The sequence below is a fragment of the Cygnus atratus genome, chromosome 2 (genome assembly GCF_013377495.2).
Source record: "Cygnus atratus isolate AKBS03 ecotype Queensland, Australia chromosome 2, CAtr_DNAZoo_HiC_assembly, whole genome shotgun sequence".
NCBI classification, from domain to species: Eukaryota; Metazoa; Chordata; class Aves; order Anseriformes; family Anatidae; genus Cygnus; species Cygnus atratus.
In genome coordinates this window covers 136,337,895-136,404,136 of record NC_066363.1, presented here as the reverse complement: position 1 = coordinate 136,404,136, position 66,242 = coordinate 136,337,895, and the positions used below count along the sequence as shown (strand labels likewise).

The window sequence follows — 66,242 nt, the reverse complement described above, 5'->3', positions numbered from 1 at the left end:
GTTCCTGACCAAACTTAAAGCCTTGCATTTTTTATTCCGTAATAGCATCTTATTTTTTTCACTAACAATCCCAGATATGCTGTTCATTAATGATTGGATTCAGTTTGAATATTAAACTCATATTTCTTCCACCTACCATTTTTTTTTAAGCTTTCTCACCCTGCTTTGTGCCTAGGATCTATAAACCTTCAGCCTTGCTCTAATTATAGTTGCAGCGGTACAGTGTGTTCATGTTCAGCCTGCACGTGGCCCTTCACTTACCCTGTTCCAGGTACAGTGGTGTGATTATGGCTGTTTGACCTGTTGCACCATTGGAAGCTCAGCTTGTCCTGATAATAGCGCAGTTATGTTTACTGTCCTTGCAGCTCTGGCAATTACATCTCATTACACCACTTTAATTATTCAAGCACTGACATTTCAATGATAATATTTAGAAAAATTCAGACACACAGGAAAAGAGTTCTTTCAATTGAAGTGTCTTTTACTTAGCTCTTCTCTTGAACTGTCTGTTTTCTCACAACACATTCCTCTCTCTGTCACAACCACAGTCATGATGTTTTTCCAAAAACCCTGGAAGACACTCTAAGGCCCTGCTTCTGCCAGGATTGCTTTTATTAAAAAAACATTTCTGATACTTGGGCTCTTTCTCCACGTTGGAGTGAAAGACGCATCTTTAAAATACATGAGGTAACGTGTATTTTGAAGTAGTGGCACAGATGAGGCCAGTGGATTTCAGCACATCAGCTGTTTGGGTTGAGCCTCGGGAATCCCGGGTGCTTGGGCACTGAGGGCGACACCACTGTCAAGTTGTCACATTCTGTCACGCTGTCACTCCCAGCCAGGAAGTGCCATTTCGGTGTGTACGTGCAAGAACCGAATCCTACGTGTAACTCTCTCTAGGATTCAGCCCTCACGCCAGCCGAACCATCACCCGGAAGAATAATCCAGGAGCAGCTTGACTTCACCTTATCTCCTGCAGTTCTTGGAAAAGTTCTTAGCCTACAATAAAAAGGGTTAAGAGCAAACAAGTCTCTTGCATCACCGCTGTGGCACGCCTGACTACCTGACCACATCCTACGTATGAGGAACTCGGGCAGTTACGTAGCCTGCCCAAAGCAGCACAGCAGGTGAGCAACTAAACCTGGAACGACAGGTCTCCTGCCGTAGTGACTGGACAAGACTGTCTTGCTGGAAACTTTGCTGGCATCCGGGGAGCTACGCTGTTGTGCAGGGAAGCCATACCTTGCTGTGAAAGCAGACTCTTCCAGATGGGAAGGGCATGTGGCAGGATCTGTCTCTTGCCTAGAGGCTTCATTAGCACTAATCTGACAGACACCGAGACCTCATTAATTTGTTGTTGTGCATAACCAGTTTCCAAATGCGATCTGAACAAAGCTCTTCAGTCGAACGTAATACCAGATTTGCAGTTGCAGTGACTCAGTATGCGATGATGACTCTTGCACCTGGCTTCTGTGAAATGCTTAGCACAACAGACAAGACCTCCCACGGTATTTATTCATTCAGCAGAGCTTGGCTGGCACAGAGCGCTGGCATTCATCATCCGTGTCCTAGGCGAGCAAGGGAACCTGTCGGTAAGTGCTTGGGATCCTGGCAGTTCCTCCTTGGGTAAAGCACATCCACATTACATACTGTGTATATAATTTACAAAATGCATACAGATACACATATATTTGTATATATAATGTGCTAAAATTAGTTTTGAACATGCTGGCTAAGGATATTGTGAAGTATCGATTGGCTTTGTTACCGACACAGTGCCTGAGACCTGGAAGCAGGACAGGCCATGTCTTTTTTATCCACTGTGGTCACCTCAGGCTCCACTGCAATGGCCCTTATTTGATCTGCTCTCAGAAGTATTTGGCGCATTCTTTTATCTCCTGGGTCCGTTCTGAGTAATGTTGAGAAACGCTGGGCTCAGAATTTGCAACAAACATCCACGGCTGAAAAGGATTACCGTGCAGAATCACATGCGTGGCTTCGTACGCTGCAGAGATGAAGAGCTCTGTCAAAGATAATGGAAACTTACAGTTGGAGGGAGTCTTGCGGTTGAAATTCAAGCACGTTTTAAAATGACCTGATTTTTATTACTTGGTTGCTAAGCTGATGTTGCTAATTCTTTTGTAACTCATCACAACAAAACAAAGATAGCGCTCGCTATTTTAGGAAACATACGGATCAGTGGGAGAGCCAAAAGGAAACAAGTGGATCGCTGGTCGGGCTAGAAATGCCTCAGAGATATATACAATGTGTGTCTGCAGATACTGTGGCTGTGCAAAAAAAAAATCAATAAAGGGTTTTAAGCATGGCTAGCCACACAACAAAACATGCTTTGAGCTGACAATTTAAGGAGGAAGCTCTCTGCACACACACTTCTGTTATTTCATCACCATCTGTCATTCCCACATGATTTAAAACACAGATATGCTACCAACAAAGAGACCTACTTATCCCTGCACTGAACATTAATCCTTACGAAGATAAATCCAGCACAGGGAAATAAATCACGGCACCAAGGTAAGTTCTTCCTAAGCTCATCTTGTAGTAGGCAGAGAACAACTTCTTACAGACATGAAGCTGCAGCAGCTTTCCCCAGCACTGGTTGAAGCACGCTGGCCTATATGCCGACCGTGGGATGCACATCATCGTATTTCATCACACTGAAATAAAGAACAAAAAAATTGAAGGGTTAATAACCGTGTTAATAACCCATCAAACACCAATGTGTTAGGAATTTCATAAACAGCGTGTAGAAATTTCATAAATGTAATAAACTCAAGTTCATGCCCAAAGTCAAAAATGCCCAGGTGTTTCCTCCTTTGGATGACAGGACAGCTCTCCTTGACTGTCTTGGGCAGGAGCTGTGCTTCTGGAAAGCCTCTCTGATTAGGGGACAAAGCCAAAAACACTCAGGGAGCACGATTCTTGGTTGTGCCCAGAGGTATCATAGGTTCTTTTATAGAGAGTGCTGAAGGAGAGGGCAGGTTCAGAGAAGAGCGGTGAAACTGCCGGACTTTTCGTAGTACGAGACACACGTATGAAAGAGGGCAGCCAATCCCAATGGAAAATGATTGACGAACGCCTCGGGGCTAAGCAGATAAATCGTTCACATAATGACACAAAAACAAGCACCAGCCTCTGTCTCTCTGCTGCCCATACTTCGGTACAGTACCAGCTCCTGCGATGCCCTGTCCCTGCCAGCCTGAGCTCACAATTCAGACACCGTCACTGAAGGCAGCACAAAAAAAGCCCAGAGGTATTCAGACCAGCCTTCTGAAAGGGTTTTTATTTTGACTGAGTCAAGGAAAAGAGCTCGAAGTATGGCTAAAGCTTACTGTTATTTTTTAATCTGGCTATGATTTACAGTGGCTCCCTGCCAATGAAAATGTGAAGACAGAATAATACCTGGGTTTGCTCTCTAACAATAGGAAAAGAAGGAATTGCTTTTTGACAGTTTCTAAGGAAAAAGTATTCTCCCTGTCTCAACCAAGGACTCTTTTTCTGGGAAGGATCACAGGTTTAATGGTTTCAGATAATAGTTCTTCCCCAGAAAACTGAAGCCCCAACTTTTTCAGTCTGGTTTGGAGAATCAGATCCAGTAATTTCTGCTTCCTTGGATCTCAGTCAGCCAAATTATGAGGCTCCTAGTCAAGTCCAAATTGGATTCTTGAATTTGCTTAGTTCATGCTCTAGAAATATAGAAACAGGTCCCTAACACCTGTTTTGCATAAAAATCTGGAAAGGCCTGGTCTTGCTCAAAATTTTAACTTGCTGTTTGGGAAAACAGCATTATAAACTTGTGACTTACAACGGGAACGATCAGTCTGGTATCTTTAAGCCAATGTTGCAGAAAGCTTTGCACTAACTGAAGTCGAAGGAAGAAAAGCAGAAAAGGAAGTGGCCATTTTAACTGAGGTTGGTGTTTAAATCTAAAAGTCCGCTTTCAGAACAGAACATTTTGTACCCAGACACAAGTGTGAGACTGGGATTTTTTGTGCTTGGATCTGTCCAGACCACTCAGGCTTTAAACAACAGGGTGGTAGTTTATGTGCCTAAATTTGAGGCAGGAAAGCCTGGAATCTTTTGAACAGCATCTAATACCCTTTTCTTATGAAGAAAAAAAAAAGGATTTAATTGTGGTTAATTATAAAATTGAGATGTTTCTGAAATCATGAAACCCCAGCTATTTCTGCATATTGCTTTCAGCAGGATGGACCAAGACCTATCCAACAGCAGTGATCTTGCAGAATCCTTCAAAATCTCTCTGCCACAGCCAGGTGGAAGCTGTCTTGCAGGTGGAGAAGGCATTAGACTCAGTCTCAATGACAATCAGGCTCAGGGCATATGTTTTTAACCGAGTATTAAAGTGAAGTGTTGATTTTGGTTGCTGCACTGCACTGACCTTAAACCAGTGAGACATGAATCAGAAAAGATGAATGCTTTGGAGGTTCCTGTACAGTCATGCTGGGCTCGTGCTGCATACAAATGATTGATTTGTTCATAGGAATCACTCAGAGTGATATAAAGAGGCTTGTTACATATAGCTTACATAGGTTTTTTATATATCTTTGTCTGGAGGATATGTCTTCACCAAAGTTTATTTTTTTTTAGTTCGTGCAAGTGCTATTTCGCATCGCTCTCCCTCCTGCCACCCAGCGTTCCTAACATGGGGATCGATCTGCATTCTCACCTACCCCTTAAACAGGCATGACTGAGCAGTCGGGCCTCTCCGAGAGGCACGACACATGGCAGGGCTTTGTTAGGAGCTCAATGCGCTCATTGTACCTTGCAGATCCTGCACTAGGAAGGTCAATATCCCTGTACGCCACGGCCAGACATACATTGTGCCTGCTAAACACTGCTGTAGCAGGGACCCAGGCAGCAGATCATGCTTTGCATTAATGTGTAGGATCTAGAAAAATCGATGTAGTTTAAAATCACGGGGGAATATTGCCCAGCCACTTACTGCTCTTATGATATGCAGAGTGCTCGGGAAGTACACGGCAATTTTTGCAGCCACAGCAATGGCCGTGTCACTGAGCACACAGAAAGCACAACGGGCTCTCTGCTGACTTGTACCAAAAGTCTGCACCGGGCAGCTGCCTGCATTGCTGGAAGCAGTTTGCTGGCTCTGGAGATCGCTTCATAATTTATTTATTTTTTCTGTAATGCAAATACAAACATTAGATTCCTTATGGAAAGCTTGTCAGCTTTTGTGTTCAGCAAACCCCACACCGCAGAGACCGTATTTCTTCTGCTGTCGGCCGGCCTGAGCTACCAACCATTAGACTCAATAGGAAGACTAATTGATGTGAGCAACTCGGGACAAAGCGCCTAAAGCCACAACCCGCTCCATCGCAATCACCATTAAATTTGTCATTGACCTGAGCCAGGGTGGGATGAAACACCCAGGCTCTTGGCCAGCAGGTATTGAAGTCCACACGTGTAATTTATTTGGTCTATAACCACTCACGGGCCTAAGGTCTGGAGCAAACGAGTGGAGGGCAGCTCTCGGATCTGCCCCCATCCCGCCAAGGGGATTTGGGGGAAGGCACAGCAAGGGCCATTGCTTCCACCATTTTGTGATGATGGGCAATTAAAGGTGGAATGAGAGAAGCTGAGGAGAGCTCCATCCCTTTAATTACCTCTCAGGGGACGTTAAAATATAAACACTGGCCTTTGAACTTCACCGGGGGCTTGTCTCTTGTGTACAACCCCGGGGCTCGCCTACGCTGGCAAAACACATCATGCTAATTGATTAACGCCCAATTCTGAATATAGCCGTCAATAATAAACAACGGCTCCTGCCTTTAATGCTTCTGTTGTCACTGACCCAGCGGCCAGACGTGACGGCTCCTGTCAGCGCCGTGTGCTTTGTGCAGCTTTATTTGACGCGTTGTGACACAACGCAACCCTGGGGTAGATGATCAACCCTTTGGGGGCGTTTATTTTTTTAATTTTCAGCCTCGTGCTTAATTCGGAGCCGCTGTGACCTCCCCCTTCACCGTCAGGGAACCCAGGGGACCCCGCCTCAGCCCCTCAGCGGGCTCCCTCCCCTCAGCCTCCCCGGGGAGGCACCGCCCGGGGCGCGGGAGGGGCGGAGCCTCCCCTCACAGCGAAGCCCCGCCCCCTTCCCCCCCCTCCCCCTCCCCGCCGTCACGTGCGTTAGCGACAGGCGGCGGCGGCGCCTCCCATTGGCGGAGGGGCGGGGCGGCAGGGGGCGGGGCCGCGCTTCCCCCCCCACAACAAAGGGCGGCGCGGGCACGGCGCGCGCCCGGCGCCGGGAGCGGCAGCGGCGGGAGCGGCCGCGCGCAGGTGGGCGCCGGGCGGGGACCGGCACCCGGGGGGGGGGGGGTCCTGGGTTTGGGGTCCGTGTCCTCGTTCCCCCCCCCCCCCCCCGCCCGGTGCCTCCGTGCCGGCGCGGAGCGGGGCTGCCGGGGCGTGTGGGGCTGGTGGGAGCCGCCTGGCGGCGGCGGCGGGGCTCCTCGCTCTGCCTCCTGCTTTATTGTTGTTATTTAATTTAATTTTTTTTTTTTTTGCGCCTTTTCTGCCTTATTTTCGCTTCCCTGCTCCTTCCAGAGCCGGTGCTCCCCGCTCGTTTGTGGGGTTGTTGCTTGGGGAAGGGGTTGGGGTCCCTCCCCCCCACCCCCCCGTGTCCCTCCCGCTGCCTTCTAGGCCTGGACGGAGCGGTCCCGTAGCCCTCTGGCGGGGGGGGGGGAAGTTAATTAATTTAGCTTAGTTAATTATTACTTCAGTGCGCTATTGGAGCGGTGTTTAACTATAAGAGTCCTCACGAGCTGCGGGAGCTCAAATATGAAGCTGTTTTAATGTAAGCTGCATAGTAACTGTGTAGTTAAGTCACAAAATAAATAAGGAATAAGTAAAGGCCGCACGGGAGTGATGTTCAGCTGGTTTATGGCCTCGGTTTGTTGGTTAATACAGAGATATTCATGGGCTGTAGGCAGGCTGCCGTGAGGTGGGTAAGCTTTGAGCTTCTCAGTACTGATGGGATGTTTGTGCTTCTCCAGGCTCGCTGGCTATGCGTAGATCTAGTGGTGAGAAGCGAGCCCTGCTGTAATTAAGCATAGGAGTTGCCTCTCCTTGCTCCTTGGAGTTGCTTAGCATGTCACGGGCTGTGTGGAGATCCTGCTGGTAACAGGCAGTGAGTGTGCTTTGAACCCCTGCCTCCCCCCCTTGTAGGTGGGCAAGGGGAGGAGAAGCCCCCTGGGTGCCCTTGGGTGCTGCTGGAGGCACCAGGGGAGTCTGTGGGCTGAGGTGGGAAACCCCCCTTGCATCCCTCTCCCTGACCGTGAGGGAGCTGGCAGGATGCTGGGGAAGGACTCGGTGGAGCACAAAAGCTCCCTCCTCACCCAGGAGGAGGTGGGGTTGGAGGCTGGGCAGAGCTCTGCGTGGGGAGGAGGACCTGGGAGGAAGGCTGTCCTCTCCCAGGAGAGACCCAGGCTACTTCTGTGCCTCTCACTGGGAGGAGAGACTCTGCCTGTGAGAAAAAAACCTCCACTGATACCTCAGACTGCACTAAGGAGAGGGTTTCCATTTGTTTCCCTCAGGATATTATTGCTGCTTTGTCATTAACACCCTGTTTTTGTTTGTCTTCTTGCAGGCTTCACAAAGTGTTTACCAGCCATGACTCTGAATGTCCCATGCCTAAGCTGATAAAGCATCTATGCACTTTAATCTCAAGTCGATGCCACTCTGCTAGTACAGTGTGAGCTGTGCCTTGCTCCTTGGATATAAAGATCTACCAGCCAAAGTCTTGTTCCTGCCTTAGTAATGTTCCAGAGGTTAAATAACATGTTCATGGGAGACATCGACAGCCTGTCCAGCCAAGAGCCAGAGTTCAGTGAGAAGGAAGACGATGAGTGGATTCTGGTTGACTTTATAGGTAAGATGGCTTGTACTTGTCACCTTTCCATGCGAAGAAACCAGTCACTTAACAGGATTTTAGCCTAAGAAAAAGGAATGTAGATAGAAATGTAGGTCTCCTGAGCAAATAGGTGTCTTCTGAGCAAGTGTACCAGAACGGGTTATGTAAACTGATGAGAAGAATGATGTCAGGCCTGTAGACCTGACACAGGCTTCAGCAGAACCACTTGTGCAGATAAACCCTATTTGACTTGTTACACAATTGTATTGCTCTGCTGATAACAGTTGTTTTATGTGTCTAGCGTGGATCGCCAGGGAACTCCCTTTTCCCCTCCCCTTGCTGGTAAAACAAATTTTGCGTACATGCTGATAGGGGTGTATTTCTGTTTCTTTGTTTTCATATCCTGTGTCTGGCTCTTTTTGACCTTGCTGTCTGCGACCTCCTGCCCTCGCCAACGTCCGTGGCTTCCTCACCTGCAGCAGACACTTGCACCAGCTGCTCCGCGGAGGAAGCGGACCTCGCCGAAGCGCCGGCCGCCGACACCTCGCCCGTCTTCTCTTGCTTACCGTCCCCCTTGGAGCACTTGCCGGAGGCCAGCGAGTCCTGCTTCATCCAGTTCGAGTCGTGCCCCATGGAGGAGAGCTGGTTCATCACCCCTCCGCCGTGCTTCACCGCCGGTGGGCTGACGGCCATCAAGGTGGAGACCAGTCCTATGGAGAACCTCCTCATCGAGCACCCCAGCATGTCCGTGTACGCTGTCCACAACGCCTGCCACAGCCTCAACGAGCCTGGCTGCGGGGACGAGGAGTTCCCCAGCCCGGGTAGTCCCAGGTACGTCTCGCTTCTCCCGCCTTGTCGCGAAAATATCTGGTTTCTACTTCATCAGCGTAGACACTTAATACTGAATTTTCCAGCTTATTCCGGAGCGAGTGAATAAAGCATGAATACTGCACAAGTGGAGTAGGGTGGTCAGAGCTGCCTGCCTAGGAAAATCTTAGGGGATGACTGGGCCATGAAGCAGTTGGTGATGCTGTTTTGGCTCTGCGGTGCGTATTTATGGAGCCCAGTTGTTCCCTCAGAACACACTCCGGGTCTGGCAGTTAACTGTGTGGCTGGTAATGTAGACTTGAAAGCACTTTGCCCCCTCCATAGCTATGGGTATTTTTTCATAAGCATTAGTCAGTACCTTTTCAGTCACCTTGAGGTGAAAAATACTACTTCAACAGTCCTGTCAGGAAAGTCTTTTTGTTACTCTAACCCAGTGATAGATTAGGACAAGAGATTAAATCTTCCACACACAGCTTGTGGTACAAAATTAAACTGATACTCATAGACTTACTCCCCACAAGGTAAAAATTTGCACTGTAAACTTCTAGCAGGGTAAGAAGCTGTGCTGTTTTAGCGTTGGGTCCTAAAGATCTGGCCATGTGGAATTGCTGCAGTAGCAGGGCTTGGTGCACTGCTTCCTTGGTGTTAAATGGCCAGTGTATAGACATCTCTATAATATAGACATCTATATAATATAGCACGTGTATGTGTACAGATAGAATGTATCTTTGCCATCATGGCTCCATATTTGCCTGTGTTCCCTTAACTAGAAACAATGGGATGTTTTGTTTATCCTTGGTAATAGACTGACCTCTCCTGACACCCCTAGAAACTATAATTAAAAGAAATTGTAGTATAGTAAGCTTTGTCTAGGAAAACAGTGAGTGCAGTGATCAAGCTGCTTTAGGTAGATGCCCGCTGCCTTTTCTGACCAGCTCCTTGCCACACTTGAAGCTCTTAATTTGAAGAACTGGGTGACTTTGAGATAATGCATGTTGCTGGGTAATGAAGCACGGCGCCGATACCAGTGATCTTAGAGAACAGGGGATTGCTGTAGGTATTTAGGGAGGGCAGTTTGTGATGTTAAGCATCAAGGGTTGAGCTTAACTTGGTGGGAGGCTATGTGCACACAGCACCTTTCAAACAAAGATCTGAGGGAAGCTGAGGTAACCACAGGGTGTTAGGCATGGCCTGGTGAAAGGCAGTAGGCCAGTTTATCTAAACTATGAATCTCCAGGGGACAGAACACCTGAAGGCGGATACTGACTTCTCTGGTGACTTGTGAACGAGAGGCGCTTCTCCCAAAGAATTGATACTGGCATCTTGTATTATGTTAAGCTACTTGAATGTGTTGGGAAGCTAAAGCTGAGATCCTCAGCTGGCGTATCACCAAGTTTCTTCATGCTGACTTCTGAATTGCTGCTTTATTTAGATGACCTAGGCTTGTGCGTAAAATGTAACAGTTTTGGGTGGCGGAACCGGGAGTAGTTTAAGTCTAAAGCTGAGGTAAATCACAAACTGGAAAAATCAATAACATTGATGCAATGAGTCTCAAACTGTTTTGGAGTCCCCAGTGATTTAATGGTTGGCCATTTAACATTGTAGGGCCAAGAAAAGCTGCTTAAGGCACGCTGGCACAGTAAGTACTCCTGTTTTGGGACAGTGCTTTGTGTTTGATCAGCCTGCTAGCAACACCGCTTCCTCTAGAGCCTTGTATGCCAAAACAATACTCATTTTTAGGACTAACCTTTGTGCCAAATAATGTGAATTGATCGAGCCTAACTACATCTGCTTTAACAAGCCAAAATGCTAAGTGCAGAAAAATCTCTTCAATTGTTGTGGGGTCTGAATCCCATAATGTTTCTTACGAGGCCTGGCTGTGTAGCGCAACTAGCAGGACGCTTAGCTTTCTGGCAGAACAGATGCTGGGGACACAGCAGAGTGTGTGTAGCAGCAGGCTGGCTTTAGACACAGCCCCCCTAAAATGAGACTTGACCGTGAGGATAGGGGTTTGTCAGCCCGGTTCCAGTGCCTGGGGCCCACTAGTGCCAGACTACCAAGAGCAAACAGTAAGGTACCACAGTGCCACACTTCACAAGAGTGCATGGCCTCCTAGATAATTCAAACAGTATCTGCTATCCCAGTCTCATTTTTTTCATTTATTTTTCCACTTTTTATTACTCTTCCAGCACTGGTTTGTAAAGCATTTGAGGGGTGTGTGAAGTTAAAAGCATCTTCAGCAAGAATTTCAAATTGGTCTTCCTCCTTCTGTGGAGGAAATCTCGATTTGCTCCTTCTAAACTTCTTTCAAAGCAAAAGGATGTTGCATAAACTTCCCTCTGTTCTTTAAGTTAGTCGTATTTTTCCATAGTAAACCACAATGCTTTGTGTTAGCAGTTGATGCCCTTCTGTAGCTAATGACATGAAGCAAAAGCATGCTTAGGTTATGGGTGTTCCTATAACAGTGGTTTGGCCCCCTAGTTTCTTATGCCTTTCACTGCTAAGACTTCATTTGGGGTTCCAGCTCCACCACTGAACTTGTTGAGGGACCTCCACATAAAGAAAATGATAGCCCCATATTTGCAGGCACCCTCTAGTAAATTAAAGTGGTGCAGTATGTATAGCAAAAATTAATTGAATCGTGAAATGAGTTGATTTGTGTCATCCTATTCACTTGTTTCTTGCTTCATATTTAAAGTGTTGGGTTTAGAACAAATCTAATGAGGGAAGAAGAGAAAACGAGCATGCCGTATGTGACTATTCTGGAGTCTGTAGGCTTGAGTGCAGCTATACCCAGGGGGCTAAAAAGCAAGTAGATCAAGTGGATTTTTATATTTAAAGGAAAAAAGTAGAGGGGAGAGGCAGGGTGAAGTTCCGTACTGACAGCACATCCCTTCCACACAGAGTGGAGAGAGGTAGAGGGTGCTCATGTCTGTGCTGATCAACTGCAAGAGTAAGACTGAGAGGGTGTACCGGGGGCATGGCAGCCCAGACTTGCTGCAGGCTCTCCAGGAGCTCACAGATATTGGACGATAAGTGCAATTAACCCTCCCAGGGGTTAGCGGACTTCACAGAGGCATGCTAGTGCTGAAAGACTTCCCGACAGGCACCTTGCTTGTGCCTGAGCAAGCTCCTGGCCTTGCAGACACCGTTCTGGGCACTGCTGAGTTGTTGACAAGTACCTGAGTCCCGGGGCAGGAAGGGGGAAGGCAAGTAGTGCTGGTGCCACTGGTCTCACTCCAGCTGTGGCACTCAGACTTGGGATTTGCTTTTTTACTTCTAAAACTGCAAGGTTATTTTTGTCCTTTGGAAGTTTTTAGGAAATCCAGTGATTGTTCTGGGAAGTAGGGAAGTCCTCTCAGTGTGTCAGTCCCTGCTTGCATAGGCTGCTCTTGTGTGTCTCACTAGTGCATGATGGAGTAAGGGTTTGCCAAAACTGCTGGCTCTCTGCTCATGAAATCAAGAGGGCTGGCTGGAGAGCGACCCTGCTGAGTTACTCCCAGCGTGTGTCACCACTAGTCTCTCTCCCATTCTTCTGCATGAACGTTGTTTGGGTTTACTTGTGTGGCCAGTGATCCAACTGTACACTTCCATCAGTGTGCTTTTGTTTTCAGACCGAACAAATGATGTTCAAGGTGATTTTTTTTAAACCAAACTTAGCCCCGCGGATAAATTTAAGTCTTCTAAAGCTGAATCAGTGACGCAAGTAGCCTTGTAGTTCTGATCCGTGCTGCATCTTGGGGTTAGGGAGGTGGGGCAGGGAAGGAAAGGCACAATAGCATAATAGCTCGAGGCTATTGTGTTGCCTCTGCAGAAAAAGTGAGTTGGCAGCACTACACCCTACTTACCAATGTGATTTTTTTTCCTGAATTGACTTGGCCTAACCTCGGCCCAAATCGTTTTCCAGTAGAATAAGGGTGCCCCTGCTTGACCTGCCCGATGTTGAAGTTCTCACGCCCTGTATAGTTTGCCTCTTTTCAACGCTAACCCGGTAACCATCTAAAAGTGCTTGTTGTGTTTTCAGACTGGAGGCCCAAAATGAAACGGGGCAGCGTGTTCACTGCTACGTCACAGCTCTTGCTACTCGTTCAACTTTTCTGGAAAAATCGAAGAGCTTTCGTCCTACCCACTGGATAAAAGAGCACAGCGAAAGACACTATCTCAACAGAAATGGGCTCCGCCGCCAAAACCTTACCAGGGATTGCCACTCTCGGCAACTCAAGCACAACGGACTCTTTGTTCACCAGCCTTGCCAGCGTCAGTTCAATTACTGACGGCTCTCGGGGTTTTAATCTATGGTCTAATTGGTTCTTAGGTTGCTCCTGTTTTCATGCGTAGGTAAGTGTGGTCAATCCGAAGCTGATTATCGTTCCCTCAGACACAATCATAACTAGTGCTGCGTGCGTTTGAAACGAGACACCTCCAAACATCTTGCTGCAAGTCCTACATGATGTTTAATGTCAGTGTCTTGGAAGCCTGTCAGTACAACAGTTTGTGCTGTTTTATAAACTGATGGGTTCTTAGGTGGTCTCTGAGGACCACCAAAGTTAAGGAGACTTAACTGAGGTGGAAAATCAGTTGCATCTTTGCATTAATCAAAGCGGAGTTAGAAAATCTGAGGTTAGCCATATGCTTTAATGAGAAGTACTTGACAGCTTGTGTATCGGTCTGTATTCAGCATATATGATTACGTTCTAACAAGGAAATACGGTAGCTGCCAGTGGATTTTACATAGCTATGCCGAACTGTTACAAGAAGGACATCTCATATAAATTGCCTAGTACCTATCTGTGTTTGAGTGGAGTCTAGAGTTGTGTTGGGTACGTAATATGGGTTCAATGTCCCCTCTATTCCTGCAGTATGACATGGCACTGGTGTTGCAGATGTAGTACCTCACAGTGGAGTGAAAGGAAAAGTGGACCTATGGGTTAAGTGCAGATGCGTAACCCAGAGAGCTGAACTGTTTTACCTGGTACAGTTTGAGTTCTCTTCTTCCCTTTCTCTAACTCTTCTTGTCTTCTAAGACAGACATATTTTCCAAGACCTAACCTATTCCATTTAATCTGTCTAGTTACAGAAAAAGATGGTGGAACAACTGTTCTTATTCTAATCCTGTTGTAGATGACTGCTTTTTAAAGAAGTCAGGCTGATGCTCAGCTATTTCTGAGCTGCTATTTGCTGTTAGATTCTTTTTCTTGTTTACGGGTTGAAAGTTGCTCAAAAATAGCTGAAAGTTGTTTCTTACCAGAAGTTTTCCTAACAAACCTTCTATAGTCCCCCTCTCCAATGAAGTCTGAGTTTAATTGTGACTGGAAATGAAGGGCGGTGTGAAAGGGAGAAAAGTGTGCTGAAAGTCTTAATTAAACACAAAGATAACAGTGTATAAATTGAGGCACATCAGTGCTTTCTCTTCCCTTCAGCTGGGCAGAGAAGGCCTGGACATGAATTCTGTAGGCCAACAGGGAAGAAAAGCCATTCAAAACCAACAAATACTTGAGAATTCTGGAAGGAGGTGGGCACTTAGTTTACCTGTTAACAGAGTGCATATGGCACGGTAGCCACGTGGCACACTGAACCCTGATAGATTTATCTAGGAAGTAGGTAAAATGGCTTTGGAGGTGAAGAAGCAGAAATCTTCACAGAAAGAAGGGGGAAATATGTAAATTTACCTCCTTTCTGTCAGTGCTCAACTGTTTTTCCCTGTGTTTAGTGCCTAGGGCATTAAAGTGTTAATGTTGCATTCAGTTATGTCTTCCAGTAGTCCTTATACAGAAGTTAGTGTAAGGAGTCATGTGGGGGGGGTCTCTGGAAATTGGGCAAGGTCAATAATGTGAATTAATCCAGGCCTGCATTGCTTTATTTTCAATCCAGCCAAATGCTGTAGTTTTGCAAAAGCCCAACAACCTGAGTTAGCCTCGATGTAGTGTTGGTGTTGCATGGAGTGCAACTGGAATTGCTGTGGAACATACCTAGGGTATGGAGAACAGCACTTAAAATACTGTTTCGTCGCAGTTTTGCTGCTTCCCTGAGTTTAGTTATGATTGTTGCAAAGGGATGTTGACAAATAGTTAAATGTGTAAGAGCAAGTGGTGCTTACCTGGATATGCTAGTTTTTTTTAGACACATGGAGTTCATATGGACTGTGAAAGAGAACAAAATTGGTCACATCGTGAGCCTCAGATAGGGGTTTTGTTACTATTTCCAGCAGTATGTACCTATGTCCATGCAAAAATTCTTTTGTGGCCCAAATATTCTGGTTTACCTGCAAGTAGCTGTAGTTTCACCAGTCTCACATCTGTACACTGGCATAAATACTTCTACTTGTCTAAGATTATCTACCTTTATCACTCCAACTCTTTGTCCAACTTAAACTTCCTTCTCCCTGACAGCTTTCTAGCTCAGGAAAACTCTGTGCTTTCCTGTGTTATTTTTCTTGATACGTAAGTAACTACTTTCCTTCAGCTTTAATTTTCCTAAAGTTAAATGAAGGAAGATGGCGCCTCCACCTCCCTGTGTTGGAAGGAGTAAGTAATCCTTTGAATCTCAGTGGGGAGATGGAGTTGAGAGTATAAAGGCTCCCCGGCATTAAAATGAGAGCCTTGGTTTGTTCTTAGCAGGCAAGTAAATGCAACTTCAGACTGCTCCTAGAGTTGGGAGAAACTGATCTTTTTTAATACTACATTACTAGATAACTTTCTGGTGATGAACGCCTATATCTTTCAGGATATAAACTGTTTTGTTGCACAAAGCTGTGCTTTTCAATTTGTAATATTGGAAACCATATTATTGTGTGAGATAGTACTGCATCAATTGCTTTTTGTTAATTTGTTTTGAATATTTATGTTGGTCTAGCCCCATTTTATGCCTGGAGCTATTGGGCAATTAGATTTGTTTTGGTTTTCTGTTTTAATAGTGAGCTGTGTGGCTTTTTATATGGTTTTTGAACTGTATTAAAATGTGTTTTTTCTTGTAAAAGTGGAGGCCTTGCACTGTCTCATACTGATGGATATTCATGAATCTTTCAGAAATGCTATTTTCATATGTATTGGTCAATGGACAGATTTGCATTTTAAACTGTGCCTTCTTGGTGTAACTTTACACAGCAAACTTGAAGACTCAAAGGGACATTTCAGTTAGGATTAATACTGTACATCGGTCTATGCATCTATGGCAGCTTCTTTCTAGAGCCACTTCTCTATTTGTAGCAGACCTTTTGATATGGAAGAATGTCTGGCTCTTACTTTTAATAGCTTAACACAAGCTGAAAACCGACAAAATACAGCACTTGGCCAAAAAGTAGCATTGCTTAATAACCAGTGTGCATTTACTAAAGCGATCTTCTGTATTTTGTTTTCGTAGTGCGTTACGCGCACCATGGGAGACATGATCTGAACTCAATAAAAAAATGGCCTATCAAAAATTGTCAGTCTTATTTTGTCTGCTAAACTTCAAATATGTGAGCACCCCCCTTGGAGCGTGGTAGGTAGGAATATGGTGAGTACAGCAGAATTCTTGCTGTAGTAGAAACATTTCTGGGGGAATCGGCTTGCATTGCTCAATCAAGTGACAACGCATGGTCTAAGGGATGTTTTGGCTACAAGTGGGGTATGTGAAGAGGCTGGGGACTAAAAACATTACCACTTAATAAAACACGCAGGGTGGGGAGCTAAAGCCGTGGAAGGGAAGCAAACTGTAGATGGACAGGTCTTCACAAGGTAACTGTCATAAGGAGTACATGGGGAAGCACTGTACTTTCCACAAGAACTGTCTTATCTTCCTCTGAAGAATGATCTCCAGTCCGCTAGTAAGTGACCAGAGGGGCAGCTTGGCTGTTCACTCCATCCTACAAACATCCTAATAGTATCTAGGTATACACCTTGACACCTTCCAGTGGTTGATAACATCCAAATATTGTCTACTTATTCGCTGATGGATGCTGATGACCAAGCTGGCTGGGTGTGGTGGTGGGTCTCTTCATCAAGATGGCAAGGCTACTGCTGGGGTCAGACCAGGCTGCTCAGGACTTGAGTTGGTCCTACCTCCATTCTGGGAGGCTTTCCAGCCTGCACAATCTCCTGGCAACCTGTCCTGGTGCTTGGCTTTTTTTTTTTTTTTGGAGGACCAGGGAAGGCTTTTCTTTTAGTATGAACGTCTTGTTTCAGATCTTTCCCACTGCCTTTCATGGACCTGCCATTTTACCACTGTGATGAATCTGTATGCATCTTGTAGGTACTGGAAGGCTGTTACCATTCAGGAGGTGGAAGTGGGGACAGGTAACCTGTAAGGGACATAAAGACCCTCTGCACGTGGGCAGTGACAGGCTCAGGAAAGCCAAGCCTCCTGCAGTTGAGCCTAACAATGGATGTGAAAGGCAACAAGGACTTCTACATACGTTACAAGCAGAAGGAAGATCGGGGGAAATATGTGCCTGCTGCTAAATAGGACAGGAGACTGAGGCCTCATGACAAGGGACATGGAAAAGGTTGAACAACTTCATGCCTCCTTTGCGCTGGTATCTACTGGTAAGACCAGCATTTAGGAATCAATGGCCCCTCATGCTATTGGGAAAGGCTACAGCAAGGGAGATCTTCCCTTGGTTGAGGAGGATCAACTAAAGGAACTCTTAAGACACACGTTTATGGGATGCATCTGTGACTGGTAATGGTCATTGGCTGGCTGATATTGTGAGGCCATTCTCTTTCATCTTTGAAAAGTTATGGCAAAGGCCAGGGTTCCTGAGGATGGGAAGAAAGCAACTATCTTCAAGTTGGATGAAAAGAATCTGGGAATCTGGAGAACTATAGGCCAGCCAGTCTCACCTTCATCTCTTGGAAGATGATGGAGCAATAATCCTGGAAGCCATTTCCAACCTTGAAGAACAAGAAGGTGGTAAGGTGTAACCAGAATGGAAATCATGCCTGGCCAGCATCATGGCCTTCTAAAATTAGATGACTGGTTCTGTAAATAAGGGGAGAGCAGCAGATATTATCTGGACTTCAACAAGGCTTTTAATGCCTCCTGTAGCATCCTACCAAACCCATAAATTTTGGACTACGTAAGTAGATCGAGCAGGTACATTGAAAACCAGCTGAACTGCTGAGCTTTAAAGGGTTGTGATCACTGGCACCAAGTCTATCTTGAGGCAGGTTGCTGATGGTGTACCTGAGGGGTTGATTCTGGGTCCTATACTGCTAAACATCTACATTAACAGCCTGGCTTCTGGAGCAGGGTGAACCACCAGCCTGCTTGGAGACAGCAGGAAAGTTGTTGATCCTCCTGTGCTGCTATTCAGAAGCTCCATGACAAGCAGGAGCCTCATGAAATTCACCACAGGGAAATGCAGTCCTGTACCTGGGGAAAAATAACCACTAGCATCAGTTCAGGCTGGGGGCCAATTGGCTGGAAAGCACCATCGCAGAAAAGTGCTTGGTTGTCCTGGTGGACACCACGTTGACTTTAAGCTAGTAGAGAACCTCATGGCCTCAAAAACTAAAAGCCTCCTGGGCTGCGTTAGGAGGAATGGTGACAGCAGGTTGAGGGAGATGATCCTTCTCTACTCAGTGCTGGTGAGATGTACGAGCGCTGTGCCCAGTGCTGGGCTCTCCAGTGTAAGAGAGCCATGGATGTAGTGGAGCGTGTCCAGCAAGGGGACAGGAAGATGATAGGCTGGAGCCTCTGAAACAATGCAGGGAGGCTGAAATCTGGGGTGGTTTAGACAGGAGAAGAAAAGGCTCAGGGGGGTCTTGTCAATGTGTGTAACTACCTAAAGAGGGCTGATTAAAAAAAAAGAAGCCAGACTTTTCAATAGTGCCCAGGGAAAGGACAGAAGGCAATGGGTATGATCTGAAATAAAAGGAAATTCCATTTAAATGTAAGAAACAGGTTCAGTGTCTTCTCTGGATTGTTCTCTTAGCTTTTTCCTGCGGTCAGAGATCCTTGATCTCCACAGCTTTTCAAAAATCATGGAGCGTGGCCTTGCAAGGACACCAGCCAGGTCTCTTAGAAGGTGGGATGCAGCCTGCCTAGCCACATGGACTTGTATGGGTTCAGTTTGTGCAGGTAGTCCCTGATTTTATCCTCACTTGCTGCTGGTTGATCTTCTCCTTCTTGAACCCTTTCAATAAGCTCAGGGTCCTGGGAGACCTTGCTGGTCAAGGGTGAGGCAGAGAAGGTGGTGAGCACCTCAGCCTGGTCTGTGTCCACCAACCCCGGCCTCATCAGTGAATGATTCCAGTTAGCTGGCTGCTAACTCTGTGTGCATTCAGGCTTTTTCCATAGAAGTTTTGATGGTTCTTAAGTGTTTTTTTCCCTCCCTGGGTCCTCTGAACAGAAAATATCTCTGAAAAATCCACAGAGCAGCTTAGCTTCTCACAGCTATGATGAGACTCGTTCTGCCGAGCCTCACTTCATGTGTAAATGAAAGTGGTGCCAGTATGAAAAACAACAACAACCAAAAAAAACTACTTTATTCTTTATTTCTTTGGCTACTTTCACTTCATTAACTTGCATTATCTGCAGATATGTGTCTCGTGAGTTAATCTTTTCTGAAGGAAATCTGTGTATCTCGGGGTTTTCTTATGATTTTACCCCCTCACTGCCTGTGACAGGATGGAGAGCAGGTTCCAGGTAGTTACATTTTTCCCCATGTGTGTTTATCAAGTATATTGTTAACGTCAAAAGGCCACTTCTGTCAATTGTAGTTGCTGAATTGTTAAATTTGAACAAACCGGGGGACAAAATGATCTATTTCACTGATGGTGTTGAAATGGAATTTGCGCAACAAAGCATCCGTCGTCCCAGAGCAAACACTGAGTAAAAACTTTCATTTTCAGATGTATGTTTTGTGACCTGTATGTTTATCAGAGCAGTGAATGTATGCTGAGACATAGTTTCTACAGAAGAAAGTTTGATCTATTATTTCGTATAATCGTTTCCATGCAGATAACGCAATGTAGTTATACTCACAGTGGTCCTCTTGGGGGTGCTTAGTTCAGACCTAATGCTGCTTTTTAAATTTAGGTTGGACATCCTCCAAAGTATCATGAACTGTTTTTTTTTAATTTCTCAGTGCCAAAACAAAAATGTTCGTGTAGAGAGTCATATCAACAGAATCCTATTGACTGAAGTTCTCACAACCTAACTTCCTGTTCATATAAATCCTTGTACACCTCTGATGAAGCTATGATACTAATTACTGCTCTCTGAAAAGTAACACTGATGGAAGCACTGTTTTCTTGTCGAATTGCTCAGTATCTGCTTTCTTTGCCTCAGCTGAATTCTTTTGGTGCATGTTTATAACCAAAAAATGTTGCCACCTCCACAGTTCAGCTGTACTTGCAAGCAGGGTTCAGGCTTCCTAGCACATACAGAAATGACTCATTAGAAGAGCAAACCAGTGCTGCTCTGGCATGATTGTTCCCATGGCATAGTCACAATAGGTTGGTATTTGAATAAATAGGAATGAAATGAGACTTAACAGGGTGCGCATAAAGTTTTGCTCCTCAGCCAGCCTTTTATTTCATGAAAATGCTATCTTGGAGCTACTGCTGTATGACTTCAGAAGTTAAAGTCTCTTGACGTAGAACCACAGAATGGTTTGTGTTGGAAGGGACCTTAAAGCACACCCAGTGTCCCCCCCCTGCCATGGGCAGGGACACCTCCCACCACCTCCCACCAGACCAGGTTACCCAAAGCCCCATCCAGCCTGGCCTTGAGCACCTCCAGGGATGGGGCATCCACAGCTTCCCTGGGCAGCCTGTGACAGTGCCTCACCACCCTCTGAGTGAAGAACAACTTCTAACATCTAATCTAAATCTCCCCTCTTTCAGTTTAAAGCCATCCCCCCTTGTCCTATCCCTACACCCCCTGACAAAGAGTCCCTCCCCAGCTTTCCTGTAGCCCCCTTTAGACACTGGAAGACTGCTGTAAGGTCTCCCCTGGGCCTTCTCCAGGCCGAATAACTCCAACTCCCTCAGCCTGTCTTCATAGGAAGGGTGCTGCAGCCCTCTGATCACCTTCGTGGGCTCCTCTGGACTTGCTCTAATAGATCCATGTCCTTGTGCTGGGGCCCCAGAGCTGAACGCAGGCTCCAGGTGGGGTCTCATGAGAGCAGAGCTGAGGGGGACAATCACCTCCCTCACCCTGCTGGCCACGCTGCTTTTGGTGCAGCCCAGGACACAGTTGGCTTTCTGGGCTGCAAGCACACATTGACAGCTCATGTCAAGTTTCTCATTAACCAACACCTCCAGATTCTTCTCCTCAGGGCTGCTCTCAACCCATTCTCCACCCACCCTGTATGTGTGTTTGTTTCAAAGTTTTGTAGGCAGGTAGACAGTTGAGCCCCGAAGTACCTTAATGAGGGAGCTAACTATGTTAATTTCATGGATGACCAAAGGAAAATGAATAATAGCCAAAAAAAAAAAAAACAGGCAAAAAACAGATAAGAGTAACAAAAACAGGCCAGTAGCAGACTCCAGATCTCAGCAGACACGGGCTGTGTCTGAGGTCTATACTTTCTCCTCAAGCGCAACTTTCACTTTGTTATGTCGAAGCAACAAAATGACCCAGTCAGGCAATATAATGAAAATGTGATTATGCCCTAAGATCATTCTGAGTGCTAAAATAATCCCATATTCCCTGTAGTGGGGCTCTGCTGAGAATTGGTAGAGGTAGAGTGAGGTGGAAAGGGGTAGGGAGGCCTCAAGTTTTGGGGGCATGTGGTTAACGGCCAGCTGCTACCAATTTCTGCAAGGAAAGAAAGAAGATGGGATTATGAATAAGAAAGGGAGGGCTGATGTGGGCAGAGGTATCCCTTGTCTATACCCAGTGGTGCAGTTCACCTCTAACTCACCGATCTGTGGTGTGAAACTGAGGAATAGGAGGTGAACGTTGTCTGTATTAAATGGGGAGGAAAGAGAGGAATTTGGCTTCTGTGGCCAGTGAGAAACCAGCAAGCAGCTGAATTAATAGATTCATCTTTACCCAATATCTCCTCACAGTGTGTCGTTTGGTGCAGTTATTATTTCCTGCACATCATTCTTGCCTCTGGAGAAGTCCATGATGTGCCCTAATCATAGCCACGGTCAGGGCTATGGTGAATCATAAGTAAAGTCTTAGTCCCAGGCATTAAAAAGGTTTTTGTTACAGTGCTTGAAAGCTGGAGCATCAGCTGTAAACACTCTTCACCTTGCATGCTTGGGAGGGAAAAACCTGAGCTCAGGGCCCTGCTTTTGACCAGGTGATGTGAGTCACCTACATGAGGAGCTGCGTCTGCCTGCAGTCAGAGACTGAGCCAGGGAGAAGAGGGTCTACCTCTGCAGCCTGCTGCTCCTGGCAGCAGGGAAGTGATATTTCCTAAAACGCTGCCCACTGTAGGAGAGCACGGTGAGGATAAGTTAATGTATTTTGATAAAGAAAGCACTGTGTTATTGTCTTACTTGCTTTCTTGTGACCTGAGATTCCTTCTTTTTCCATACCTATGCTTAGCTCCTGCTCCAAAAGGTTTCATGTTTACAGCCCAGTGGTGAAGCAGTGCTGGAAAACATCAGGTCTTGTTATTTTTTCTGGGCTGCAGACAGGAGCTCAAATGCAGAGGTAGACAAAGATAGATTCAACATTTGGCTGTTAGTTACAGGTGCTGCTCCCTACTGCAGAGATGCTGTCGTTATTGAAGTTTGAGTGTGGGCTTTGCTTAGGAAATCAACCATCAAGTATGAGGAGGGTTGTTTCAAAGGTGTTTCCCCCTTTGTGTGTTGAAAGTGGGAGTTTAAATGTCCGGATACAGGAAAGAATATGGGTCCTTAACAGAGCATGGATGGAATGCCTCCTGTATAAACAGGCATTAAAGAAAAGATAACTAGTGAGAAAGTCACATCATCTCAAGAAAAAAGAAAGAGGCTACTAACAAGAGTCAGAAGAAGATACTCCATTAGCTTGATTTATGACTGCTGGGAACGTGATGGTGTGTACTTCTGAATGCAGGTTTAGAAGGTTGGTAACTATAGCTGGCTTTCCTCACTCCACCCACTTTTAAAAACGTGTATTGAAAAAAAAAAAACCAAGGCAAAAAGGAAATCCAGCATTGTATCATGTTATGTTGTTGTAGATCTGATTCTGCAGTTACCTTACTCTTGATCTTTCTTCTGTCATAAAAATAACTTACTGCTGGTTCCCATGAGCTTATCTGATTGTCATATAGACTGCCTATCAATAATTAGTCACTGTCTACACTGTTGCTGGTGTTGGCCTGAGAAAGACATATTCATATGCTTACAATTAAAAAGTTTACTCTGTTATATTTTGCTTTTATCTAACAAATTTTAATAACTGTAATATGGACTCTCTCCCCTTGAAATCATTAAAAAACAAAATAATAATAATAAAAAAAAAGCAACAACCAGTCAATTTTGTAGGGTCTTAAAATATTTCTTAATGCATATTAGAGCGGATCGTGGCTTTTTGTAAAAAAAAGTCTGAAATGAAGCAAGCATGAAGCTAGTAGAACTTTATAGGTTCTAAGAGAAAGCAAGGGTTTTGAAACCTTATGGTTTTGAGTTATCACATGCTATTCAACAGAATAAAAACAATTAGGGAAGGAAATTACATCCTGCTAAAGGATTCCTCTTTAGAAGGGGTATAAGCTTTTTGTGGTGCTTTGCTTAGTCCAGGTAGCTGAAGTCATTTTGCACTAAACAAACTCAAATCTCCTCCTAAAAGCAATGTGGTTTTTCCACATGAGAGTCCTGGTTCCCTTTCCTTTAACTGAGTTATTGAATGGCTTTGACAACATGGATGTGACTCAGAAACAAAATCTAGCAGCACAAGCAAATTGACCATGCTAAAACTTTTACTGCAACAAGACAGGAATATGGAGGCATATATCCCATGTAATTTTGATCACGGTGTAGCCATGTGCGAATGTTTATAATGAAATATAGCTCCCTTCTTTAGGACCAACCAGGTGGATTCAAAAGCCCTGGGAGAAGAGCAGTACTGAGCATGCTTGCTAAGCAGGATCTGGGCTTTATAGATCCCCAGTAGGCTGTGAGCTCCTTCCGACAGATCCACGCGCAGAGAGCCAACAAAAACATCCTCAGCTGTGTTAACTTGTGAGGAAGGCCCTGCAATTCCCATCTTTAAAGGGGTTCACATCTTCACTGGAACATGTCGAGAAGTGGTCATTTGAAAAATTTGAAAACCACAGACTACTCTAAAAGGACTTACAGGATCCCAGCACAAATACTACTTAGTAAGTGCAGTCTGCTTCAAGAAGCTTAAAAATCATTCTCTCATTTAAACTCATCCCCCTTTAGGAGGCATCCACACAGTGAAAGAGGATGTACTGTTTGTTAACTCATTTGGTAATGTCTCAATGTGGGCTAAGTCACTTTAGTTTTATTGCCACATCAAAAGGTCAGCACATTAGCTTGCATTAAAATCATAATTTCATCGTTTGCAGCAAGATTTTATTACAAACTAAAGTCGTGGGTGGGTTTTTTGTTTTGTTTTGTTTTTTCTGTACTGCACAAAATGTAGGGGAGAAGTTGCTGGCAGGGCCTCAGAATGCTTACAGGACTGAGCCAAAATCACAAATCCAGCAGCACGCAACCTGCAGCTGCTCACTGCAAAAGGTGTGGAGAAACAAGCAGCACAGTCATTGCTGCCTTTGCGCCGTGACCCACTCCTATTGGGCCTAATCCAATCAATTTTCAAATACTATTCATTCTGCACCATTCTCCTTTCACGATGTGCCACAGAATATGTTGCTGATGCACCAAAACTGCCTTGCTGCTCTCATTTTGGCTGGAGTGCTCAATTTGACATCCCTGAGGCCTGGTGCTTTTTTTTTTTTAGGGAGAAGTACTTTCTCTCTCCTCTCCTGCCTGCCTGTTCAGCAGTTTCCAGATCTCTTTAACAAGTTAGATGTGGCAGGGCTTGAACTGCAGCAAGCCACTTACAGGCCCAAGGTGAGATTTACATTAATATTTGCCCAAGTGCAGGAGCCTGTCTGAAGTCAATGGAGTGGGAGATAGATCCAGACAGCAGGATCTTGCGTCCTGCTTGTGGAGTACAGCAGGGACCACCTAGCAGAGCTCCTTGCTGCAGGCTGTGTCCACTTTGGGCATCGTGAACTACAGCAGAGGTTATATTTCCTGAAACAAGCTGGAGGAATACAGACAGTTCGCAAAGATTGTTTCTAAGTGTCAGTAGGCCTGAACGGATGATAGTGATTTTGCTTTTCATCCCTTTTGAGCCACGAACGGAAGATTTCCTTCATGATAAGGATGGGAATAGCCATTCTGCAGAGCTGAGGAGGCTGGGCAGCTCAATGGCCACCTCATGCCATGGTTGTGCACGCTGTTTTGCTTGAGGTTTGCAAGGAATCATTGTCCCCATGCTGCCAGGAGCTGGAAGCACCTGCAGGTGAGAGATGGCCCTGGATACCCAAAACCCATCATCTGTTAAGATGCTGTCAGTGATGCTGCCATAACACCTTGGTGAGCTGCGCTGCCTTTCTTCTTGCTCCGTAAAATGGCAAAGCCATGAGAAGGTAAGCACCAAAACCTGGTTATCGTGGTTAATTACTACAATAGATATTGTAAGATACAGATATGTTTACTCTTTGGTAGCATTACACTTGGGAAAAGAAAAAGCAGAAGTGAAGAAAACAATGATGAGGTGGATTTACTTGAAGGCAGCTGTGGCGTGTCTTCACGGGTGTTTTGCTCTGCAAAAGAGAGAAAGCACCAGTTGCTTCCCGTGTCTAAAATGGCTGTGCGCAGCCTTGTGTTGATGGCATGTCTCCATGGTGTGTTTTTAAGAGAAATGAAATAAAACGAAAAAGAGGGTTTTCTTTGGTTTAACTAGTGTGAGGTCCTTGCTTGCCAGTGGATTGTGTGGGATTAGCAGTTCCTAGAAGTGAGGTTTATCTTGGCTGGGGGATGTCCCTGCTGGGCCTGCAGGTGCCATTTTTGGGTGACTCCAGACGGATGCGGGCTGTGTGTGAGGAGGTGTGGGGGCAACAGGGGCTCCTGGGGCAGGTAGTCAGGTGTTAGGATGGGTTGTCCAGGGAGGTGGTGGCGTCACCGTCCCTGGGGGTGTTCAAGGAAAGGTTGGACGTGGTGCTTAGGGACATGGGTGATGCTGGTGGTAGGGGGGTGAGGCACACGAGTCATACTGGCGGTACAGGGGTGGTGCTTGGGGACATGGGTGATACCAGTGGTAGGGGAGTGGTGGTTGGGGACACGGTTTAGTGGGTGACATTGGTGGTAGGGGTATGGTTGGACCAGATGACCTCGGAGATCTTTTCCAACCCTAATGATTCTATGATTCCCTGCTCCCACCCGGTGCTGCGCTGCTTTGACAGCCCAAACCCACATTTGGGGGCGACTTTTCAGGGAAAGCTGAGGAGAAGCCCCTTTTTTTTCCCCTCGGATCTGACAATTTCAGGTCGGTTTGACTACCCGGGGAGCTTCCACCTCAGGGCGAGGACCCGCCAGGCGCTGAGGGCGCGGAGCCTCCCTCAGGGCGGGGCGGCGGGGCCGTGTTTACATTCCGCCGCCCGCTGCACGCTGCCGCCCGGAGCCGGGCCCCCATTGGCGGCAGCGGGCGGCGGCTCCGCCCCGGGGCGGGGACGCGGCGGGCGCGGGGACCGCGGGGAGCGCGGGCACGGCTCGGAGCGGCCCCGGCACCGGGCGGGGCGGGATGGGGGTACCGGGGGTGGGGCCGGCGGGGCGCGGCGCGGGGATGCGGCAGGGCTGGGGGCGAGCCGGGGAGGGCGGGTGCGGGTGAGCGGGGAGGAGGCGGCGGTAACGCTCCCCGGGGGGCGATGCGGATGGGGGTGGGTAACGGGGTGCGGGGGGGGGGGGGTAACGGGGTGCGGGGGGTCCTGGCGGCGGGGCGGCGTTTCGGCGGGCGGGGCGGCGGAGCTGTCTGCCGCCCTCGCACATGCGCAGCGCGGGCTCGAGCCGCGGTATATAGCGGCTTGGCGCCGGCGCCAGCTGAGCAGAGCGGCCCGGGCGGTGGCGGCGGAGGTGCGCGGGGAGTGGGGCCGAGACCGGGGTGGGGGGGGGGGAAACCGGTGTGCGGGGGGGGCTCCGGTGTGCAGGTGTGTGTGTGGGGGGGGGATGGTGGTGGGGATACTGCTGCTGGGGGTGCTGCTGGTGGTGGTGCTGCTGCTTCTGGTGATGCTGCTGATGGGATGCTGCTGATGATATGATGGGGGTGATGATGATGATGATGGGGGTGATGGCGGGGGTGCTGGTACCGGTGGTACCGGCACAGCCCCGGGGGGAGCCGAGGGCACCGCGGCGGCGGCGGGAGGAGAGCGGCGAGGCGGGCAGCCCTCCCGCCCGGGCACCGTTTTGGAGGGAGAGCGGCTGGAAGCGAGGTTGGGGGCGGCCCCATCTGACCCCCAACCAGCTCTCCCCCCACCCCCCATCAAAGCCCTCGGGGGGGTGCCGGTGTGAGCGGGGCCGGGGGCCGCCCGCCCGCGCTGCCGGCCGGGTTTTGGGGGTTTTTGGAGGTTTTTGGAGGTTTTGGAGGGAGACGGGCGCGGTGGGGGCGGGGAAGCCGGCCCCGTGCCTCTTGGCGGGCTGACCTCGGGTGCCCGCCCGCCGGCACCCCGCCGCGGGTCGAGGCCCCCCCGGGACACGGACCCGGCCGGGAGGGGGCTCGTTCCCCGCCGTGCCCCCCTGTCCCCGCGGTGAGGGGGGTGCGGGTCCCATCCCCCCCCCCCCAAACGCCCCTCAGATGAGGGGTCCCCGCTGGGGGGGGCTCCCCCTGAGCCTGGGGGTCCCCGTGAGCGTGGGGGTGCTGTGCGGGGACCCCCCCTCACCCCGTTCCCCTCAGGTTTTGGAGGGAGCCTGGCTCGCCTCAAGGCGGGAGCTGAGGGGGGGGGGGGGGGGGGGGGGGTGTCTCGGCGCTGCCCTGCCCCCTCCAGCAGACCCCCCAGGCACCCGTCACCCAGGGGCGAGGAAGAGGAGGAGGAGGAAGAGGGGGGCGGCGGGGGCTCGGCGCTTTTTGGAGGGAGAAGCGAGCGCGGGCAGCGGCGGCGCCCCCCTCCCCCAGCTCCCCCCTCCGCGGCCTCGCTTGGCCCCGGGACCAGCCGGGACCCCTCAGCCCAGCTCGGCACGGCACAGCCCGGCACGGCTCGGCTCGGCACGGCGCAGGCCCGGCTCTGCCTCCCCGCTCTCTGCAAATTGGCGCGGAACCGGCGCTGCGGGGCCGGCGGGAGCGCGGGCGGCTCGGCACGGCTCGGCACGGCACGGCACGGCAGGTGTGGGGGCCGGGACCCGGCTGGGTGGCTCCCCCGGGGGAGCTGCTGCCCCCCGGGTGTGCCCCCCGTGCCCCAGCCCGACCTGCCCCTCTGCCCCTTCCCTTTCAGGGAAAATGGCTTTCACAGCCCAGGGGAGGTTTAGGCTGGAAATGAGGAGACATTTCCTCTCAGAGAGAGCAGTCAGGCAGTGCGACGGGTTGCCCAGGGAGGTGGTGGAGTCACCGTCCCTGGGGGGGGGAGGTTCAAGGAAAGGTTGGACGTGGTGCCTGGGGACGTGGTTCAGTGGGTGACATTGTGTGATACCATCTCAAAGTACAGATCTTACTCCCAGCTCTTTGAGAATGCATTGACTCACCTTCTGTTATTCCTTCGGCCCAGGTAGAGATCCTAGGACCCGAAGAAGATGTCAAGACGCAGGTAAACCGTCAGCATTACTGTACGCCCTGCTAATCTGCATTCATCTCGCTGCCCCTCTCCTAACGGTGCGCGTCTCTTTGCAGTAGCCGATTGCAAGCCAAGCAGCAGCAGCCACTGTCGTGTCAAGAGGAGTCTTCACAGGAACTGCAGGCACCAGAACATCTCCAGACCAGAAAAAGGAGAACAGCAGAGGTGACCAATATGGATGACTTGAAAAATTTAATAATATTGCAAGTTAGCCCAGTCACTTGGATGGGGAAAATTAGAATTCTCTGCAGAATTAGAAAATGGGGCAGGAGTAGCAACAACTCCTTTAGCTTTAGAGGTGGGTGTGCTGGTGGTCATGATCAATCTACTGACATATCTCTCTCTTTTTAGCAGGAGATTAAGAAGAAAGAAGATGGGAAAATTGCCAAAAAACATCAATATGAAATTAAGGTGACTCAATTCTGAATGCTAGTTCAAACTAGGTGAGGGAGTCTGGTTAATATTGGTGGGTGTGAAGTCATGCATTCCATGCTAGGAAGTATTGGAAAAGGCAATTTTCTACCTTCAGGTATAGAAAGTATGTCAGCTCTGCAACTTAGCATCTCTTTATATGTTTTTTTTACTTTTTACAGAGAGTTTTAGAACTAACTTAACTCCTAGGATAGTTGCTTGATTCTGACTAAATAGCTTTAGATACAGTAAGGAAATGATACGTATCTTACACTGCAAGATGACTGTGTAGGAAATGTTCCTGTGTTCAGGGGCAGGTGTTGCCATTCGTTGTCCGTGGGATCCCCCTAAATCCACAGAACATGATTAAAGCTCAGTTGTCACCATTTTGAAGGCTGTCAGCCATTACAGCACTACATATGCTTCACGCACTTGATACCTCCCTGGTTTTATTGGTTATGTACAACCAAATAAGTAACAGTGAATCAAGTTACACACTTAGCTGAAGTAATATAGAATTCTTTCTCTGAACCTTTTTGCATGAAATAACTTCAGGTTGCCCTCCTTTGGAGTCATTGCATGTTTGGCATTGGCAAGCTGAGAGATAGTTCGCAGCTGCTGCTTGCTCGGTGGGTATCTAGCTCTGGAGCTGAGATGGGTGGCTCCTCCCTGGAGTACTAAATTGGAAGATAACCAGTTGCTGAATTTCCACTGAGAAGCAGTAGAACCTCCACCCTCTCCTTTCTTTTCCCTCTGAATAGATAAGTAGATAGGACCAGCAACCTACTGTCTTGTTTTCTAGTAGCAGTAAGTACCTTTTTGTTAGGTACTGTAGCTGTAGAGCTCAAGCAATAGATATACTGCATGTGGGTTCATAAACCAATGACAGATCTCCTCAAGCTGAGTTCCTTGGATTTGTCAAACTCGTTCATATGTTTTCTGTCTCTCTGCTGCAAAAGACTTTGGCATTTAGTCTGTCGCTCTCTTCCTTTGGTTTCTCAAATTGATTTCGAGGTCCAAAAAAACTAACGCACATTACAAACGTTGTTGTTACTATAATCTTCCTCTCTTTCTATCCTAGTAAAACCAACGTTTAAAAGACACCTTGTTTATGTTGCAGAGCTGTTGGCCGCCCACGATAACAGGAGGCATCTCACCTTGCATAATTATTGAAACGCCTCACAAAGAATCGGTAACCACTGACTTTTCAAGATTCAAAAAATACAGGTTCAGAAACCTCTTCATAAATCCATCGCCTTTGCCGGAACTCAAGTAAGTTGACCAGATACAGCAGATGTAATTGTCTTATCACATATGCTGAACTACTGTCGTATCTGATGCTGTTGTGTTTGTCTAATAGTGGACAATATGCAACCCATTCTTCTACTTGTCTCCTCATCCCACAAACAGTTCAATGTCCAGAAAAACACAGGTTTTATTGCTTATCTTATAAATGCACTGAACAGATCACTTTTGCCTTTCGGATTTATCCTTTTATAACTTATAAGCTCTTAAGAGGCGCACAGTGGTTAAAACTAACCTTCTTTGTGTCGTTGAAACTGAGTGACCAACAAAGTGGCCAAAATACTAAGCAAAGTTTTCTGCAAGAACTTAAAATGTTTAAATGTTTAAAATGTTTAAATGAAGATGTTGCTGAAGGGGAAAGGATAATCACCCAAGCAGAATATTTCTTGCGAAACTTTTATGTTAGTATTCTTCAAGTATATTGACAGAAACCGTTTCCAGAGGACGGATTAGCTGACTAGAGAGGATTTTTTGATTTCTGAGTTTCTTAGACATTCAGGTGTGTTAGATAAGTATCCCAATTGCTGTTTATATCAGCCCAGTAATTAATGAAGGAGCTGCCAAATTTCCTGCAGTGCACTACAGAGAACTACTGCTGAAGTGAATGAGGAGAGAACCAGAATGTAAAGCTTTACTTTCAGAAGACCTGGCCAGATACGCCATGTTTTCACATGGTTCTGGCTAAAACTTGGCTGGAACTGGGAGATGGCGCGTGCACTCTGCCTCAGTGCAAAGCAGTAGGTCCATCTGTCAGGGGCCTTTTTCACCAAGCTTTGAACTTGACTGCTCTTCTCAGTATTACTCCCAAACTTGCTGTATATTGCTGAACTGTGTTTTAAAGGGCAATATACTCTTCCCTGTATCTGGCAAATAACTATTTCTGTGAGTGTATTTCTGTGAGTGAAAGCCTAGTGCGGAGCACTTCTTTATTTAAAAATAAAGTGAAGGAAGGAATTTGATATATGCCTTTAGAAAGTTGCTGGAAACTGCTGGATCCCAAAGACGTGTTCAGGCACAGAATTCCACACAAGGAGTTTCATCCTTGATGTTCACCTCTTGTCAATAGGCACCTGGTAAAGCTGTGATCCAGCCTTTCCGATTACCCAAAGGAGAGGGTTGTTTACTCTCTACTGCCTTATTCATACTTTCCTAATTGCAGCAGGAAGATTGTGATAGGAGATTTCTTGATGCCTGGCCACTAAGAGAGAGTTGTGCATTAAGCAAGTATCTCTCGCGTTTTTTTTTTTTTTTTATTTATGGTGGCAGCAGAGTGAAACTGATCTGAGTTGAAATTTGTAGGCAGTGCCAGTGATGAGGTCTGTTCAATTTCTCTACGCTCTTGCCTGGGGAAAGGTAACTACGTAACTCCAGGGACTTCACAAGGAGATTGAGGTTACGTTAATTACAACCTGTCCTCCTTAGTAACTGTAGGATGAGAAATATTGAAGGGGAAAAAAGCCCACATCAATTCATTATAACAATTCCAAATTAAAACCAAATTGTATTTATTATCTAGGCATCTTCTTTCTCCTTCCCAGGTAGGTTTGGCTGCTGATAAATTATGTTAGCAATGAATGAGAACTTAATTTTTATTCCAGTGGCCTGTTTTTAAGCCTCATCTGTCCCTTCCTTTTTCTAAACACCAGCTCTCAATATCTTTCCAGAACTGAGACGGACAACTTTGTGCGTGCTGTTTCTTAGGTGGTTGTTGGGTTTTGTTTTCTACCTTGCTCTCTGGAAAGCCAAGTTCTAAAATGGCTGAGCTATGTGTGTTAATGGCCACCTAACTAAGCAGAATAAGAAACTCGTGCAACTTTGGGGTGCACGTGTTCAGTTTTATTGGCTGCTCTATAAAACTGGACTTGCTGATGATCTTGGCAAGCTGCTGTGGTGGTGGTAAGTGTTCAAAGTACGCCTGCAGTTTTCTAATTCCTGTAAGGATCTTTTAGGCTGCAGAATTTGCCTTTTTGTTCATGAATATCTATAAATCATGTTTTTAATGCTCCTTTTGTGAAGGTGCATGTATACTTACAGTGCTCTGTAACTTCACTCCGTAGCTGGGGAAATTCCAAAGATGTCTGGCTCAACATCCTGAAGAAGGAGAACAGATACGCTCACTGCAAACACTTCACCTCACTACATTCTAGTTTGCAACCGCACATGCGATCGATACTGTTAGACTGGCTCCTAGAGGTGTGTTCTTTTTGTTGCTTTGTGCTGTCTTATGCCTGTGAAGCAGGCAGATGTAAGCAGAGCTTTTATGTAAAAGATTCAATAGCAAAATGTGCTGGAAATGCCCAAACCAGCTTGCAACAAAGGGGTTACAAGTTACTACTTTTGATCTTCATGATGAGCTACATTAAGTATCTCCTGGTAGGAGGCACTCAACATCCCCAACAGGGCAGCAAGCAACAGTTCTAAATGTTTGTTCTTACCATGCTGCATAACTGCCTGGGAACGGGGGAAATCTAGGTGTGGGACACTTCTGTTGAAGTAGCTGTAAACAGGTTATTTATGGAGCTTCAGCTTTACATCTTCAGGTGTATCTGAGACAACTGCACCTGCAGTGAGGACTGGAGTTAACGCCCTGGCCCTGTCTATGTCAAGAGCCTTTAGATGCCTGCCCCAACGCTAGTCTTCTCTGACTTACTAGTAAATGTTTAATTATATCCTTCAGAGGGAGCAGAAGAAAGTATGTTAGTGACTGACACCTGAAGGCACTTGATGCAGACAGGTTCTTGTTTGAAAAGGATTGCAAATGGATCATCCCTATCCCAGGCTGGTTGCTGTGCTTCAGACTGTTCCCGTTGTCAGCCAAAATGGAGGTTCTCACTCTTGGCAGCCGACCCCACGCGAAGCAGTGCTAGCGCTGTAGAGAGCTACGGTCTGGAACTGTTTCCAAGAACACTCTGTATTATAGCATATTCGATCGCTGCTGCCAAAAGCAGCCTTTGCCTCACGTAGTTCTCGCTCATCAGCAGAAGGGATCTGTGCAGGTTTATCGGTTCTGTGATACCAAGTGCTCCCGAGGAAGCAGATGTTAGGGTGGCACTCTTGCTGTCTTGATTGAACGGTACTGATAGCAGGGAGTTTCGGGGGAAAGAGGTGTGTGTCTTTTAAATATGGTGTGAATATAAAGATGGTTACACTTCTGTGCTTCACTGCTTCCTTTAACGTGCAATTTACACATCACCTTTGAATTGGATGTGATTTTTAAATTATCTTAATCTTGAGCTGCTAGGAAATAAACTTTTTTGTTTGGAAATTGATCACATTGATTTAATTACTGTTGTCTAGCTCAGTGGTTCTGTACGCCACAGTGGAGTAAAATCACAGCAGCTTTGAGTTCTCCAGTAGCTCCTTACGTTGTCTTCTGTGACATCATGTTAGAGATAATACTTAACATGACCAAATAATATTATTTATGCTTGGCCAGTACACTTCTATAGAAATTATACCATTTATTCATGATATGGACCTTTTTAGTTGTGAATCTTGTCTGGAGCAGTAATTAATCATTCCATAGTAGCTCATCAGGTTGTGAATATTACATCAGCTCTTTTTTAAAAGAAAAAATAAAAATAGCTGTGGTATTACTGCCAACTAGTTGCATTTTCGAAGGTCAGGAAGGGATGTAATCCACAAACAGGCTTTCGACCTTCTCTTAGGAAATAGCTATAAATAGTGAGATTTTATTCTGACTTTGTATCCAAGTGGAATAAGGAAGCGAGGTGGAAGTCAGATCTACTTGGGATCTGCTGCCTGGATATTTTTCCTTGTTGTCTGTAAGTAGATTAGAAATTAGTTAGATATCTATAAATCACTTATAATTGTAGAAGGGATACGGTTGCAGATAAGATGGAGTTATGGTAAACCCACCAAAATTCAGTTAGAGATAAGAGAAAAGAGGAGGCCAGTGACGAGGTTTGAACCCAGAGTATTCTTGATTAAGCAAGTTAGTGTGTGTGTGTTTTTTTTTTTTTTTCCTCCCCCTCAGTCCCCAGTTAGTCTCTTTTCTTTCAGTGGAAAACTTCTGGCTTTTTGTTCTTATTTTTTTAAGGATGTTGGATGCTATTAATGTTGGAAAAAGTATACTTTGGAAGTGTGGTAGTACATCGTAGATAACCCATGGTTAGATGAAGAGTGTGGAAGATACCAAGCCCCATACTAACCGCTACCACCTAAAACACCTGGCTGTGTGATAGTTTGTGGGTGTAAAAGATAAAATCGTATATATTATGTTTTACCGTCAAAGCTGGAATACTTTAGTGTGCATACCTTGGGTTTTATAACAGAAAATTGATTTTTTTCCTCTGTTGTAGGTATGTGAGGTGTATGCGCTCCACAGGGAAACCTTCTACCTAGCTCAAGACTTCTTTGACAGATTCATGTTGACACAAAAGAACATTAACAAGAGCATGCTCCAGCTGATAGGAATTACCTCATTGTTCATCGCCTCCAAGCTTGAGGTAAGACACAAGGAGGAGGATATTACGTTCGAAGTAACCCAAGACAGTGGTAACATATTTATTTCTTCTGTCTGAATCTTTTGAACTTGGTGGCACACATACAGCACTGCAGGTCAGAAGGGGATTTTTTTTTTTTTCCTTTTCCTTCAGTTGTGCATGCATCAATCTCTTGGAGCGTAGTCTTTGTCCTCCCTTTCCTCTGCAGCAGGGAGGGAGAGCACATAAACTTGAAAGGTTATGCAAACGTGCTAGGAGCAGTTCTGCTTCGTTTTGTCTTTTTCAAAATACAGAGCAGTTGGCAAACAATCTCAGGAATGGGTGTGGGACTTGAGCAAAACCAAGCCTGTCTCTCGAGCCTGTACAGCAGGTTGATATCCCTTTAAACCCATTTAGTGGAGTTTTTTATTTCGAGGATAATGTAATCAGCGCAACAATGGCGATGTGATGCGTTGCATTGCACGCTACAGCTCTGAGCCAAGACCGTGTTTTTGTCCATCTCCTAAATAGGCTATAGCGCACGGTAGGCTAAACAGAGAGGCAAATTTGGGATATTTTTATACTTGGAACCCCCCCCCCGATCTAGCTGTTGCTCCTAAAGCAAGGTGGAGTGCTACAAGCAGTTCTGTTGGCAGGTTCTTTCTTACTAAAACACCTACACGTGGCCCTAACTGGCCTGATTAGATTAGGTTGGCTAAATTATGTTAAGTATCTCTGCACCATTTTGCCAGCTATGACAGCTGTGGGATTTTCTGTTGCCATTTTCTAGCTTTTTTATTTTTTTTTAATCTGTGTGAGTACATCACCACTAGCTGATGTTATGCCTAAGCTGTATCAGTGTTTTCTAACACAGCAGTGCGCTCTGAGAACAGGGTGGTGTTTACTTTTTTATATCAAATGGCATGGCTGAGTAGAAAACAGTTTTAATGAAGGGTTGTTCCAATTGCTCAGCATTTATTTCCCCCAAAGCTAAAAAGGTTGCAGTAAGTTTGTGATGTTATACAACAGATAACATACAACCTACTTGTTTGAGTATCTCCTATCACGCAAGTTTCAAGTCACTTCATATAACATTTTGCTAGTGTGAATTATGTTAATATTTTAATATGGTCTAAAAAGCATTTTCTAGCATCTTCTCAAGCTTTCCTAGAATCATAAGGCACTCTAATCCTGACTTTTTTTTCTTCTTCCTTTCAAAGGAAATCTATGCTCCAAAAATACAGGAATTTGCTTACGTCACTGATGGTGCTTGCAGTGAAGACGATATTGTAAGAATGGAACTTATTATGTTAAAGGTAATAGCTTTGTGTTTTTAAGTCCCAACTGAAATCTCACTTCAGCTGAAACTTGTATTTTTATGTCACTTTCTTCAAAAAGTGGTAGGCATGCAATGTAAAATGAGTACTTGGACTTGAAATTTTTGAGAATCTGTGCAATAAATTGAGCTAACTCAGAAGGGGGATGTATGGGGAAAAAAGATCAGAGCACGAAACAATTCTTGCATGGTTTTGGGAGCTTAAATGTTTGTTTAATCTTTACAGGCTTTAAAATGGGAACTCTGTCCTGTGACAATCGTCTCTTGGCTGAACCTCTACCTTCAGGTGGATGCTCTGAAGGATGTTCCGAAAGTGTTGCTACCTCAGTATTCTCAGGAAAAATTCATTCAGATAGCACAGGTAAGTAGTTACCTGTATAGGAAAGCACTGGTTTAGAGTGATTACAAGCACGAGTGAATTTTATGCCCCTATAAGCTGTTAGAGAATACTTTTCCTTGGTTCACCTCACCTCTTACTTTAAGGAATGTGCAAGTTTGACTTTGCCAGACACCTTCATGCTAAATTTTGAGGAGAAGCATCCGTGTGTCTCTGGTCTCCCTGCTCTCAGATATCTTAAGACTTTTCTGTACACTAGAAATATTACCACGTAATGCAGTGCTCTGGGAACAGCCGGCAGTGGCAACAGCTCTGGAGGGTGCACAACACAAGCCTCTGTGGACAGTTAACTGTTTTACCTGTGTCCTTTGTAACAGTGTTTCTGTGTACTTGGGCTAGAAGGTAGTGTGAGGAGTGTTTCCGCTCTATCCTGAAACTACTGCGGTTCCTCTTTTATGGATACATGTCCAGGCTCAGAGGCTTACTAGAGTAGACCAAATTCCCTGAGCTGCTCTGTAATGTCTTTATTTAAGCAAATACCTTCCTGGAGCTCTGTTGAGTTTCAAGTTGTACCTCAATCTGTGCAAGCGAATCGCCTTGCATGTTACTGGTAGAAGTACAAAGTGGTTTGCATTATAACACTGTCAGACCTCCTCTAATTGAACCTGGTGCTGCAGATAAACCAGATGCGTGCGATTGATTCTGAAAAGAGCGGGGCTGCAGACCATGGACTGCGGGAGGGCTAGTGTATGCAGAGCAGTTCCTGGGGTAGGCTTATAGTAAAGTTATCTTGTTGAAATTTGTAACTCTTATATCCTCAACTCTTGTTTCCTCAGCTCTTAGACCTGTGTATTCTGGATGTGAACTCGTTGGACTTCCAGTACAGAACACTAGCTGCTGCTGCACTCTGCCACTATACCTCAATTGATGTAGTTAAGAAAGCTTCAGGTAAGAAGTTTTTGTACGTTTTTGTCTTGTTAGGCCGTGACTTCTGAAGGCTGTTACATCCTTGATGCTGCTGAGAGCGAGCTGGTCAATCAGGCTGCAAAAGAGCAAAAGCCGCGCAGGCACTAATGGTTCATTCCTCTGCCCTGTGGGTCCCTCTCACCCCCCCAGATTTTGCTTCCTTCTGTTTCAGATGTTGCCAAGACTTGAGAGAGAAGGACGCACTTTCAAAAAGCAGTCTTATCGAAGGAAACTAAGGAGAAATTAAGGAGATTCTTGCTTTTAGGTTGACACTGCTCCTCTATGAATTAATTGTTTTGGGAGTCATCAACTGTACATTACTTGGTGACTTTGACTCCTTAAATGTAATTTTAGACAGTCACTCCTGGCTGCCAATGGCATTGAACCTTTGTGGCTAATTCCTACAAGTGTGTCCCTTACAAAGTCCAAAAAAAAACAAAAAACACTTAAGTTCAGCACTTGTGCACTGCATAAGGTGCCTTAAAGGACAATGATATGATGCAGGTTTTCTTATAGTGTGAACCAAAAAAATCTCACTCAAGTGAAAAAGTCACAGTAGGGTAAGCTGTAACTGTAATTGTTCCTGATAACAGAAACCCTACTGGCCATAGAGCTGCTTTCAGGAGGCCCGCTGCCTCTACATCTTTAAGTAAGAAGCACAAGGAAATGCTGGGGATTTTGGGGAGGATGTTCCTGATTTTTTTTTCTAATCTGCAGTACTACTTATTTTAAACTTGGAACACTTAAACACTTTAGGAATTTTAGCCAGTAAAGACTGTCCCGCTCCATGTTTTTAAACGTTATTACTGTGCTTTATCCTACAGGCTTAGATTGGGACAGCATTTCAGAATGCGCAGAGTGGATGGTTCCTTTTGTGAATGTGGCAAGAAAAGTCCCTGTGAAACTGAAGAATTTTAAGAAGGTTGCAGCAGAAGACAGACATAATATCCAGACGCACACAAACTACTTGGACATGCTGGTAGGTGGCTTGTCTATTTACGGTTCAGATGCTTGAGTGTGCATTACACACTCCTTGTCCTGAGGCAGCTAAGGCTGGCCAGCCAGCTACCTGCTAGCACCGGGGCTGGCTCGCCTGAGCCAACATGGGCATGGAAATGAATACATACACATCCTTTAGCATAACATGCACAAGCCATAAGCAAAGATGTAGATACCTTAGAATTACCGGTTAAAGTGTTTAAAATACAGTAATATTTACTGTGTTGTTTAGTATCTCTTTCATTTTATACTCTGTGACCTAACTGTATTATTAAAATTGTACCAGCACTACGGGGAAAAGCTGCTGCCAACTAATAAGATAAAAAGTAGAACTTGCCCTGGTATTAACTGTTGTTTTCTCCTTCTGTACAGGAAGAAGTTAATAGTGGAGTAGTGTCTACTGCCCCAGGTCAGTTATCACCTGTATCAACAGCAGGAATAATAACACCTCCCAAAAGCACAGAGAAGAAATGAAAGATGGACAACAAACATCGTGATCAGTTTTAGAACCAAGACCAGGTGCTTCGAAACAAGACCACACTAAAGTTGACTCACTTCAATGCTCTTTAATGATACTCAAGACTTCAGCAGTAAGACATGTCCAACAGAGCATCAGATGGAAATGGGGACCAGCATTTTCCTACAGCCTTGAAAAAAGAAGTTTCAGACCAAGCATCCCTGCCTGTGTCATCACGGGAGGCTGGACTACTTTAGTCTCTTCTCACGTAGGACTCAGTTCAACTCTGAACATTCCTAATTTATGAATTTCAAGAACATGCTTTGAAAGGGCTGAGTGGCACAGTTGGTCCACTCAGCTCACTTACATGTCACTGTGCTTTAACTTGGGATAGCCATACAGGAGAACGCGGTGCCAGCTTGTACATATTACCTCTTCTTGACCTTTCTTCTCTTGCCTGTAAGTTAGTCAGCTATGAGCTCAGGTGCAGTATTACAGAGGTCAGTGAGTAAGCAGTTTACTGTTCTGAAACCACTCTGCTGTTGGGCTAAGGTAGAGCCAGCCCTGTAGCAAGGTTTAGTTCCGTAGGAGGGGGATAAATCACCTTTTAGGGCTGCCATAAACTTAAGATCCAGCATACCACTGACCTCAGGGAACAGTACGAACAGAAGCGTGCTGCTGAAGTAACCTAACTGGAAGAAGTACAGTCCTTGAAGGAAGGAGTTCTGTTTTACAAGACCCACCCACAAACGTGCAACAGTTAAAAACAAAAATAGCTAGAACTGGAGGGTAGGAAAGAAGTGAATTGCTGGTATTCTACGACCACTCAAGTCCACTTAGGTAGCAACTGTAGAGCTATGTTTTATCAGTGTTCATGAACAGCATTAACTACTGTGTTTTCCTTGGAATGTTTACTACCTCTGCATGTGAGGTGCTTAACTTCTGTCGATGAAGGGACAGTACTGGGCGATACGGCTGCCAGGCCCCCTCCCTCTTCAAGGTGCTCCTACCTGTGCCCCCTTCAGGGACAACTCAGCGCTGAGCAGTTCATGAAGCTCTTTTCCACTAAGTTCCCAAACTTGAATTCAGAGCTTCTTCAACCACTCCCTCGTGGAAATAGCTGAAGTTGTTGTTTCAGGCCTTCTGTACAGTTTGTAAAGATACGGGGTTTTATTATAAGATTTCATCTATTTCTAAATGAGAGATACCAGACTGTAAATGTTGTATAAAAATTTAAATGAATTCTTAAAATAAAGTTGTGGAAGAATTTTTTTCTCCCTTTTCACAAATTTCATAGTGGTCTTCCACCATTAGCCTAGAAGTAAAGTTTTGCCATCGCTTGAAGAAACTTCTTCTTTCGTCTCTGTGCAGCGAGCTGTAGGACCTCCTCAGGGTTACTGGCATTCAGCTCTGTCTGGCCAATAGCTTTTATCTTAAACAAAAGAGGAGAGGCATCACTAGCAGCAGTCATTCCAGTAAAGCTAAACCAGCTGAACACAAGTTTACATCAGCATCCAGACTTTTAAGAATTATGCAATGAAATTAAAAGTGGAAGTGGCAATTATTTTCAAAGACTGCTTCAGGGATGGAAAGAAACACTAAGATGTCCCCCACAGCACCCTGTGCTAACTTACCGCTATCTGCCTCTTGTCGGTCTCACCTCTTTTGTGGTGGAGATCTGAAGGTAAATTAAGGAAAAACACGTGCACGAAGTCACTTTCTCCAGCCATGAGCAGCTACTATAAACTAGTAGTATTCTAACACAAGGATACATGTCAAGTATTCCAAAATTGTGACATCCCAAATATATTCATAATAGGAATCCATGGCATCATGACTGAAAGAAAACAGGTTGGATTAGTAACCCACATTTCCATATGGACATTACATATGTAACTGTCCGTAATAGAAGCTTCACGGTGATAATTACCTGTTTTGTTCCTGCAGTGCCTTGAATGCAGTTTTATAGTCTACTTCTCTGAGGAACTGGCATAAAATAGCTACCTGTAAGGAAAGGCTCAGAGGTGATTTCACAGCCTTATTCCCCCACAAATGGAAATCTGCCCCACCCAGCTTCTAGACCTAACCAAGAGCTCCTTCCCACACCAAGCACCTCCTAAGCACCTAAACTTCAGGGGCCTACATAGCTCCTTCTGAAATAACAACACTAATACCTAAAAGGAGGAAAAAAGACAGTTGCTTAGTCAAATTTGAAGGGATGCACCTGGCTTCCACGGTTCTAAATGTATTTACTAGGCTCTGCTATAGGAGCTATTAGAACTTCGTTACTTCCTGGAGAACAAACAACCCCACTGAACAACAATTGCCAGGACGTGTGGTTATCTTGTAGAACAAGGTCACCTCTGCAAAAAATAAAAATCCATAACCTAAGATATAAATGGGACAAAAACCCCCTCAGACTACTTATACTTCTGCAACATTTCCAAGCACGTATTTAGTTGTCTGTTAATTTGGGTCCCTTTAGTGCCGTAGAAGCAACAGTGACGAAAGATTTTAATGCAGATTGCATTTGCAAAGGAAGTCAGATGCAGTTTTACTTTGTAATAAGTCCTCCCCCCCACCTTCTGAAGTCAAAATACTTATAGATGCATTTTACTGAATACCACGTTTCAGCTCTTACCTGGGTGTGACAGTTGAGTAATGAACAACACTTTATCATTCTTTTTATCACCTACAGAATGGTTAAAAAAAAAAAAGTTTTAAAATGTTAGTGTAGGAACACAGCAACAAATTTATCTATATCTATATTTTAACTAAAAGAGACCAGCAAAATAACCATCTACATTCTTCTAAACCCCTTCCTTGTCCTTGGGCTTTGTGCACACTCCACTGACCACCTGAGCTTTCGTGACGCAGGAAAGTTCACACAGGTATGATGTGTGCCACAGAACAAAGCACAGCGTTTCTGGCCAAGAAGCAGGGCTGCAGCCTACTAAAAAGCTTCGCCTTTAATCCTCCCGCCCACAGGAACAGCCTGACTGGCACTGGGGCAGCAGCTCTCACACCGAGCCGAGCACATGCTGAGGAGCAGCAGCGCTGATGTCTGACAGCAGGGCGGTCCCAGCCAGGACTTCAGGACCACTGCAACCTGCTGCAAGGCTTAGACGGGGCTGTGACTGGTCAGAATTAACAGGGGAAGAAACAGCAGTCTGAAATGCTCACTTCCCATGTGAACAGAAACACAAGGAGAAGCAATGGGATAGGGCATGAAAATAGCCACTTCCCCTGGGCGTAGGCTTGTCATTATTATAATGCATTACATACACACATTCCTGTAACTTCTACGATTTTGTCTCTCACAATTCTGTATCTTCAGAGGATTAGGATGCTGACCGAATCCAAAAGGTTATTTCTGTACATCTAAATCCCATTTCAACACCCCAACTCACCTGGTCTGTGAACACATCGGGTGGTACCATCTTATTAAAGAAGTCTGAGCATATAGCTCCTGCCTGGAGATAATAGTGAAGGGCTGCTGAGTACTGATTTGTTGCTGTAGTGGGGAAAAAAGCCAAACGAGGACTTTAAAGTAACCACTGCAGTTATTTCTAAGACTCAGATCAGTTGTTTACAGGATTATTCAGACATAGCATCTCAGCTGAATTCCCTTTGGAACACGACCTGCATATCACTGCTTAAAAAGCACTGACACACGAGGAGGTACAACTCATAAGAAACCACACAATCAGGAAAACTAATAACACTGGCAAAGTTCTGACTTCTGAGAATGACTTTTTGCTTTCCAGATGTTTGATCTTAAGTCCATCAGCCTTAGAGTGGAAAAGGAGTTTGCTTCACGGAACTTAGCACACGGGTGGTAGCAAAGTTTACTCGGTGTGAGCTAGAAGGGACCAGCTGAAGCCACCACGTGCATCTCGTGGTTCAGCACTCATTTTAATCCCACTAAGTTCTTTCTTAACCTACGTGAAGACCGCCTTCTGGGGCTCTGCAGTCAGAGCAGTCTGCTTGCTTACATAGCTGCTGAAATACAGACCACAAGCCAAGAGTGCTCCAACCACTGCTCCTTCAGGTAGCAACTTTGGAAACTCCCCATGTAAGCACCCTCCTTCTGGGATGCTGCTCCACTTCATACAAGTGGTGAATGATATCGCTTTATAACCTCAAATCACTCTCCCGTATTTAAGGGGAGAGCCCAAACCTTACCCCATCTTCAGCAAAAAAAAAAGTCTTCTAGACAAATCCTCTCCTTATAAATCAACAGGCTAGAATTTCTGCACTGCTGCTTGCTGCACAACACAGCTGTGCTTCCAGCCCAAAAAGAGGTTTAGAAACATGCACCTTGCCTCCTGCAATAGCCCAGAGCATCAGCAAATGGGGTATGTGCTTTGCCTCCGCTGTCTGCTTTGTTGCCAGAAAAGAATAATCTGGCTTCAACGCTAAATTCCACTAGAATAGAGACTACAGAAAATTTAAGCACAAGAAATGCCCACCTACTTTTGAGGATGACTATGACAACATCCCCCTCTAGCACACACATCAGGTAGTACCACGCTTGTCTGGCTGGCTTCTCAAAGTTCATTCTTCAGCAACTATCCCTCTCCGCTCTCTTTACTTACACTATAAAGTAAGCCTCAGAGGCTGACACTAGACCGGGGACTACGCTAACAAAGCACAGTATCAAAAGGCTGCGCAAGACTTCCCCAGGCAGGTAACGGATTTAAGTGCTCTATGTCCCGATTCGGCTGGCTGCTCCCAGCTCATAAGCAAGGGTAAGTAGCAGGGAAGTGGCAGGTGAGGACAGAGAGATGGGAAAGAGCTTCCCATCACAACCAACACGAGATCAGGAGTTCACGCTTCCTCATTTACAAACCCTAGATACTTCCCTATATAAAACACAGAACAATTTTACTTGAGCAGCAGATGAGCAGGGTAAAGCTGATCTCCACACTTAAACGCAAGCGCTATCCACAAAACCTTTATTCACTTAGTAAGAGACTCTCACATTACCGGTTTGCATGACTGTATCACTCAAGAACTGACTACACCCACTGAAAAAATGAAATTAATCACAACTCCTACAGTAAGGTTTCCCTTACCCTAAAATCAAGTCCCCACGACCCACTGAAAGCTCAGTCTGTCAGCTTAGATGACCTCCTAGGTGAATTCACTTACATGACTGCCCCCAAAGATTTTAAAGTCATATCACTTAAGCTTCTCTTCATATAAGGAAATACAAGAAAGGTTATGACGGTAGGCAAATTTCAAAAGAAAAAATGCCCCTATACACGTGCTTAAAAAACAGATGTTGTTTTCACTTACCAAAATAAATATCTGCCTGGATAATTAACCAGAAGTGGTTGTTTGAGTTGATAGTCAACGCATAGTTGACTAGCTCTTTTACTGTTACAGCCACAGCTTCAAAATCCACTGACTGAAGGCTAAAGGGAAAGAAAAAAAGTACAAAAAAATCTTAAGTGATTGTTTCTTTAAAACCAGTAATCTGAGTTCACATCTAGTTTAAGTCCAAACCGCTTTTTGCATTAAATGTCAAGCAAAAATAACGTCAGTAAAGATCGCGCACCTGAAACCACTATAAATTATCACAGGATCTGCATAAACAGCCACAGACAGCTAGCTCTACAAACTTATGGAACTAGCTTGGAAAGGAAAGCTGCTAATAGCTTGACACGTTGCTTGGGCAGCCTTTCCTAAAGGTCACGTGGAATCTCCATTTTTTAAAAACATGTTTTTTTTCCCCCTCACCCTATAACTAAATTCTGGTAACAGACAGGAAACCATATTCTGCTCGGCTTTCTAATATACATCAAATTATCCACCAGTAAGAGAGAAGCTATCCCATCAGACCAACCACGGACAGACTAAGCACACTGAACATTACACGCTCTCTCTATTTATGCCCCCAGGTATGACACACACACAGATGCTGAACCGGTGAGGTTCTGGCCCCACAGAGCCTATGAACTCTCTGAACTTCCCCTCTAAACTGGAGAAGCATAGTTCAATCTGGCCAGGACAACCAATACACACCATATGCCGCTTAGTATTTTGGTAATTAATCAAACATCTCTAAAAAAAAAAAGAAAGTTACTTCTTAGTAAAATATTATATGGCTCACAGCCATGCAGCTCAGTGAAGCACACAATTGAAAAAAAAATCCTGTTTCTTGTGTCTGCATCTCTATCAGTACCATCAAATCAAGAGCAGAAACCTCCACGCACTCAGACCAACTCATCTGCAAAAAACAAGGGGTCAGCGATGCCCTTACACGGCAGAAATGACACTAGCACACAGTAACTAATCCACAGTAACTGGAACTAAACCAATTAATCTAAATGTATTTTGAAAACTGTATTTTGGAGTTAGTATTATCTTACTTGGGAATAGAGGAAGGCCAGATGGAAATGTACTCTGCTGTAATATCATTCACAATATCTTCCTAAGAGAAGAGAGATAGGAAAAGAAATTACAAAGGGAAATGCTTCAAGAAATCCAAATGTGATCTTTATATGTACTAACCCGAACATTATGAAGCTTGACAAACAGGGACAATATTGTAGTTAAAACCAACGGTTCCTGTAAGGAAAAGGAAAAATGTGATGGACATTCCCGTGAAATTAACAGAAATCCACTTTCTTCGCTAAGCTTTAAAGCTACGTCAGTTGTTCTGACATCATTACTTCCTATTGAAATAGGACAGTATTTTGTTAAGAATCCTGCAGCACAGGAAGACTACGAGAAAATTTCTTTAAGTAGTCTTCAATTATTTCAAATTTTCCTGAATAACTGCCTGAATATAAAATTTACTTAGACTTTGTACACTTCTCCCCTCCTACTGGCTAACCTTTAGCTTAAGCTAGGCTTATTACACCTTTCCGTGCATTTACGCACACACACACACACTAAACAATTTCCCTTTCTTTTACTTCTGCTGCATAATTTTGATGCAAGTAGCAGCTTCTTCCTCCCCTCCAGAAGAAATGCTTTCCCAAGGCGTCCAACCTTCATGAGAACCGGAATAAAATAAACTCTTCCTGTTAACTGATCTCTACTGTCAGAATTCAGGATCATGTTGTTCAACATCATGCTAATCAACACTGCTGTATGACAGGCGTAACAAATTTAGTTCTTCAGCCATATAAGAACATCTATATGGCTATTGCATTTTCTGGACTTTTCCTGTTAAATTCCAGAGAGGTGTTAACACCAGAAGGAAGTTCTGATTGTAAGCACATTGCCAAGTCAACTCTAACTTACCCGAAGCTTTTTGATGAAGGACAGCAATTCACTCCTAAATCAGGGACACAAAGATCTGTGTAAGTAATCGACCACAACTGACAGCATATACAAACTTAATTCACTGGAAATAAGAGTCAGTAAAGGAAATTCTTCATCTGCCAAAACAACCCTTCAGCTCTAAGCTTACAAATGCTGAGTGTACAAACGAGAAAGTTCAGTCAGGTCATTCACTTTTAATACAGTCACTGAAAAGTTTGACTTTTATAATTAAGAAAAGGTTAAAATAGTAGATGTGTCATATTTATCAAGCTACAAAAGGCACAAAACTCATTTTGTATCGAGTCGGACATTGAACTGTACTGTAATTCTCCAAGCTAGGACTGCAACAGTGACCTACAGGCTTACAGAATAGGGTGCACAATGATCATTTGTAACGCACATAGATTTCCTTGTCATGCCACATCAGAAATTGTCACCATAAGCAAGGCAGACAAGCACAGCCTGTTTGGAAAAGGTTTTGCTGATTCTTTTCCACAATAAAAACAGGGGCGTTGCCCTTCAGTCTGAATTACAGTGGTCAGAAGAGGTTCAGGATCCTAAAGTACACCTGTAGGGCTTCCTTTTTCTTGCCAGAGTATACAATTAAAACATAAAGCAAGCGTGTACCCTCTTCCACCCATCCCACATCAATGTAAGCAAAAGCAGCTGGCCTTTAGGTGCGCATGAACCCGATTTGGTCAAGAAAGGCAAAGGAACAGCCCATACTTTTGACAGGGGAGCCTTTTCCAAGTTTTTAATACGGAGAGCTATTCCATATAACCATACATTTCAGAGTTTATCATAACAGGCATCTTATAGTCAGTCTCGGACTTAAGGAGAGGCTAAATACACTGTTTGGACAAATCAGAGTTCTAAACCCATCATCGGTTACCACTAAGGCAAGCAGAGATTAGGTAACTAACAGGGAAATCGACACAGCTCTTCAGCTGCTGCCACCACTATGATAGAGGAATACAGTCAGCTCTTGACTGGAATTTGGGGTTAAGTATACAAATCAAACAATCTTAAAAGTAAGTTAAGAAAAGGTACCTGTACATAATGCCTAGCGTAGACTCCCTGTGTTTTATCAAACTCACTCTGCCATCGTTCCCCCGTTTGTGCTGGTTGGATACACTGCAGATTTGTACAACCACTTCCCAGAGGTCTTTAGCTGTCCGTCTGCTTTCTTTGGGACCTGGGAGTTCTTTGCACGTAGCAGCCAGCAACTGTCCCAGCTGTGCGACGCAAACGAAATACAGTAAGCAGAGTTTCTCTGAATATTGACTGGAGCAAAGGAATTATCGGTGTTTAAGATGACTAAGCAGACAATTTTAAGCTCCAAAACTACATAGCAACGTAACTAAACTTTGCAGCAGAGGACCTTGACCTGTAATCTGGAAGACAAGAATTAAACAAAACGTTCTTCCCTTCACTACTTCCCGTATGGTGTATTTCATTATGACAAGCAGAATGTAAAGCTTGTTTTCAGGAGCTTAATCAAATATATAGAGATATATTTTTAGGTTGTATATAATATAGTTTTACAAAGACTAGATCCCTCAAATACCCATAACTGTCATATAACAATTAATCTGAACTAAAAGTCAAATAAAGTTGTGCTGGCACCCTCTGCTACACAGAGAAACCTAAGGGTCAAAATGGAATTTATAGGAAGCACCACAGGTAACCAGAGCAGGCCAAAAATGTGTCCTGTAATACTATCAGCATTCAGCTTTATTGCCTGACTGACGCAAAAACACTACTATAAAACCATTCTGAAAGTCAGGTTTCAAGAACAGCAGTGCGTGAATGTCCACAGAAATTAAACACTGGTATCATGTTCAAAAATGGAACCATTACAGTGCATTTGGTGTCTTTGGAACAGAAAGACAACCAGACACGAAGCCTGGTATCTTTACACTTCTCGTATCTCCCACATAAACCTAGGCCGAATCCCAGCTGAGAGGCGAGTCCTTCCCGGAAGTGCTACTATAGGGTTTCAGCAGCCAGCTCGGGGCTTGTTACCACACGTGCCTGATGCTCAGGGACCCAACCTCAGCTGGCAGATGACAAGGGCTACAATGCAGTTCGGTTCATCTGTTCTGCAGGACAGCCCGCGAGTCTTTTGCCAGCTGTCAAACACATTCGTTGTTTAGCCTTGCTCTGTCTTCTTTACCAGACTTTACTCGTTGTAGCAATAAAATTGTGACACTTGTGGCAGAAATGTACCTGCTTTTACAAGTACAAGCGACCTCAACAAGAAAAAGTCAGTTACAGTCCGACAAGGCTCTGAGACTGAGCAGCTGTTACCTTTACGTAAGGATTAGTTTGAACCAGAGGTAACGGAACTTGCATGGTCAAATACTCATTTTCACGCCAGTTTAACAAGAAGGCAACACATTCTTCAGCTATAACTTGCCGAAGAGGAATATCTGGAAGGAAATAGGTTTTTTTTTTTTTATTTTTTTATTTTTGAGGAAAACAGCATTATATGAAATCAAGCAAAATCAATCCCCTTTGATTAACCATTTCTGTTTTGTATGTCCCATCACAGAAAAAATGATGCTTAGCCCTAAAGAGACTTCGCCTCTGAAAATTAGAAGCAACACCTGCTTCCTCCAACAGCAACAATACTACACAGCTCCCTCAGTCTGAAACCACATGGACTACTTCAATAACTAATTAAACTTTCCAGATAAAATGCAGACATGTTTATCCTGTTCAAACCCTTTAAGTGGCACTAAGCAGAAATTGTCAATGTTTAGCAGTATGTAAGCACCATGATGTCACTGTTCTCATTTCCAACTTCTAAAAGCTAAATGAACTTCTAAAGACTCACCGAATAACAACATCACACTTCACCACCGTTTTTCCAACATACTATATTGGAAAATATACTACATATTATATGGTATATAAATATATACTGAAACGGTTTATCTGAATACAAAGTTACCGCTTTCTCCTCCTCTTTGTGCTTTACAGTGTCTCAGGAAAAACAGCAACATACTCACCAGGTACTCTCATTTCCAAATATCCTCGGACTCTGCTTATAAGATCAGAAGGAGGACGTTCTCCATTAACGCCAGGTCCGGCTTCGTGAGTGTAAATGTCTAAGAGCAGCATTTCGTTCAGCATGACTTGACGGAGTTTTGGAGAAAACTCTGTCACAAGTTCCAAGCAAGCAGCAAAAAGTTGCTTTGCATGGACAAAATCCTGCAATGAAGAGGATACACGTGTGTTAATGGTTCTGAATGGATTCGTGAGGAAAAAGAAGTCTAAGAGCTAAAATCCTGGCCAAAGCAGCCTTTGCATCCATTATTGCTAGCATTCCTTAAGAAACTCACAATAATCACATACGTTTTTGAGTCCTTTGGACTCCTATTTAGCTTCATACTTCCCACAGTTTCAAATTTTTCAAACAAAAGAAGTTTAAGCAAAAACATACCAAAAAAGTTAACTACAGGCATATTATATAGACAGTTCGGTTTTACCCTGTAGTTTTAACAAACTATAGTATAGTCAATTACAAGGCAAATAAAAGAGCATTCCAGTAAATTCTTTAAGTAAAACAGCCAAAAGAACATCAATGAAAAAGAAAATCAATGTTGGGTTTAGGTGCAACATGATTTAGTATATCCTAAATAAGATTTTGTATGAACTAAATTATCTCCCAGCCCAACTCACCAGAATGCCACTACCCTTGCTCTGGAACTTTGTGAGACAGGGATATTTAATTTTTATATTACACACAGAGCTTGTTACTAGATCTCTATCACCTCCCATTTCTTCAGCCCTTTTTCTCATAAAGGGCTTTCCATATTTTCATTGTTGTTCAAACTAACTCACCAGTAACTTCAGATGGCTTGCTCACCTTGATTGCACTGCAGTGTAATCCCTTCGCCATAAGGATGTAGACCAAGTCCCTAGTCAGGTTATCTTTGATTCCTAAAATAACATTGCCGTAAACATTTGGTACTTCCCACTGAGAGAAAAACACGCAAGACATTTGCACAGAGTTTTAGAATTCACATCTTTGTTTAAGCATTGAAAATAAAACTCAGATGTCAAAAATGCTTAATTTCTAAGTACCAGTTGCAGAAATGTTTACATCTGATCAGCAGTAATGCATAGCTCAGACATACAGAAATACATTAAAAATTGTTGCCTACCCCACTTTGTTCATATGCACATATGGTCATGGGTTCATCTGTTCATATATGAATACGCAATAATTTGGAAAAAAAAAAACACAAAGACAAGGAATTCTTACCTAAGAAAAAAGTACTCCCTCTCTTGTTCTCAGCTACAGTTAAACAGCTACATTCCCTGACAGGAATTTAAACTAAAATAACATTGATAACTGGTCAGAGCACTGAAAGCAAAAATGACAGAAATTTACTTTTTCACAAGGCAAATCTGTGATACAGTCAGTTTAACGTGAAGGTTACACCTTTTTCATTCAAAATACGAGTTTAGATATATATCATTATTATTACACCAAGATTGTGCAGAGAGAAAATTGAAAAAGAAAATATTGAGGATCTACAGCAAAATGTTTACTGTTCATTGCGATATGACACCTGACCAGTCCTAGAATTAGTCTGTCATATGACGACATGAAATAAATTACCTTATTTGAGACTGTCCAGAATTGGCGTTCTGAAGTCATACCATGCAATTCAATTAAGATCTGGCGAATCCTCCAAGGGTCTACTGACAATATGAGCTGATGTTCAAGCTGGCCAATATTGACACTTGCTGAAGCTAGGAACAACAACAACAACAAAAAACGATGTCTCCAGGGCATTCCTTCTTAATGTAGAGCCTTACAATTATTTAGTAGATGACACTTTAAACGACATATGAAGAACAGAAGATACACCAATGCTTTTAAAGGCCTCTTTATTCGTGGTACTGCCCACCAGTCACACAAACTTTAGTGCTGCTCTAAGTCCATAGGCAGGAATACACCCTGCCTGGGAAAAGCTGCTAGTCAGATTCAGTTCAAACCAACTGCCACACCTCTCTCTCGCTTGGTCTACTAGCACACACTTATTTTAGCATATACTCATTTGAGATACAAGTGAAGTACAAGCAAAAGAACAAAGCTCTTGAACAAGCAGGACATTCACTGACTAAAAGTGGGAAGTATTTGCTCTAAAAACCATTTACTCTAAACTAGAAAACAGATCTACACCTATTTTCATGCCTGAGGTTACCGTGTAACTGCACAGATATAAATTAATGAAACACTGAATATTACCTGGGATATCATAAAAAGAAGTCACAGGTTTTGTGCACAGGTTGATCCTAGGAGATCTCTTCCGCATTTCATCAATGAGCAGTTTCCGTTCATCATCTTTCAGAAGTTTTATGAACAGATCATGAGATGAAATCATGAAGACAAGCTGAAGATCTTCCAAACCCAAACACAAGTTTCTAAATAAAAAAAGTTAATAATCAGAAGGAGGAAGTTGTTCATTTTTCCAGTTACAGGTTCTCAACAGCACTTATTATGCTGCATTACATTGCTTATAAGATGCAAATTCAGGGTATCAAAACCAGTACATACTTGAGAAATGATGCCATTTTCCTCTTCAAAGATTCAGAAGCATTTTCCAAGTTTATTGATCTCGAACAAACCTGGGGAAAAGTAAGCAGTAACAACTGAGCCAGAGCTTAGAAATCTTAGAAATCAGTTTGCTGATTCACAATTACCAATTAGCAGCCCTCTGTCTCAAGGGAGGCAAGACAGTTATCTGACAAATACTGCGCTACCAGATGGATCAAAATTGCTTTCTCTCTGTACACAAGAAGCTTTTTCAGACAACTGATCTTCCTTGACACAATCTACTTTTTTTTCAGTTCAGTTCCTGATATTTAGGTGTGCTGACACTGAATGCCACGGTATGAGTCAGTCAAAAGATAATTAAGAACATAAAGACCTTTTGCACGACTTTAAAAACGAACTAAAATTTCAGAGTGCAAAACCATAAGATCCACTAGGATTAACTTGAAAAAATGCATTAGTTTAAATTCAACTATTTAGTTATCTTTAATTGCCAGCTTACATGATTTTTTTTCTTTTTGAGAAATATGCTCAATATGACCGGTTGATGGAACAGCTTTTGCTGGCTCTGTATTTCAGAGTATTATCAGTCACTTTTAGCCACATACTTGAAGAGAACAGCTGCAACTGACGCGCAAAAGACAAGACTCAAATTAAGCAGAAGATGAAACTAACAGCAAAGCAACAAAAGGAGTAAGTTCAGTCTGAGCAACAACTTCCAAAAAGCTTCACTGAGAGCAATAGTTTAAGTCTCACATATCCAGAACATCAGGACAGTTTCATGACTTGCTAGTTTTTACAACAAAGCTGGCAAGAGCGGTCCTCTTTCACAAACACTTTTTTCCAGTATCTCTCTCTCTGTCTTGCAGAATGTTTCTTTGTTCCTCAAGAAGAGATGTTCAGTAATATCACTATATATTTTAATGAGGTCAGGAAACCCAGGGACTTCAAAACCCAGCTGAAGCAGTAAGTCAACAGGGGTTCCTCCCCAACAGATGAACTAGCAACACAGATGCAAGGCTGATTATATATAGTGTATTTGTGCTGCCTGCAAAGAAGTTGAATGAAGTTTGAGAAGTTACCTTACCAAGTATTTTTCTCTGTCTCCGAAACACAAGCATTACTTGCAACAGTCACACAGTTAACTGGGGAAAGAGATACCTCCTTAAATACCATCTCCCCACCTAGTTTCAGGTAGTAATTTCTTACCTCCAGGAGGAAGTCTATTTTCTCTTTGTTGGGTTTCAGGAACAGCAGACAAAACTGAACATCAATTATTTCACCCTGCAATATATCACGGACGGTGTTGCACACGCAAATTTTGAAACAAACTTCATCCAGAGCATCGTTCCTGCATGAACACAAAACCCAAGATCACAGAACTTCTCTGACAAACGCAGTTGGTATCCAGGCAAAGCTCCGCGTGTCAGACCCCAAGACAAGTCTGGAGCACATACCTCTGTCCATGACTGCACTCCAAAAAAAATTTACTTAGGATCTACCTAAGTTCACCCAAGACCTCAGTTTTTTTGAAAGAAAATTCCCTCCTGGCTTACAGCTCTGTTCCACACACAAGCTTCATTTTCTCTTCAGCCTGAGCACCACTGGGACTCCAGCTAGAGCAGTGTGACCAACACACAGGTACATCTCCTCTTGGTAAGCATTCCCCACACATTGCTGACAGCCAAGACAACTTCAGGCGTATTTACGCATCTCAGGATGCACAAACTGGGCTGGTTCAGCAGTGCACAAAGCTCCTAATCACAGGTAACTACACTGCCAAAGTTCCCAAACAAAGTACACATCTCCTAAAATATCACTGCTTAGTACAGCAGTCTGATTGGCTTTGACTTCAAGCTTCAGAAGACCTCTGTAGAGGCATTTACTTAGTTAAAAATTTAAAAATGTGTGTGTATATATATATAAAATTTGTTTTTAAAAGATTTCGTATACTTGAAAATCATAACTCATCTTCTCAACCACATTGAACAGACCATTATTTAGCATCTCACCCTTGTAGAGCATTTTGGAACAGTTCTCTTTGCACGGATTGCCTGAACTGAACAGGTAAACTGAGGGCTAGATTATCTTCAAGGAATATCTTCACCAAGTCCTACAACACAAGCACATTGGAATGAATCAATGGATAATTCAATAGTTACAGGTAACAGAGTAGATGGAATCATCAGCACATAACAACAAAAAGAGAAGAACTCCACTAGAAGCAGGCTTTAATTAAGCGCAATACCTGATAGTTGCCAGTTTTCAAACAGCTATCGATTTGATTGTAAGGAGTTGCCTGTTGAGATGCATCGTCATCAGATGAGGTAAGAACTCCACAAGCTTGACAGTACCCCGCCAACCGTCCTTCATCTATGGTATAATGAAGCGACGATGAACCAATCTGAAAAGTAACAGTCGATTCGATCTGAGTGATCAAGTATTATGAAACACGAGCTTAATTCTGAAGCACAAATGGAGACTCTCAGTTTCTCCTAACAACAAAACAGTCGAAGAATGTGTGTGTACACACTTATGTTTTTGTCCTTTCTGCAGCTTACACCATGCTTTGTCTTTTTAAATGAAAATTTGGGTTTTGCAGTTTCAGAAATATAAATGTGAAGCAAAATGAAAAAGGAAGCGTATCTTAACTGTAAGTGAAAACATTATCTTTTGTAAAAGGTCAGAACAGACAGATCTCATTTCCAACAGAACACTGGATAAACATGAATAGGAAATGCTGTATGATTACCTTCCTCAAAAACACAACAGCGCTATCAGAATAGCACAGTGGGCATGGATTGTACTGCTTAGCCAAGTTAATATTAACACTGGAGATGGTACTAGTTGTATAACCAAATATTCAATACACAACAGAATAAAACAATAATACATCACACCGGATCAATATAGTTCTGAACAAGACCCAATGTAAAACAAAGCAACAGAAGTTGTTGCCAAAATGCCATGAAGTTTCTTTAAAAAAAATAGGTATACCATAAGCTTTACACTGCTGAAGAAGGAAACAGTGATTTACTTCCTTTTTCTTTAGAAGAGCTGAACATAAACTATAATAAAACACTCATTACCCTTGCAATCAACTCCCTTGTTTTGAAAAACTTCTCTTTAGCGTTTTCATGGAGAGCTGCATTCGTAGCTCCTTGCTGAAAGTAGATTGCACCCAAGTCATAGCAAACCTGTAAACAGCATTGATATAAGACATGTTATCTTGGAAATTTATATAACATTTCAAGTCAACATTAAGTATTTCAGCTCAGTTTTTACATATATTTAAACTATTCCCAGTTTTATCTGGTGTATTGACACACGCTGTGTATCTTTCCCCACATACTTCAATTGTTTCCTTTGTAACTGCGATCTCAGTGTAAGTAATTCTGCACAGGCATTAAGAAAATTACAGAATGATTTCCACAGAATAGTAAGAAGAGTGCAATAAGCAGTCCTTGTCATACAACAGTTTACTCCAGACTAGGAAAAAGTGAGGGTTTGTGAGCAATAATATTTACAACGTTGAAAGAAGTTTTAATAGCATATAAATGAACTCAATTACATTTTACTGCACTGAAGAAAGAACGCAAAAAACATCAGTAGAAAAATACTGCAGTTTATTTCAAAATATCATGCTACGTTTTGTCTAAAGAAACAGAGGTAAATTGAAAGCTTTAGTCGAGAACATAAAGTACCTGGCACTGTATCTCCTCCGCACTGATTTTCAGTCCAGCTGTGGAACTCTCTGTTTCCCCATTCACCATACCAGGCTCCATGGCTAATAAATCCAGAGTTCTTATCGTGTGGACATAGAGATCTTTATTCAGTTTAAGTGCTCCTTCTAGCACCAGGATGGAATCAGCAGCCTGCTCCTTCAACTGTAACAGTTCGAACGCATTAAAAAGAAAAAAAGAAAAAAGAAAAATCATGGTTTTAAAGCTTAGCTTTGGGTTTAAATTAATACTAGAAATTTAACAGCATAGTAAAGTGATAGCAAAGAAAATTTCCTTAACACACTCGTCTGCTCCTGTATTTCTTGTACAATAACGAAATTTCAGGTACTTGGAGCAACAGGATCAGACCCTGACTTCCAACAGAAACAAAACATTTTTCTCCCAGTTTCACTTATGGCTGTTTATCCACGTCTGGAGCATTAAGTTATCCAACAGCTGAATTGTAAATTCTCAGCTATTATTTCACAGCTGAACTAAAAGCAGCTTCTCTTTGAATAGCAAGATTTTTCCAGAATTTATGATGAATTGGTGAAACAGTTAAACATCATTTACATTCACTTATTTGAAAAAAAATAAAAAAAGAAAAAGTATAAATGCAAAGCCTTTAACTTATTCTAGGTACAAGAGCAGGGAAAGGAGCTAGGCTGCTTCTGAAATAGAGGGTTTATTTTTCCTCTTTCTTGCTTGTCTCAAAGGAAAACACTTTAAGCACACCTAGCATTCTGTTGAAAGCAACATACCGAAAATGCACCTCCTAAATCCTCTTAAAAAAAAGGTAAGCATTATATTTTGCTGCCATATGATTTTACACCTCAAGCACAGTATGGTCTTACTAACCACACACTGATTTTGTGGAGGCTTGCTTCATTCATATGGCTCCAGGGATGGACTGATGAAAGAACACTTCAATCTCACAAAACAAATTCCGTACTAAATCCGCTACAACACTGTCCAAAACACAGCAAAACTTCTGAAAATGCTAGAAGTGCCTAATATAATATAAATGTACCAAATCCAACAAAATTGTGACGCAATTGTTTATCTTCTGTCCATTCATATTTACATGTAGATTCAAGCAAAAATTAGAGGTGGAAAAAATCTCACCACTTTCAAAATATTTTCAGTTAGTTCCTTTTCTTGCTGCATCTGGTTCATCCTGAAAAAACAGAGATGTGGTCAACACCTTAATTATAAAGCAGGCCATCCTATTATTTTACTTCATGCTCTAGACCACAACAATTAATTCCAAAAAAGTTTTGTTTAAGTATGTTTTTAACATCATTATGCTGGGCCATCAAACATTCTTAGCTATCTCTCTGAAATACAAGATTATGTAATTAAAAGATATAATGAAGAGTTTAAGATAAGAATATGATCTAATAAAATGAAAGTTTCAGTTTTCATTTCCTTGTGTATTTGTTTGTTGTTTTCTTTTTAAATCAGATTGTTAATATTAGCAAAATCATCATGAAGCAATCAGCTTCAACAGCCTCAAGTCTCTTGAAGCTTCACTGCTAAAATCTTCACAAGCATACGTGAGGGGCAGGAGCAGGGTTTGCATGATTATGTAAAAATTAGAAGTATTTTTAAATTGTTTCCCCATATAGAATCTTCTGATTCAGGATCAGACCCAGATACAGATAGGACAGTACAAGATTTCTAGTAGAAATACTAGTAGGGTTTCTAATCAACACTTGTCAGACTCTCTCATACAAGCCAGAATATTATACATCTAATACTAGAGTACAAAATTAACATAAAACACTTGAAAATTACCAATGAGATACTCTCAACTTTATCTGAGAAATGCATAATACAAGAGTCAAATCTAAGGACGGGTTGTAACTAAAGCCACGCAATTTGCGGAATGAAAACTCAATACTGACTTTAGATTACAAAGAATTGTCTAATCATCAAAAACATTTTGTTATTTCTCAGGTTATCTATAATGTTGTGAACAGTTATAACAGAACAGCATTAATCAAGCCTGTGTAAGCCAAAACAGGATGCAAGAAATATATTGTGTTTAAACTAGAGAATAAGCTTTTTGCACAGAGAAATTGCCATCTCCCTTTCTTCTACTATTTTTCATGCCACTACAAAGTCACAGATCATAACACAATAAAAAAGCAGAACCACAGACATACAGATATACTGAGCATGCCTGACAGGAAAATAAGAATATACTTGAAATAAATTTAAGTTTTCCATGTTATAGCTAACCATTTTAAGCAATTGTATATTAAGATGATTTAATTCAATTACAGATTCTATTTCTGATTACAAAATACACAAAGTTCAAACGAATCATGCTGGTAACTTACACATTCAGTTGAGGTGGACCAGGTTTCACTTGCTTCACAGGAAAACTACTCTTAACAATGGTCCTTATTGCCCTACAGGGGGGAGAAAATTAGGCAAAGAACGGCGTTAGCTTCAGAAGTGTAATAAGATGACATGCCTCTTAAAAATATCAGATTATTATTTCAGATGCTTTAAACCATTACACTACACCCTCTACTTAAGAGGGCATCTACTATTTCAGAAATGTTCTTAAGCCCACAAAAAGCTAAACAGCAATAACATTTTTATTTTTACCTTCCTGAGATGACACTTCCAACTACTCCCTTGACCATTTTGTTAGGAAACAAACCCAGCTTTAAAATCGCTTTTCAGACTTAGCTCCTCACTACAAGCCATTTACAGACCACAACACTATTATTACTTTACGATTCTTTCTCATTCTACATACAGGTACACAGAAAGAAGAAAACAGTGTTTACTTCTATCATGATTTTAAGATTATTGCCTTAAAAGTAGTTTACCATCTGTTGTAGAGCAGTATGGCCATTGCAGTGGTTGGGGGTATGCTGGACAGGTCTACATCCACGTGCTTAGTCCCTGGGGGAACCTTGCTGATACACAGAAGCTCATTCAGGAGCATGTTCAACACAGGAACGGATAAGCTGTCAAAAAGAATAGAATTAGGTACTTCATACAGTAATTCTACTTCTGGAATGTTTAAATAATTTACACTACTACTCGGTACTATATTATTAGTTAACAAAGCATGGCAGCATGGTTAGCACGTCTACTTAGCATAATGAAATGCTCTGTATCAGATGACGTTCTAGATCAGTATGTAAAGCAGCAACCTGTATCAGTAACTAAGTCAAGCTTGTAGAAGGTTGTCCTGACAGAGCTATCTACTTCTATGCACACTGCATTAGTCTGCTCAGACACATCCCAAAAATAATTCGTTTACAGCAACAGGTGCCAAATAGTGAGAAACTCTTTTCAAATTAGTCCCAGATCATACATCCAGAAGATAAGCAATTTTCATTTCCATATTTCCATTTTAAGTGGAACTTCACTCACATAAAGGAGACATTTATCTGTGCTATCATGTCTTAGCTCCCTTTTTGAGACATCATCTGCTACCAAACTATGTTAAGAGTAAGAACTGGAATGAGAACACCGTAGTTCCACTGTAAGCTGTAGTACATAACACCATACATTAGGTGGGACAGAGCCTTCCCTGATAAAATGGGAAGGCATGCAGGCTGGATTGCATCACTCCAAGCTTTTGAGGTGTAATTTAGCACAACTGAAACAATATTGCTAATTTAGACATTGGTTGAAATTAGCAGTGATCTGCTACTGCCAAAGTACCTTGAACCTTTTCACAAAGTTGCATTTTTTGCAACCAGCATTGAAAATAACCAGTTGAAACTACACTTGTAGCAACTAAAGCCAGAATCCTTGGTTAATAAGTTGTAGGTCTTGTGTTCCATTAGACTCCAGGTCTGTGACCACGCTATGATTTTTAAACTAACACACACTGGTTTTTACTAATGGCAGGTCCAGGAATCTTGTTTGCATTGGCAAGAGCAGAACATTATTCAACTGACTATAACAGCGGAAGTTTTAGAAAAAGCTGTGATTCTTTCTTAAACTACCCTGACTAAGCCTCCGGTCAGTTTGTCAGTTAAAAAAACAAAGAGCATAGTTCTTAACTGAGAACAATCTGAGGCTTCGTGAGCTCAAAGAGCGAGAACTCTTCCTAGCATATAGACAGATGCTGTATTAGGAATTGAAATGACTTCAGATTATTTCTCAGAAAAACAAAACAATTCTGTACTGAATCCCAGAATTAGCCCAATATTGTCAAACAGGAGGGCTGATTTTTTGATCAGGATTATACCCATATTTCGAAAAGAAGAGGTACTAACTGACAGCAAGTATGCCACAAATAAATGCCAGTGGAAGTTCTTCCCGCAGGAAGGGAAGCAGCCTTAAAAACGCCCTCTCGTACACACTCTGACACATCTGCTTTCAAAGCTAAAATATGTATAAAACCCCCTACTGTATACCAGATAGTTCTTTCTGTACAATATTTTCATAACTAACCACAATAAAGGTTTAAGCTTATTCTCTGCAGTTGCGCAGCACCTTGCAAAGGTACTTAAGGACGCAGTAATCCAGCCTCACAACACTCCACTAAGGCAGATAATTATAACAACAGATATGAAGTTCTTCACCTTTTTTCCCATAATAAGTAAAAATCAAGGACATCTCATTCCAAGTCCTTTTACCACTCACGATAGCACACTATTAAAAAAAAAAAAATTACGATCTTCATAGATTAAGAAGTACAAATAAAAGTTGGAGAGACAAGCCCCACCACTACTTTGAAGGAAGAGTTTTCAAAATACTTCTGAGATTAGTGAATTTCTCTAACACGTGACAAAGAACATGTAATTTTCAGATTAACTCCAAAGAAATAAGACAGTAAAATACGATTTAAAAACACATCCCCAACAAAAAAAAAAAATCAAACAAACTGAGTCAACTTAACTTTTATCTAGCAAAGAACTTTCTTCTTTCAAGGTGCTTGCAACTTTAACATACACTGAAGAAGTGGAGAATAAGTCTTGCCCCACTAAGTGTAATTCCATAATGCTTAGCAATGCCAAAGCAAATAGTTCCAGGCCTTGCAAGACCATTCAGTAGCTGAAATTATTGGCAGGAGGAGGAGTTTGTCTATTGCCCATTTCAACCACAGCCAGTTCAGTGATCTAGTTCACAGATATATGGAGCGCTTTACAACTATAAAGCTGGAGCAAGAGCTCCAACTTAATGCATTTCAGAACGGGGAAACTTCAGCTGTTTTTGTCACTCTAGAAAGAGTAACCTAAAACTTGTCTTTACACAGTAGACATCTGGACATCTTAGAACAGCATGCTTGCACGTAAGCACTTTAAATTATTAACAGCATCGATCTGCTTACGTCTAACCTACAGATGAAACAGAATTTGATTTCAGCTGGCAGACCCAAGACTCCTCTTAATCTAAGAAAGTTACTGCCCTAATAGCAAGCAAGAGAAATTTCCATTTGTTAAAATGAAGGAATTAAGCCACAAGTAGATCAGGTTGATGGTTGGACTTGGTAGTACTGAAGGTAAATGATTCTATGATTCTAAGTTTAGTAAATTCAGTATGAGGATGTACAGACCATACCTTTTCTCTAATACATCCAAATCCCACTTCAGGTGAGCAGCAACTTTAAGAGCAAGAAGTTTTAAAATGCGATTTCTTTTGTTATCAGGTGGTGGCTGGACTTGGTTCTGTTCATTCACTGATGGTTTGGAAGCTTGTTCCAAGAACTGGACGATCAGCTGTACAGGCGGTGGATCTGCAGAAAACACAACTTCTCTTCAAATTCCACGTAAGCTCAGAAATTCATTTCTTGTTGCAGCCATGATCAGGAATACCTTATCTCCTTATCATTTATATGGACAACATTGTCACCTGACAGGTTCTAATCCCAAGGGGTATTTTGTTTATGCTGAATCAAATCAGATTAACTTCTCTTTATTTAACCTTGAAGTTTATTTGACCACAATAACTGCATTCTTACGCTTCCATTTATTTTCCCTATTTTGTAATAATAAAGTTTTAGTACTTGTATCTACAGAAAATAACTGCTGTCCATTTAAATCAGTTAGCTGTTGTAAAAATAAATGCCTGCTTACACTTCTTCTCTGTACTTTAAATGTATTTATGAGCATCTTCTGTTATTTCTATGTACATTTAGAAGAAAAAAAATGTATGATTCTTAAAAGATATGAAAGCTGCAACATCTCTCCCTTACAATGTGACAGTCTCTCCAGTACCTCTGGGCTTTTATGAAGAACTGAAGACAAATCATTCATCAATAATTTTTATTGGAAAATAGCAGCATAAGATCTCAGCCCAAAAGATATAGCCTGATTGTGCTTAAATCTACTTTTTGTAAAAGCAGTGCTGTCACTGGTGGGTTTCCTGTCTCCTCCAGCTGTTTGGAGAATTCAGGCTCTGAAAAAAAATGATTTCTCTCTCTGATCTTCAAAAGATCAGCTACTATATATATATATATATATATTAAATATTTTTTATAATAGACCAGTCTATACAGCTTTTTATTCATTCCAGTCCGAAGCAAAGCAACTCCAGCACGGAACCTGTAGGAGGGCTGTAGCTCTTATGCTAGCAAGCCTTAACTGGGGAAACCCGGCTGCAAACCGCACTCATTTTTCCCAACAGCACTTCCCATTAAAAACAACAACAACAACAACAAAAACCCCTCCTTGTAACATCTCCGTAACTTATAAACGCAAAACGAAAACACGGCGAGGACAGGACAGTGAAACCACCAGGCAGGAAAAGGAGGATGAAACAGACGCCAAGCCCCCGTCCCTGTGCCGCCCCCGTCCCTGTGCCGCCCCCCTCCAGCCACGCACCGGGCGAGGGCTTCCGCAGGTGCTGCTCCAGCAGCTGCTCCTCCAGCAGGAACTCGAACCAGGAGGTCTGCGGCGGCGTGCAGGGCCGGCTGGACGTGGCCGCCTCCCGGTCGGCCGCCTCGGCGCTCATAGCGGCGGTGCTGCCCCGCGGCCGGGCCCCGCAACCGGCTGCCTGCCTCCGCCAAGGCTGCTGCGCCTGCAAGATGGCCGCCGGCCGCGGGCAGCGCGGGGCGGGGCGCGGGGTGAGGGCCAGCCCTCTGCGGCGGGGGCGGGAAGATGGCGCCGCCGTCCCCTCAGCCGGCCGGGGGAGGGGTATTGGCGGTCCCTAGGTCTTGGGGCTGACCGGCTGAAGGCTGTGCGTGGAGGTCCCGAAGTGGGAACCTCGGGGGAAAAAGCACAGCCCGACCTCTGTCAGAAATCAGTGGGAGCGCGGGCTGGCAGCATCCCACCGCCTTGCTGCCTCCATTGCTTCCACCTTGGTGCTGGCTCCCCTCTGTGCCACCAACGCCGCTGTGGTGCTGCGGCCCTGAGGTCCAGGCCCACCTGAGGAAACATTTCTCACCACATGCACTCATTGTTAAGCCCCATGGGCTCAGAAAGCCTGCTCTCACCTTCCCTCTCCCTCCTCCCTTCCCCTACTAGCCTCTCAGGTCTACCTAAGCAGGGTCCACCAATGAAGAAAAAAACAGTCTTGGATGCTGAGGTGGGATAACTTGCTCACAATATGCTCACACCTCGCACGTCTCAGGATGTGCTGAGTCCTACTGGCCTGCTTCAGCCCTGTGGCCTTGCTGTCCCACGCTTCCACTAGTGAGGAAACAAAACTCAGCAGTGAAGTTCTGCCCTTGAACAGCATTACTAACGCCCTTCTAACACTGAGGAGGGTGTACTGCATGCATTTAATGACTGCCGAGAGAAAACCATGGAGTTCTTTGTTCTTTTCCCATCGTATATGAAGGACAAGTTTAGAAAATACAGTTTTCTGAAGTGGCAATGGTGTTTTATGTATGAAAGTTCACACCTTCAGGTCTTTGTGTTGAAGAAAATTAAGAGTGCAAACTGGTCAGATTAATTTGGTCAATTCACCAAAGGAAACCCAAAAACTACTAAATACAGGTTTGAGCTTTGCTGATTGCAGTTCATTTTAAGTCAGCAAAATTCACTTCTGAGAGGGTAAGACACATGATCCCATAACCATGGGATAATACTCATCTCCCTTTAGGAGGTCAAAGAGCACCCAGCCACTACAAAGAAACATGACTCGAGGTCAAATGGTGCTGTAGCGAGATTCACTCCTGTAACCATCCCTAAGAACTTCTGAGAATTCTGACAAAAAAGTATGCTTTTGTATCAGGGACATCTGACAAAACGAATAGCTTCAATAAGTGCTGGATGATCAAAGCATTTGTGATTCAGAAGTTGGCACATCTCTTTCTCCTGGAAGAGTGCCTTGCTGTGAGGTTAATGTTGCACCTCAAGAGGTAAAGCAAAATCTTCACAATTTCTTCCGCTTGGCTTCAGTAAAAGAAAATTTTATTAGCTCATATTGGAAGGTAAAACATAGAGTAACAAGTCTGGGTCATTAAAGGTATTTTGGGTTTCTTGCCAGACAGATTTTAGCTCCAACACTTTGTAGTGCTCTACATATTCTTATTAGATGTTATCAGTTGAGAAGAAACATGTTGCCAAAAAGAATCAGGATTTATGGCAAAACAATTAGCCCTACCCCAAACATCCAAAGTGAAAATTACTTACCTAAATAAATTATTTTTATTTACTGTCTTAAATGAAGGGTAAAAACAAAAAAAGGTGAATCTTCCTCCTGCCCAAGCACACCTTAACACCTTCTTTCCACAAGGCAAAGAAACTAAGGCCTTGGTCCATGAACAAGGGCAGATTAAAGTCAAGTGGCAGAAGCAGCTGCTTCTTGTCAGGAGTAACTTTTATTGTTAAAAATTATAAAATAATTATTAAAAAAATATGCTAGTAAAATGTTCACATTTACATAGTCTGTGGCTATTTATGTCAGCTCTAGCTGACAAACTATAGCTGTCAACTAGAAGGAAGTTGCTTCCCAAGTTTTTCAGATATCCCCGTTCCTAGGATGTCAAAGTCTGGGGGAGGATGAGAAGCAGGATGATGAATGGCAGAGGATTTTAACTGTTTCAATCATTTGGCTGAATTTCTCAAATACTTTACCAAGAAAAAAGAACACACAGGCTGTACATCAGGTTTTCAATGAAGATATACAATGCAAATCTCTTTTGTCCCATTCATTGCCTCAAGTGACTGGGCTGTTTTTCCCTTCCTACAGGACTGCTGCTACTCATCTGCTCAACAGACACAACTTCTGTAGCAAGTGGACCAGCAAATGCTGCATCAGACTATTGCTCTGTATGGCACTTTCTCATTCTCAGTCCGGAAAGCGCTCTCAGTATACAGTGACTCTGCAGGGAGAAACACATAAAAGAGGTCTGTTGTATCATTCACACACACATGCACACAGAATTGTAAACACCATTAGCTGTCCTGTTCCACGCTCTTAACTTTCTAAATGTCACTTACGGTATGCTGCTGCTGCTTCTTCCTTTTTTTTTCTTTTATTTTTTTTTAATCTAAAAGGAGACATCCACTATATTTAACTTTCTAACTAGACAGCAACCTGCCAGCCATAAACATTGCATTTTGCAGTAAGTGACCCCAGGGGACAGAAGAGCTTTCCTCTTTCTCATCTACCATGACAACAGAAGTCCATTAAATGCCCTGACTACAATGACTACAATGCAGTTTATCTTCTGTCATGTGTGCTACTTCATGTCTTCAGTTATTTGAGGGAAAAATCAACTACTGCTTCAACTTTACTAAGTCAATTTTTGATCCATTCGTATGTAAAATGTTTGGTTTCAGAATATGGATTACAAAGTAATCCTCTGGGATCACAGTTAGCCTGTCTCAAGCATTACTTGTAACACATTGTTCAAATTAGTCTCTTTTGGAAGAGACGGAATTTACCAACAATATTATTATGCTAAGCTTTACTTGAGATCAAATTCAGAAGAGGCAATTTAATAAAGAGTGATGAAAATGTATATGCACTTAATGAAAATGTTGTAAGAGTTCAAGATTCAGAACAATCACCTTAATGAAGTTCTGGGGCTCAGATTTCATTTGCAGCACAGTATATGTAATGTCCCAGAATGTAAGAGATTTACAGTTTCTTAGACCATAAATCTTTAGGAAGGCAGGAAAAACTGCATTAAGCAAGATGTAGCAATGTGTTATACAGCTAAAATATTTGTTTTTATGACTTTGTAAGAACAGACAATGCCCAACCATGTGAAAGTTTGGCATGGAGTGACTCATATTGACTCACTCTTTGCTCTGAATCTCTGATAAACATTGCTATTTTAGTGTCATTTGTATAAATTATTTTATGAATGAATGCAGATTTTTTTATTCAGTTCACATGGTGTTTTTGTTCAATCAATCAATCATCAATGTAAACTACATTTGTTTTAAAATATCAAAAACTTCCTTCTAGGTACAAAGCTTTTTTTTTTTTTTTTATGCAAAGTAGAATGATCTATAGTTATAAAAGACCTAATTTCAAGATTGTATTTAGACATCAAAGGAACTCTCAAGACTTCAATAAAACCAAACAAATGAACTTTGAGTGTTAAGTACCAGTAATTTAAAAAAAAATAATAAAAAAAATAAAAAAAACAACACTTAAAAATAAAAATAAAATAAAATAAAATAAAATATTTTAAAAATGAAAACCTTAGCACTTCAGAGTTTTCAAGCAGTCTGTATGTACCCATTAACATTCACATGTCACCCAGGAGCTGCCCCTACTTCAGAGTGGTAAGAAAGAAAGAAAGAAAAAGAGCAATTTAAGGTGATTTACCCATGGTTACAGAGGTTAGTGTTCAAGTGAATGTGAGATTTCAGAAGTTCCTGACAACCTTCTCATGCTCAGACAACCTTCCCATCAACCAAAGTCCGTTTTTGGGGAGTGGGAGTAGGAGGAGACAACGGGGAGCAGGGTAGGTTTCCTATGCCTCCTGTTTTGATAATTCCAATTTTTACAATAACTGTCCTGACTGAAAGAGTTCAGTTCCAATATTTGGCTGGATTCTCTTCCAGCTTCTCATCACACC

At 43.4% G+C, this 66,242-nt stretch overlaps 3 protein-coding genes across 8 annotated transcripts; 2 read left to right on the top strand and 1 right to left on the bottom strand.

Moving 5' to 3' along the window:
* Positions 1 to 6,230: 6,230 nt before the first annotated feature.
* On the top strand, positions 6,231 to 18,510 carry TP53INP1 (tumor protein p53 inducible nuclear protein 1). 4 transcript variants are annotated; one of them, XM_035546364.2, is made up of 5 exons: positions 6,231 to 6,333; positions 7,640 to 7,921; positions 8,383 to 8,734; positions 10,337 to 10,370; positions 12,756 to 16,147. In XM_035546364.2, exons 2-5 carry the CDS (start codon positions 7,810 to 7,812, stop codon positions 12,771 to 12,773), a joined length of 516 nt encoding a protein of 171 aa, XP_035402257.1. In that variant the 5' UTR covers positions 6,231 to 6,333; positions 7,640 to 7,809; the 3' UTR covers positions 12,774 to 16,147. The 4 variants fall into 4 exon arrangements, with proteins under 4 accessions (XP_035402257.1, XP_035402258.1, XP_035402255.1 ...); XM_035546365.2 differs by having other exon boundaries at positions 8,386 to 8,734; positions 12,756 to 16,146; XM_035546362.2 differs by lacking the exon at positions 10,337 to 10,370 and having other exon boundaries at positions 12,756 to 18,510.
* An 8,171-nt stretch (positions 18,511 to 26,681) lies between these two features.
* On the top strand, positions 26,682 to 39,953 carry CCNE2 (cyclin E2). 3 transcript variants are annotated; one of them, XM_035546359.2, is made up of 12 exons: positions 26,682 to 26,763; positions 28,386 to 28,424; positions 28,508 to 28,616; positions 28,803 to 28,862; positions 29,983 to 30,134; positions 32,225 to 32,360; positions 34,490 to 34,636; positions 35,833 to 35,928; positions 36,175 to 36,309; positions 37,122 to 37,233; positions 38,076 to 38,230; positions 38,623 to 39,953. In XM_035546359.2, the coding sequence occupies exons 2-12, from the start codon at positions 28,411 to 28,413 to the stop codon at positions 38,722 to 38,724; spliced, it is 1,218 nt and encodes a 405-aa protein (XP_035402252.1). In that variant the 5' UTR covers positions 26,682 to 26,763; positions 28,386 to 28,410; the 3' UTR covers positions 38,725 to 39,953. The 3 variants fall into 3 exon arrangements, with proteins under 3 accessions (XP_035402252.1, XP_035402253.1, XP_050564883.1); XM_035546360.2 differs by having other exon boundaries at positions 26,699 to 26,763; positions 28,806 to 28,862; XM_050708926.1 differs by having other exon boundaries at positions 26,733 to 26,763; positions 28,390 to 28,424; positions 38,623 to 39,700.
* INTS8 (integrator complex subunit 8) lies at positions 39,857 to 62,343 on the bottom strand. The gene is made up of 27 exons (XM_035546358.2): positions 62,083 to 62,343; positions 60,821 to 60,995; positions 58,126 to 58,266; positions 57,625 to 57,696; positions 56,405 to 56,456; positions 55,262 to 55,444; positions 54,647 to 54,754; positions 53,806 to 53,961; positions 53,570 to 53,670; positions 52,767 to 52,908; positions 51,561 to 51,631; positions 51,252 to 51,427; positions 50,619 to 50,752; positions 49,860 to 49,970; positions 49,000 to 49,201; positions 48,296 to 48,417; positions 47,036 to 47,220; positions 45,965 to 45,998; positions 45,227 to 45,283; positions 45,085 to 45,146; positions 44,009 to 44,127; positions 42,118 to 42,221; positions 41,349 to 41,399; positions 40,638 to 40,711; positions 40,480 to 40,544; positions 40,342 to 40,385; positions 39,857 to 40,139 (listed from the first exon to the last, which is right to left on the bottom strand). The coding sequence occupies exons 1-27, from the start codon at positions 62,210 to 62,212 to the stop codon at positions 40,023 to 40,025; spliced, it is 2,988 nt and encodes a 995-aa protein (XP_035402251.1). The 5' UTR covers positions 62,213 to 62,343; the 3' UTR covers positions 39,857 to 40,022.
* Between the last annotated feature and the right edge of the window lie 3,899 nt (positions 62,344 to 66,242).

Coding starts and splice junctions, on each gene's coding strand:
- TP53INP1 (XM_035546362.2), top strand. CDS start 7,810: ATGTTCCAGAGGTTAAATAACATGTTCATGGGAGACATCGACAGCCTG. Junction 7,922..8,382: donor GATTCTGGTTGACTTTATAG/GTAAGATGGCTT, acceptor CCTCACCTGCAG/CAGACACTTGCACCAGCTGC. Junction 8,735..12,755: donor CCCAGCCCGGGTAGTCCCAG/GTACGTCTCGCT, acceptor TTGTGTTTTCAG/ACTGGAGGCCCAAAATGAAA.
- CCNE2 (XM_035546359.2), top strand. Junction 32,361..34,489: donor TGTTAGACTGGCTCCTAGAG/GTGTGTTCTTTT, acceptor CCTCTGTTGTAG/GTATGTGAGGTGTATGCGCT. Junction 36,310..37,121: donor AATTCATTCAGATAGCACAG/GTAAGTAGTTAC, acceptor TTGTTTCCTCAG/CTCTTAGACCTGTGTATTCT.
- INTS8 (XM_035546358.2), bottom strand. CDS start 62,212: ATGAGCGCCGAGGCGGCCGACCGGGAGGCGGCCACGTCCAGCCGGCCC. Junction 53,671..53,805: donor TGAAAACTGGCAACTATCAG/GTATTGCGCTTA, acceptor CTTGTGTTGTAG/GACTTGGTGAAGATATTCCT. Junction 40,712..41,348: donor TACTCAACTGTCACACCCAG/GTAAGAGCTGAA, acceptor CTTTCCTTACAG/GTAGCTATTTTATGCCAGTT.